This window comes from Lissotriton helveticus, chromosome 9 (genome assembly GCF_964261635.1).
Source record: "Lissotriton helveticus chromosome 9, aLisHel1.1, whole genome shotgun sequence".
Lineage (NCBI taxonomy): Eukaryota > Metazoa > Chordata > Amphibia > Caudata > Salamandridae > Lissotriton > Lissotriton helveticus.
Genome location: NC_136070.1, coordinates 1,146,339,228 through 1,146,411,316, shown reverse-complemented (window position 1 = coordinate 1,146,411,316; position 72,089 = coordinate 1,146,339,228).

Genomic DNA, 72,089 nt, shown 5'->3' with positions numbered 1-72,089 from the left:
CAAACCCGGCACCTTCCAGGTATAAATATACCAATGTTGCCTTAAGCAAACACACAGTGGTTTGGAGCAGAGCGGCTATCTACTTGCCCGACGCCCAGCTGATGCGAGTGCTGAAGGAAGCCGACCCTCCCATTTGACGCACTGAGAGAGACGCTGTCTTTTCTCCTGCCGAGAAATCCAGCTCCGGTGTTTCCAGTCACCCTTGCGGGTTGCTGGGAGATCGAGTCCTGAGACACGAGATACAAGACCTCCTTCATTCTATTACCAAGGTATGGAGCTGACTAAAACCTTAAGAGAATTCTTGATTCAGATTCTTGGCAAAAAACCAACTTAACTTAAACTGCAACTTACTTACTCCTTCCCACGTATTAGGCTTAGGTCAGGTACACCGGGGTAGGCGTATATTAGAAGCACCATTTGAGTACGTTAGTCAATGTTTTTATGTATGTATATATTTTATTTATTTTAAAGTATCATATGGCTAAGAAACCATATCAATGCTTTTACAGAATTATTTCATAATACTCCTTTTACTGTACGCACTTTACTTCATGATAAGTATTGCAATTGTGGCAACTCATTTCTCTTGCATGAGAAAGAAGACTGCTCAATAAATAACAACTTTTATTGAAAACGCCCGTCTCTCTATTTCTCTGCACTCCTGGTGAAATTAAGCATGCACGATTGACTGAGTGAAATAGCTGTCTATTGTTTTCACACGACTCTAGAGATACACTCTTTATTCTGAGGGAGCAAAGTTATCATGTTTATGCGGTTGTCAGAAGCTAATCCCTTCTTGTCTATTTAGGGAAGTTAACACCTCCTTGTTTACTCGAGAAAGTTTCTAGTGACCTCTGAGCTAGCTGGCAAAACTAATTAAGTCTAATATAGTCAGTAGAGACCTAGATGACCTCAGTCCTACGCCTAAACTGCTGTTTATATTATTCTAATGCGCAGAGCCTATTGGGAATATAGGAACTACACTACATGGCGCCCAACTTTGGTAAGGCGATAATCTAACGCAAGACATTAGAGTAACTCAGTCGTGCTTTTTCACACAGACCCTTTTCCCGTAAATACTCCAAAAGACGTCTGGAGTGGGTAAAAGGTTAATATCCGCCGGAACTTAGTAGGAAGAGATTCCTATGTATTAGTTTTTGGTTTAGTCAACGTTGAAGGATACAGTGTTCCAAAATATTGTGCACCTAAACTTTGTTTCCCTTGAAACTTGCTCTGCAAACAAAACTTTCTGTCATTTAAAATGGGAGAAAGTGAAGACGAAAGAGAGAGAGCAAGAATAGCAGCTGAACTCCTAGTGGATGACACAAGTCTCCGAGAAGAAGACCCGAATGCTATAATCATTACGGTAAATGTAAGAAGAACTATAACTCTTAAACTTATAGAAAATGGACTATCACCAAGAGGTGGTACAGTCATGTTTGTAGTAGAGGCCCATGAATATCGGCAGACAGAGGTATTCTATTTATGGATACATTTTCCAGCAGCACACGCTGTGACACAAGATTTCCACTATTACAAAATAGAGGAACCTCCGGATGAATACGCTCCCTTCGAGGACATTGAAATCCCACTAACATACCAAGAGCACCTGCTCTGGTTTAATGGCGCCCTAAAACATCAAAATCACATCACCAGGCTCGGTCCACTAGATAGACCAGGAGCCACGTGGCCGGTTCTAGCCAGCTACACACCACATCCCGACATTGAAAAGATGTCAAGTGAAGAACTTTTAGTTAAACTAAAAGAATTAACAAAGGCATACAGAGAATTAGTTCAATTGGCAATGGACGATATAACATACCTCCAGAGATTGAAAGAAACAGATATAGCAGAAAAACCTTTTGAACTTGCCAGAATCATAGAAAAATCCTATGAAGAACTAGGAAGAGAAAGTTTGGGTGGGAAACCAATAAAACCCCAACTAACTGAAAATCCTGAAAAAACATTTATTAAAAATAATCTGAACACTCCAAAAAAGAGTTGGGAGGGTAATAAACAATCCACTCCCAGAGAAAAACGGTTTCAGTCCAGAGGAAGGTCTCCTCAACGAAGAGATAGATCTCCAGAACGAGGAGGCAAGTCTCCCCAGAGGGAGCCCTCTGAGAAAAGATACAACTTTAGAGATAGGGATAAATTAAGAAAACCTGACAGATATCAAGATATTGATACACGTCCCTCTCGATCTTTTCAGACTTCCTCACAGAAATTGGAAAGAAGAGGACGGTCAGAACACAAGGAAGAGCACATCAAGTCCAAAGACAAGGAACCTGCTCATCAAAGTAAAAAATTACAATTTCCAAAAAAGAAGGTAGCTAGTATTAAAATAAAACATGCTGAGGATTCTGAGGACACAACTGAAAAACGGAGAGTGGGCCCAGACAATGCTAGACAGCGCAGCAGAAGTAACCATAGCTCACAATATCCTGATGAATCTTCTGGAGACAGTGGACACAAATGAATACATTCAAGTGGAAACTGCAGACACCAGAGTTAGAAAACCCCATAAAATATATGAAATAACATTGCGTATAGAGGGGGACAAGACTAGGAAAGTAAGGGGTCTCTTTTGGGATAACCTTTCAAAAGGCTATGACATCCTGTTAGCTGAGAAAGACTGGCCACCATAGTTTGTCAGAGAGTGCCCTCATGGCGAAGAAATGATTATGCCTGCCTTCTCAAATCACATTACAATTAATAGAAAATACACATTTGCAAGAAAATGGGCAGTGGCCCAAGCTCCTGCATTATATAAAAATCATGTAGGATGGGATGAGGATTCTCCTCACCATAAAATCCAGTTAAAAAATCAACCTACTGCCCAAAGGCAGTATCCTGTTAAGCAAGAAGCTAAAAAGCAAGTCGGGGAGAATATCAGGGGGTGATTGAAACATGCACCTCACAAATGAACAATCCTTTGTTTCCTGTCTCCAAGCCAGACGATTCATATCGTCTAGTTTTGGACTACATACGCCTAAACTCTTGCTGCAAAACATTTGCAGTACAAAACTCACACAGTACAGCATTAATGAATAACATCGTGCGCAAAAAATATAAAACAACATTAGATATCTCAATGGTTTCTTTTATCAAAACATTGCACCTGAAAGCAGGTATTTGACCGCTTTCTCAACAATGGGGTCGCAGAAACAATTCTGTCGACTCTGACAGGGATTCAAGAATAGCCCAGGATTATTCTCAGCAAGGGTAACAGCGTTACTAGAAATATATGATGATGAGGCATTATCTTATGTCGATTACATCTATCTTACAGATGATGACCTGGAGACACACTTGAAAAGAGTGAACACCATAATACTTGGGTTCGCAGCTGAAGGGTATAAATTCAACTTTAAAAAGTCACGAATTGCTCATCTAACTGTCCTGTTTTTAGGATATGAATTATCAAGTGAAGGCAAAAGCCTAGCAGACAACTTCTTAGAGAAATGTGCAGTACTCCAAGCTCCAAAAACGCAGAAGAACTTACAATCAATACTAGGTTTCCTGAATTTCGGAAGAACATACATTCTAAATTATGCAGAGAGGGTTAAACCTCTCTATAAATTAATAAAACCTGATTTCAAACCAATCAATTGGACTCAGAAACACACAGAAATTTTAAGATCATTACAAACAGACATGTTAACTAAATCAAAACTGCAAACACGCGCCAATGAACGCAACCTTGTAATCCGAGTCATCCCAGGAAGATGCGGATTCACGTACCTGACTTCTAATGAGGGAGAAACGATAACAATAGCTTACAAATCACATTTGTACACACAAGCTGAAATTAAATTCAGTTCTACTGAAAAAAATCTAACTGCGGTTCAAACTGCTGTAGCAAAGGAAAGAGCCCTAGCACAAGGTAAACGAATAATAATCGTTACACCAGTACCTGCCCTACAAGCAGTAACAAGAGCGAACATTCCAAATGCTAAAGCACTACATCCGAGATGGATACAATGGGTTAATTCTCTTGCTACATCAGACGTAGTATACAAATTTGATCCTAATTTAAAAACACAAGAATTTCTCCAATATGAATATGAGTGTCCTCTGCCAACCGAAATCCTGCCTCTGGAACATTACGGCTGTATAATATATGCAGACGGATCAGCACAACCCGCAGTTGTGGGTAAACAAGCATATAGTGCTGCGTGCGCAATTGTTAAAGGTCGTTGGCACGAAGGAATATTTAGACCACTGGTCACCAAAAATCAATCTCTAGGAGATTGTACAGCTCAGCGAGCTGAACTACTGGCTTTTAGGATGGCGCTTGAAAATACCGATCGCGAATTCCCCACACTAATAGTGTGCAATTCATATTACTGCGTTCAGTCTTACAATGAATACTTGCAGAACTGGGTTCAAAACGGCTTCAAAGATGCAAAGGGTGGCACAATCAAGCATAAAACGCTTTGGGAACAAGTAGTTATTTTGCAGAAAGAACTACAAAAGACTCACGTGATACATACACTGAGTCATCAACGTGATGGCGTTCACGTTGCAGGGAATTCATTCGCTGATGAGGCCGCGAAGGCTGCTGTGCAAACGGCTACCGTAGCTGTCATCACCCGGTCAAAAACAAAAATAGACAGCGGTATAATGCAAGCTGTCAGTGCTTCAGTAAAAGATGATAGAAAAACACTCCTGAAAGGCTTTCCAGTAAAGTACTCATACATAACTGATGCGAATAATGTTCCTTTTGCTCGAATCCCTGGAGTGGGGGATAGGGCAATTCCAAACATGGAACACAGGTTAGGACTAATTTTTGCGGCACACGAAGGGCTCGCTTCTGCACACGCTGGTGTTTCCGCCACCGTATCATTATTAAAACAGAGATATTGGTGGCCTCGCATGAGAAAACAAACTAGGAACTATGTTCTAGAATGTGAAATATGCCAAAGAATGAAAGTATCAACAGTGAAACGACCAGCACCGATGCCCCTTCTAATCTCAGATAAACCATTAGCATGTGTTTACCTGGACCACTGTGGTCCCTTACAAAGGGATGGCAACTATAAATATATCATGGTCGCAGTGGATTCCTGCACGAGATTCATTTGGATGTGGCCCCAGCGCTCGGCTGACGCCAGAACTGTTATAAAAGATTTGCAAGTCTTTATCTGCACATACGCAATCGGCATGCTACATTCTGACCAGGGTCCTGCGTTTAGCTCTCGAGCTTACAAAGAAGCCATGACCAGCATGGGCATTCCATTGCGGTACTCTTCTTCCTTCCATCCTGAGGGAAATGCGGTAGTGGAAAGACAAAACCGTGACATAAAGCAATCTATAACGGCGAGGGTATTAGGTTCGGGTGATGGGTGGGTCAAACATTTAACAAGTGTCCAACATAGTCTTAACAATCTGCCAAGAAATTCTCTAAAAGGTATCACTCCATACGAACTATTGTTCGGTACTAGAATGCACATCCAGGACTTAGATTGTCAGACTTCAGTGGTAGAAGAAAAAGCCTTTGATATCAACGATCGTTTGGCTGTTTTACAGGACTTAAATGAAACAAGAAGAAGTCTGAGTAATATAAAGAAGTTAAAGCCAACAGCCACTGAAGAGAAACCACCTGTCCCAGCAAGACCCGTCTGGATTCCAAAGATTGGGGATCTAGTCAGAGAAAAGATCGCGGTGAAGAAGGAATTTGGGCCTTCTTACAGAAAAGCAGTACCTGTCTTAGCTGTCAGCGGAACAAGATCAGTAGTACTACCGCCCCTTGCTGGTAAAAAGGAGAACAGAGTTGTATCCATCGACCTGGTAAAACCACAATCATGTGGCCAATAATAAGTAGTAGGCCCAGTGGACTCCCAAGAAATAGCAGAAGACCAAATCTTGCTACAATCCAAGAGGTTCAAACTGAGAGACTAATCACAATCTATAATGATGTAGTTTCAGACTATGCTAATGAAACAAAGAAAAATGCAAAGACTAATGAGAATCCGGAAGCAATTCCAACAATTGACAGAACTGCATCTGGCTACTTCATCATTTTCGATGACTTTTCTGATGATCCAAGTGAACATGAAGAAACGCCAGCAACAAAAACTTTCAAAGAAAAAAATGACTGAACTCTTTCATCAACTAAAATAAACATATCTGATTTCACCATGGATTGAATTTTGGATTGTGTTAGGTGTACTTTTCCTCCTGCTTTGGCTCATCATGGTTTTATGTTTGGGTAGATTTATTGATGGAAAATATAGGACAATGGACACAGCAAGTCAGAACATCAACTTCGCCCTAAAGCCTCACACACACATCGAGAAAAGAGAACTGTCATCAGTGAACATCACAGCCAATCCTATACCCGGTGGGGTAGCATGGGACAAAGCGGATTATGAAATCTATGGTCCGATTGAGCTCTTGAAATATCCACATCAATTTAAGGTTTCCTTAAGTGAATTTGTGACACCAAGTACTTTCTCTGATGATTGGGACTTTGAAAATATTAATAATATGATGTCAGATTTAGTAATGTCAGCAAAATTCACAGAACATGATTATTTACAGGGTTCATCGAACTATGAAGAAATGTATTGTTTTAACCACTATGGTCATGACTATTTGCATAAATCTGCTAAACCTAGAAATGTTTTAAATTATAATCAATGGGAACATTGTCCAACACCGCCAAAAGGCAGTTCAAAAACATTTTATGAGAAATTCCAATACTTCTCAGGGTTTAACAACAGTGATTCAGAAACGTTTTATTTTAAAATGTTAAATAAGACAGGAATGAAAACAATGTTGACAAATACTAAATTCATTTATTCTGAAAAATCTTATGATAAAAAGTCTACATTTGGTTTTGAATTTTGGAAAAACAACATTGAAACAAAAACCATCTGGGGTTCAAAAGACTGGCAGGTACAAGGTTTAGATGCATTATTTAGAGCCTGCATGATCCCAGAACAGATAATATTCCTGAATGACACCATTCAACAGACAACCTGTCTTGGTTTAGCCAAGATAAAAGACTTAAACGAACCGTCTATTCCGAAGCCCATACCTGATAGTAATAGCACTACAGATGTGGAGATAGACGTACCCCATATTTTACACCAAAACAGAACAAATCATGATTAGAAAAAAATGTTGATCTGGCCCACAGACACAAATAACTGTCAAGATAGATTCCTGAACAAAACACAGGGGTTCAAACAGAATAGGCCAGACCCAAGATATTCCCAGAGACAACATCCAGGGATAGTTACAACATATAGTGTAGGAAAACTATGCCTTGAATGGCTACAGAAATCCACACTGGCAGAAATTAAGCAACACTTAACTTTACTTAAAGAAGGTGCTGACTTGCGAGATTTCATACTGGGACCTCGCAAACAGCGTCAAAAACGTTTCATATACGCCGGTACATACGCTGCTTATAACGAAGCTTGGAAAGTGACGCAAATTGAAACTGCTGAAAAAATACGAGAAATTGATCGTATAAATTTGGAAAAATCACTTTCTGTAGTGGACAATGGGTTAACGACTCTGTCCTCCAGAATATATTCACTGGACAGCATTGTATCGTCTGCTATTGATATAATAGAGCAGGACTTGCTAATGCTACAACATGGTCAGTCCCAATTACGTTCTATTGTACAGCTAGGCTGGACGTTACAAAACTTGCGTTCAGGCTACGTGCCATGACGTTTAATCAACACAACGTCATTATTCTCTATCTTTAACCTTACTGATAAACAAATCAGTTTGGCACAAAAAGGAGCAGACTATATGATTCTGAGCATTGAAAAACTTGAGAGATTACTATTAACAACGTCAGAGAGACCTGTTATTGAATGGATAATACATGGAACGATTACAATCCCAATAACAACTTTCCAGTTTAAGTATTGCCAAAAATATATACCAGCAGGCCTGTATGAAAGGTTGGGTAAAGGATACATCAAGTCAACATGGAATTTACCTTATACACACAAATGTTATAGTGAAGGGAAAAAAGAGGTATTTCTTAGTGGTAACAATTGTAAAAAATCACTAAGCAGTACACTTCTGTGTCAAGGTATTAACTTGCATGGAGCCTGCGAAGGTTCATCAAATAACCTTTCATGTCACCTGCTCGGCACTCCTGCAACACAGATAGAGCCTTTTTTCAGACAGCTTTCCAACGGCAGTTATGTTCTAATAAGTGACCACAGCTGTTGTGGCATGGTGCCAGGAAAAGCTTATCTTGTGAGTGTTACTTCCATGGTCACTTGCTGTATGCAAGTATTGAATTCTAGCAGCAATCCAGACATGGAGGCGGCAATATGGCCTTCTTTGAATATCTCTTCTATTCGAATTGATTCTTTAAGCAGAATGAAGTCTATTATTTTACAGACAAATGTGCCTTTAACCTCGTCCAAAGAGACGTATGATCTGTAAGTTGCAAGGACAGCGGCAGAGATACATTCCCTATTATCAACAAATTGCCCCGTGCATTTCGTAGAAATGTTAGGTCAAATTTTAAACATGTCTGATACCAGTGGCATCGCACATGTATTTAAGACAATTTTTTCGGGACTGCTAGCACCCTTTGAAACAGTTCTGGGCATTTCCCCGAATTTTGTGCATTCGTTATTCGGCGGCCTGCCTCTTCTTTTGGGACTCTTAGCAGGAATTTTATTTTTGATCCTTCTGCTCCGATATGGCAAGCCAAGCCACAGACAAAACTCCAGCTACAATGGAAGAAACGATCCTAGCAATACGCTACGGAGACTGAATCACTAGAGTCCTCGGATTAGCCCGGCTAAGAGATCTGAATACAACTTGGTTTCTTTCATTCAGACCAATCTGACAAGATCTATTACAAAGCTGCCCCAACAGGAGGGAAAGTCTCCTCCAAGCACTGCGTGAAAGACTAAACGAGTCTTTGTTCACTTGAGTGATTTTAATAAAGTTTTTTTAAGTCTTTAAGATGGTAATCTCTGTATCAACACATTATGTTCATGGTTGCAAGAAGATCAAACATTTTATCCAATGCATTTGTCATCAAATTTGTGTGTCCCAATGCATTTCGGGCTGTCTCTCAGCCCTTCATCAGGGGATTACACTACGAGGAGAAAAAGAAAGAAAAGGCTGTCAGCTTCAACTTGTGATGTTAATGATTTAGTATGTGCTGAGATAATAACATGCACAGTTAATTAAGGAAACCAATGTGGGGAATGTCCGCAATAGGTGTGAAACACATGCTTTATGTAATAAAGGTCTAGAAACAATAAAAAACTGGCTGTGAAATATTAGAAAAAATGCGTGCACTCGTCATATCGACATTAAAAGAATATGACTCCAAACTTGTGAAAATAACCGCGGGGTTGTGTGGATAGAGACCTTAATTCCACGTGTGCTTAAGGGTTTACAAATGAATACGTTGGTGACTCACTGTTACCGTGTAGGTTCACGACTCTGTAAAAACGTGAAAGTGCATACAGGTCGTTAGAGCTGGGTAAAGAACGTGTTTAAATCAGAATTTGAAGGACTGGTCCTCGAGCATGAGGTACTTACTGAAGCGTTATTAAGTTCCGCTCGGTAATCCGTGAGGGTGCCCGTCTGGTATACTAGCTCGGGTGGCTTGGTCCGATTTGAAAAAAGTGCCGGTATGTCGGTTGTTTATAAACATAAACGATGGACTAGAGCCCCGATAATGGGCGCCATCTTGAAGTGGTAAATGTGCTCATTAGTGCTACACGAGTGGAGTGAGTAAAAAAAAAAACTAATGAGTGAACAAAAACTAATCGGTAAACACAGTACGGACAAGATGATGCATCATACAACTTATAAATAAAACATATGGATGATAAAACGTTACATTTAGCATACAAACAAAACAGTAATATACTGTGAGTATTTGTGTTTGGCGATTCACAGTCATAAGTAACATAGGAATTCCATCCTATCATTCAACCCGTTCGGTTGCATCGTCGCCATGTAGCGAATCCAATAATTCTCCCGTTTGAGGAGTGTGTTTTTATTATGTCTAGTAGGTTTAATCTGTTCCAAAATCAGATATTTCAACTGCGCCACGGAGTGGTTTTTCTCAAGGAAGTGTGCTGCAACAGTAGGTTTAATATTTTTTATCCGAATGTTGCTTTTATGCTCAAGGATGCGTGTGCGTATTTTTCTCTCTGTGTGGCCTATGTAGCATGAGCCACACGGGCATTTGAGCATATAAATAACCTTCGAAGAATTGCATGTGGCGTTGACTTTTAATTTAACTTTGTGGCCTTTCATAGGGTGGTTGGTAAAATTCCCTGATATGACATTGTTACAGTTACTGCAATTGTAACATGGCAAGAGTCCTGGCAAGATTGCATCCTACCTGTGCTTCGATGTCTGCTATGCGGAGAAGAATGCATGTTGGACGTCTGTCTTACACTACCATCAGTAGTACCAACGGATATCGATACTTTGCTTGGTTCGGTAAAGGCTCATGCATCGTGTTGTCCCCAGCGGCTACCTATTCTGATAACGGCATTCGTTGAGACTTCACCATTACGATTAGGTGGCGGTGAAGTACGAGATGAAAGCAGCACCACACAGGTACAACCTTCTGTGAGCATTGCTGATCCAGACATCGATGATAGCAATGATTCTCACATTTGCACTATTGCAGGTTTTTCAAACTTGGTCGAACTTTCACCTGATGTTGTAGACCAATTTTTCGCAACTCTGTCTGATATGATGTTCTCTCCAAACAACGAGAATAACTTTTAAAACAACAAGCACACAGCGTTCCCTGAACTCTGAATTCGGCCTTCAGTTTTTTGATAAACGAAAGTACTGAAAACAATTGGAACTATTTTTTTCCCTGAAAGCGAAATTATTTTTTTCCACTTCCAAAATATTTACCTTTTTTTTGGCACATGGTACTCTGCTTAAAGTAGAACTATTCTTAAAGAACAGAGCTTCTATTTTTAGAGACACTAGAGACAATATTTACCTCAGCCTCTAGCACATGTACAGTATTTTGTAAATATGTGATGAAATCGTCTTTACCTTCTTATCTGTATTCCGAGCCATTTCATGAATGTAATTTTCGCAATTCATTCAGCCGATATTTTTATATGCATTATCCGAATGATACAAATGCTTGAAAGACGTACATTATAATACTCATTTCGTGTATTTCAAATGCAATCTATGTATTTTGGGGTGGGTTGGAAAACACATGCATCGTTATATGTTTAGTATTGCTTAGTATTTAGTAATGATTGACATAATACGTGGAGTGGGTGTTGTGAATCTATCTAGGACCCTAATCAAGATATCCTCGATTCATGCCCTTATATGGTTATAACAAAACATATCCTTATACAGGCATAGGAATCATGTCCATATCTAGTCATAGCCCATGCAGTCCAAATACGGCAAGGCTACTCTACTCCCATGGACTCCTAGAAAGTACAACGCGTTCTTTAAACAAAGCAAGCCTCCAGCAGCCCAGGAATTCCCCCTGCTTTTGTTTTGATTTGCACAAGAATTCCTGGAGTCCAGAAAGAACTGTTAGTTCTTAGTGACGTCTTATGTCCAACCTTACGTCAAACCCGGCACCTTCCAGGTATAAATATACCAATGTTGCCTTAAGCAAAAACACGGTGGTTTGGAGCAGAGCGGCTATCTACTTGCCCGACGCCCAGCTGATGCGAGTGCTGAAGGAAGCAGACCCTCCCATTTGACGCACTGAGAGAGACGCTGTCTTTTCTCCTGCCGAGAAATCCAGCTCCGGTGTTTCCAGTCACCCTTGCGGGTTGCTGGGAGATCGAGTCCTGAGACACGAGATACAAGACCTCCTTCATTCTATTACCAAGGTACGGAGCTGACTAAAACCTTAAGAGAATTCTTGATTCAGATTCTTGGCAAAAAACCAACTTAACTTAAACTGCAACTTACTTACTCCTTCCCACGTATTAGGCTTAGGTCAGGTACACCGGGGTAGGCGTATATTAGAAGCACCAGTTGAGTGCGTTAGTCAATGTTTTTATGTATGTATATATTTTATCCATTTTAAAGTATCATATGGCTAAGAAACCATATCAATGGTTTTACAGTATTATTTCATAATACTCCTTTTACTGTACGCACTTTACTTCATGATAAGTATTGCAATTGTGGCAACTCATTTGTCTTGCATGAGAAAGAAGACTGCTCAATAAATACCAACTTTTATTGAAAACGCCCGTCTCTCTATTTCTCTGCACTCCTGGTGAAATTAAGCATGCACGATTGACTGAGTGAAATAGCTGTCTATTGTTTTCACACAACTCTAGAGATACACTCTTTATTCTGAGGGAGCAAAGTTGTCATGTTTATGCGGTTGTCAGAAGCTAATCCCTTCTTGTCTATTCAGGGAAGTTAACACCTCCTTGTTTACTCGAGAAAGTATCTAGTGACCTCTGAGCTAGCTGGCAAAACTAATTAAGTCTAATATAGTCAGTAGAGACCTAGATGACCTCAGTCCTACGTCTAAACTGCTGTTTATATTATTCCAATGCGCAGAGCCTATTGGGAATATAGGAACTACACTACACATTGAGGCATTGGGTGAGAGGAAAGAGTTTTTCCTCTCCCCTGATTTCTCAATGCAGGGCATTCCCACTGCATGATCGCGCACAGCGTCGCAATCGTGCAGCAGGAATGCTCCCACTAGGCACCAGGGATTCTTTATTTATTTAAAGGAAGAGACCCCTTGGGCAAGGGCCCCTTCCTTCGTGGCACATTATTTTTAAGACTTTTCTGCCCCCCCCTGGGGACAGATCGCCTGCATTTTTTGGCCTTTCTGGCCCGGGGGTGGGGGGGGGGGGTGGGTGGGGTGGGGGGTCAGAATAGCCCAGTAGAGCCAGGGATGTTAAAAAATAAAATGGAAGCATCCCCTCACTTTGTAGATCGATTTTCTGAGCTCTATGCTCCAGGGAAAGAAATAGCAGTGGATGATTCTTTGGTCCTGTTCAATGTCCGCTTGGTTTTTAGGCAATAAATTCCTAGTAAGAGGGCACACTATGGAATTAAGATGTATATGCTGTGTAACAGTAGGACTGGATATGTCTCTAATCTCAGGGTGTACACCGGTAAGGAGTCCAGGAATAACCCACCCTGGTTGTCCGTCCACTTTTGAAGTGACTGAAACAATTGTGTGGGAACTTGGTAGAGGACTTAATAAAAAAGGTCACCATTTATATGTAGATAACTTCTACACTGGTGTGCAGTTGTTCAGGGAATTGGCCAAAATGGACACTGCTGCTTATGGCACAATCCGCTCTTACCGTAAAGGTTTCCCAAAATAACTTGTTTGTCAAAAGCTTATGCGGGGACAGTGGAGTGCGTTACGTTGCAAGGAATTTCTAGCTGTGAAGTTTTCAGAAAGGAGAGATGTCTACATGCTGCCTACCATCCATGATAAAAGCACTTCACCTGTGATGGTTTGGGGTCAGGTTGTTGAAGCGCACAAATCTATGTGCATTTTAGACTATAATAGGTACATGGGTGGTGTGATTTAAGTAGGTCAGAGGTTGGAACCTTACACTTCACTTCGTAAGGCTTACATTCAGTATAAGAAGTTGGCTATCCATCTTTTCCACTTGGCAACCTTTAATGCTTTTGGTGTATTCAAAGATTCTTGTCCTGAGTCAAAGATGACTTTTGCTAAGTTTCAGGAGTCTGTAATAGGCAGCCTTGTTGTAGTAGAACAGTCAATTGTTTCTAGAGTTGGAGTGGTGGAGGATGTAGCTAGATTGAAAGATTGCCACTTTCCTGATCACATTCCTCCCACACCCTCAAAAGACTTTCCCAGTAGAAGATGTAGAGGCTGTTGGTAGGTTTCCTTAGATGGCCGCCGAACCCCGGGCCAAAAACAAGTTGGACCCCCCTTGCAAAACCAGGTTGGTTTGCGATAGGTAATTTCGATGTCGCCTCAATAGGTTTTGGGCCTTGCCTGTCGCAGGTACTTGACCCACCCACACAAGTGAGGTACCATTTTTCTCTGAAGACTTTTGGGAATGTGTAGTGCATGGAATTTTGTGGATCCACGCAGATTCCAGAACTTTTCACAGCAGAAATATGATGAAAATTATTTTTTTTACACATTTTGAGATTTGCAAGGGATTCTGAGTAACAGAACCTGGTGAGAGCCAGTCAAGTCACCCCATCCTGTAGTCCCCATGGAAGTCTAGTTTTCAAAAATGTTTAGGTTTGCTAGGTTTCCCTAGTTGCCGGCAGAGCTAGGGTTCAAAATCAACAGCTAGGCACTTTGCAAAAAAAGGATCCGTCTTCACTGTGAAAATGTGGTGTTTCCATGTTGCGTTTTGGGCCGTTTCCTGTCGCGGGCACTAGGCCTACCCACACAAGTGAGGTACCATTGTTCTGGGAAGACTTTGGGAAACACGAAGTGTGTGGAATTTTGTGGATCCATGCAGATTCCAGAACTTTCCAACACAGAAACGTGAGGAAAATGTATTTTTTGACACATTTTGAGGTTTGCAAAGTATTCTGGGTAACAGAACCTGATAAGAGCCAGTCAAGTCACCCCATCCTGGATTCCCCTGGGTGTCTAGTTTCCAAAAATATATATGTTTGCTAGGTTTCCCTAGGTGCCGGCAGAGCTAGGGTTTTAAAAACTACAGCTAGCCACTTTGCGAAAAAAGGGTCAGTTTTCACTGTGAAAATGTGGTGTGTCCACGTTGTGTTTTGGGACATTTCCTGTCATGGGCACTGGTCTTACCCACACAAGTGAGGTACCATTTTTCTCAGAAGACTTTGGGGAATGCGGAGTGGGGGGAATTTTGTGGATCCACGTAGATTCAATTACTTTCCAACACAAAAATGTGAGGAAAATGTGTTTTTTTGGACAAATCTTTAGGTTTGCAGGGAATCTGGGTAACAGAACCTGATGAGAGCCAGTCAAGCCACCCAATCCTGGATTCCCCTTGGTGTCTAGTTTTCAAAAAGGTATAGGTTTGCTAGGTTTCCCTAGGTGCTGGCAGAGCTAGGGTTCACAAGCTACAGCTAGGCACTTTGCAAAAAAAGTCTGTTTTCACTGTGAAAATGTCGTGTATCCACGTTGCCTTTTGGGCCGTTTCCTCTCGCTGGCACTAGGCCTACCAACACAAGTGAGAAACTATTTTTCTTGGAAGATATTGGGGAATGCGGGGTGGGTGGAATTTTCTGGATCCACTCAGATTTCAGAACTTTCCACCACAGAAATGTGAGGAAAGCGTGTTTTGTTTCGATACATTTTGAGGTTTGCAAGGGATTCTGGGCAACAGAACCTGATGAGAGCCAGTGAAGTCACCCCATACTGGATTCCCCTGGGTGTGTAGTTTTCAAAACTTTATAGGTTTGCTAGGTTTCTCTAGGTGCTGGCAGAGCTAGAGTTAAAAAACTACAGCTAAGCACTTTGCAAAAAAAGGGCAGTTTTCACTGTGAAAATGTGGTGTCCATGTTGAGTTTTAGACCGTTTCCCGTCATGGGCACTAGGCCTACCCACACAAGTGAGGTGCCATTGTTCTTGGAAGACTTTGGGAAATGCGGGGTGGGTGGACTTGTGTGGATCCACGCAGATTCAAGAACTTTCCACCACAGAAATGTGAGGAAAATGTGTTTTTTTGGACAAATTCTGAGGTTTGCAAGGGATTCTGGGTAACAAAACCTGACGAGAGCCAGTCAAAATAATTCCAAAAGGGGGTGTGATGGACAGAGTATCTGAGTTAATCAGAACACTCCTACCCAGTCAACAGATCAGGGCTTGATCCATCACCGTTTTTTAGCTCACTGCACCATCCCAGTTCAGAACCTGGCTATATGCAAATTAGTCTGTCCCTGGCCCAGTGCATCATGGGAACAGGGCAGACCAAACTACCAAGCCAATTCTTCACTGGAAAGGAAACAAGCTTCCGGGGACCGGTTTCTGGCATTACAGCCGTCTTCGGCCCGGCTTGCTTGAATCCTGATGGTGCAGTGAGCAAGGGACTCACGTCTGAGCATACCCTTCCACACTCATGGTGGCCAAAATAATTCCAAAAGGGGGTGGTGATGGACAGAGTATCTGAGTTAATCAGAACACTCCTACCCAGTCAACAGATCAGGGCTTGATCGATCACCGTTTTTTAGCTCACTGCACCATCCCAGTTCAGAACCTGGCTATATGCAAATTAGTCTGTCCCTGGCCCAGTGCATCATGGGAACAGGGCAGACCAAACTACCAAGCCAATTCTTCACTGGAAAGGAAACAAGCTTCCGGGGACCGGTTTCTGGCATTACAGCCGTCTTCGGCCCGGCTTGCTTGAATCCTGATGGTGCAGTGAGCAAGGGACTCACGTCTGAGCATACCCTTCCACACTCATGGTGGCCAAAATAATTCCAAAAGGGGGTGGTGATGGACAGAGTATCTGAGTTAATCAGAACACTCCTACCCAGTCAACAGATCAGGGCTTGATCCATCACCGTTTTTTAGCTCACTGCACCATCCCAGTTCAGAACCTGGCTATATGCAAATTAGTCTGTCCCTGGCCCAGTGCATCATGGGAACAGGGCAGACCAAACTACCAAGCCAATTCTTCACTGGAAAGGAAACAAGCTTCCGGGGACCGGTTTTTGGCATTACAGCCGTCTTCGGCCCGGCTTGCTTGAATCCTGATGGTGCAGTGAGCAAGGGACTCACGTCTGAGCATACCCTTCCACACTCATGGTGGCCAAAATAATTCCAAAAGGGGGTGGTGATGGACAGAGTATCTGAGTTAATCAGAACACTCCTACCCAGTCAACATATCAGGGCTTGATCCATCACCATTTTTTAGCTCACTGCACCATCCCAGTTCAGAACCTGGCTATATGCAAATTAGTCTGTCCCTGGCCCAGTGCATCATGGGAACAGGGCAGACCAAACTACCAAGCCAATTCTTCACTGGAAAGGAAACAAGCTTCCGGGGACCGGTTTCTGGCATTACAGCCGTCTTCGGCCCGGCTTGCTTGAATCCTGATGGTGCAGTGAGCAAGGGACTCACGTCTGAGCATACCCTTTCACACTCATGGTGGCCAAAATAATTCCAAAAGGGGGTGGTGATGGACAGAGTATCTGAGTTAATCAGAACACTCCTACCCAGTCAACAGATCAGGGCTTGATCCATCACCGTTTTTTAGCTCACTGCACCATCCCAGTTCAGAACCTGGCTATATGCAAATTAGTCTGTCCCTGGCCCAGTGCATCATGGGAACAGGGCAGACCAAACTACCAAGCCAATTCTTCACTGGAAAGGAAACAAGCTTCCGGGGACCGGTTTCTGGCATTAGAGCCGTCTTCGGCCCGGCTTGCTTGAATCCTGATGGTGCAGTGAGCTTGTTTGTAAATCAAAAATGGACTAGCCAAATTATCAAAAGAAAATAAATAAATAAATTGTTTTAATTTATCAAGGACTCAAGTATGTTTCGTCAACGGTTGGTGGCACCTGGTAGGTGTGCTCATAAAGCCCTCACCCACCAACCTAGTTGGTGGCATGCTTCATCATCGGGCCCACCCAGTGACACCTAGCGTGTCCCGGGTGTGCTTCGACGCCTGAAGACAGCGGAGCAGGTATGTCGCTGTGTGTGCGGTGAAGACTGTTATGGAATGTGAGTTTAAAACGGCTTGGCGGGGATCCCAGTGCCCAAGGGCAAACACACTTTATTGGCTGGGTCACCGTCAGCGGTTAAAAATAAGGCTATTGGATGTTAGAGGCGAGTTACGACCTCCCACATCCTGGGGTGTGTCAACATGTTTCAGCCAGTGCCTTATGATTATGCTGGCTTTCTTCAGGACGGGTAAAAAGGGGGTGTGTGCAATTAAAACTAGTGGGTGTATATGCAGACTATGTGTATACACGCCCTAAAGTGTTTTTCTATGTGTGAGTGGGGGATTCCCATCTCAAGAAAACACCTTTACATGTAACATATAGGACAAGGACAAAACATACATGGAAAAAGGTTAGAGTCACTTGGCTGTATGGTTTATATACAGTTTGTTGCCGGCTCTATAGCGGTGTAGGTGCTGGCTATGAGCGGCTATGGTGTAATGGTATTGGTGGTACCATTAGGGTGGGGTTCGCACTAGATTACGGTAGTGGGGTGGCTAAAACACGAATTGTACATTTATAGTGCACAGTGGTACAAGAGGAAAACATAAGAGTTCATTCTTACGCTAGTTTGTCAAAAGTGCTACTTCATGGTTAGAGAAGTGGCATGGGTTGACCCTGTGAAGTAAAAACATGGGTTTTGCCACAAGTTTTAGAGAGAGAGAGAGAGACCTGTGGGGGAGAAAACGCTTACCAGAGTTGAAGAACCGTCAAAGTACTCACAGGGTTCTTGGTCAGAGCCTGCCGTAGACCTGTACTGCCTCCTTCGCTGCACCGGTAGGGAATGGCTCTGGGAGTGAGCTTTTTATACTGTTAGTTGATTGTTAAATTGTTTGCACCTGTATTTTTGGAGGAAAGGGTGAAAAGACTCGAAAAACCGGGTCAGTGCGCTCGCGAGCGCTAGTCACGATCGTGGTGTGGATCTGCGCATGCGCGTTGTAGTGCGCTATTACCGCGCATGCGCATGCGCGTTGTAGTGCACTATTACCGCGCATGCGCGTTGGGGTGCTAGTTCTGTGCATGCGCATTGGTAAATTGGATCGTGACTAGCGCTCGCGAGCGCACTGACCCGGTTTTTCGAGTCTTTTCACCCTTTCCTCCAAAAATACAGGTGCAAACAATTTAACAATCAACTAACAGTATAAAAAGCTCACTCCCAGAGCCATTCCCTACCGGTGCAGCGAAGGAGGCAGTACAGGTCTACGGCAGGCTCTGACCAAGAACCCTGTGAGTACTTTGACGGTTCTTCAACTCTGGTAAGCGTTTTCTCCCCCACAGGTCTCTCTCTCTCTCTCTAAAACTTGTGGCAAAACCCATGTTTTTACTTCACAGGGTCAACCCATGCCACTTCTCTAACCATGAAGTAGCACTTTTGACAAACTAGCGTAAGAATGAACTCTTATGTTTTCCTCTTGTACCACTGTGCACTATAAATGTACAATTCGAGTTTTAGCCACCCCACTACCGTAATCTAGTGCGAACCCCACCCTAATGGTACCACCAATACCATTACACCATAGCCGCTCATAGCCAGCACCTACACCGCTATAGAGCCGGCAACAAACTGTATATAAACCATACAGCCAAGTGACTCTAACCTTTTTCCATGTATGTTTTGTCCTTGTCCTATATGTTACATGTAAAGGTGTTTTCTTGAGATGGGAATCCCCCACTCACACATAGAAAAACACTTTAGGGCGTGTATACACATAGTCTGGATATACACCCACTAGTTTTAATTGCACACACCCCCTTTTTACCCGTCCTGAAGAAAGCCAGCATAATCATAAGGCACTGGCTGAAACATGTTGACACACCCCAGGATGTGGGAGGTCGTAACTCGCCTCTAACATCCAATAGCCTTATTTTTAACCGCTGACGGTGACCCAGCCAATAAAGTGTGTTTGCCCTTGGGCACTGGGATCCCCGCCAAGCCGTTTTAAACTCACATTCCATAACAGTCTTCACCGCACACACAGCGACATACCTGCTCCGCTGTCTTCAGGCGTCGAAGCACACCCGGGACACGCTAGGTGTCACTGGGTGGGCCCGATGATGAAGCATGCCACCAACTAGGTTGGTGGGTGAGGGCTTTATGAGCACACCTACCAGGTGCCACCAACCGTTGACGAAACATACTTGAGTCCTTGATAAATTAAAACAATTTATTTATTTATTTTCTTTTGATAATTTGGCTAGTCCATTTTTGATTTACAAACATATAATCCGGGGGATAAGGACTAGCTTTCTGGTCCTCTCTCTCCATCTTGATACACGTATGCAGTGAGCTTGTTTCCTTCCCAGTGTAAGAATTGGCTTGGTAGTTTGGTTTGCCCTGTTCCCATCATGCACTGGGACAGGAACAGACTAATTTGCATATAGCCAGGTTCTGAGCTGGGATGGTGCAGTGAGCTAAAAAACGGTGATGGATTAAAACCATGATCTATTGACTTGGTAAGAGTATTCTGCATCATTCAGAAACTCTGTCCATCACCACCCCCCTTTTCCAAAATCGGTTTTATCCACACTATGTGTGGGAGGGTATACTCAGACGTGAGTCCCTTGCTCATTGCACCATCAGGATTCAAGTAAGCCGGGCCGACGAAGGCTGTGATGCCAGAAACCGGTCCCCGGAAGCTTGTTTCCTTCCCAGTGTAAGAATTGGCTTGGTAGTTTGGTTTGCCCTGTTCCCATCATGCACTGGGACAGGAACAGACTAATTTGCATATAGCCAGGTTCTGAGCTGGGATGGTGCAGTGAGCTAAAAAACGGTGATGGATTAAAACCATGATCTATTGACTTGACTTGGTAAGAGTATTCTGCATCATTCAGAAACTCTGTCCATCACCACTCCCCTTTTCCAAAATCGGTTTTATCCACACTATGTGTGGGAGGGTATACTCAGACGTGAGTCCCTTGCTCATTGCACCATCAGGATTCAAGTAAGCCGGGCCGAAGAAGGCTGTGATGCCAGAAACCGGTCCCCGGAAGCTTGTTTCCTTCCCAGTGTAAGAATTGGCTTGGTAGTTTGGTTTGCCCTGTTCCCATCATGCACTGGGACAGGAACAGACTAATTTGCATATAGCCAGGTTCTGAGCTGGGATGGTGCAGTGAGCTAAAAAACGGTGATGGATTAAAACCATGATCTATTGACTTGGTAAGAGTATTCTGCATCATTCAGAAACTCTGTCCATCACCACCCCCCTTTTCCAAAATCGAGAGCCAGTCAAGTCACCTCATCCTGGATTCCCCTGGGTGTCTAGTTTTCAGGAATGTATAGGTATGCTAGGTTTCCCTAGGTGCCGGCAGAGCTAGGGTTAAAAACCTACAGCTAGCCACTTTGCGAAAAAAGGGTCAGTTATCACTGTGAAAATATGGTGTGTCCACGTTGTGTTTTGGGACATTTCCTGTCATGGGCACTAGTCCTACCCACACAAGTGAGGTACCATTTTTCTCGGAAGACTTTGAGGAATGTGGGGTGGGGGGAATTTTGTGAATCCACGCAGATTCCATTACTTTTCACCACAGAATTGTGAGGAAAATATGTTTTTTTGGACAAATCTTTAGGTTTGCTGGGATTCTGGGTAACAGAACCTGATGAGAGCCAGTCAAGCCACCCCATCCTGGATTCCCCTTGGTGTCTAGTTTAAAAAAATGTATAGGTTTGCTAGGTTTCCCTAGGTGCTGGCAAAGCTAGGGTTCACAAACTACAGCTAGGCATTTTGCAAAAAAAGAGTCTGTTTTCACTGTGAAAATGTGGTGTATCCACGTTGCCTTTTGGGCCGTTTTCTCTCGCTGGCACTAGGCCTACCAACACAAATGAGGTACAATTTTTCTTGGAAGACTTTGGGGAATGCGGGGTGGGTGGATATTTCTGCATCCACTCAGATTTCAGAACTTTCCACCACAAAAATGAGAGGTAAACGTGTTTTGTTTCGACAAATTCTGAGGTTTGCAAGGGATTCTGGGCAACAGAACCTCAGGAGAGCCAGTGAAGTCACCCCATACTGGATTCCCCTGGGTGTGTAGTTTTCAAAACTTTATAGGTTTGCTAGGTTTCTCTAGGTGCTGGCAGTGCTAGAGTTAACAAGCATTGGAAATGCAATAGGTCTCGCAATAGAAGGAGCCAGATAATGAAGTTTCTGTGCCCCCTCCCTCCCCCCCTCCGTGCCCATGAGAATAGCTCTCTGCCCCCTCCCCGCTCCCACCGCGAATCTGACGGCTCTGCCCGGGATCGCTCTGCCAGCTCAACTGGAAAGCAATGTAACCCTTGCAGCGCTGGGAGGAGGGGAGGGCAGAAAGGGGGGGGGGAGGAGCCGAGCTGAGCAAGAACCGAGGAGGAACTGAGCAGGGTCGAAGAGGAGGGAGCGGGTGGAGCGGGTGGAGGGGGCCAGAGGAGAGGGGCATGGAGGGAGCCAGGGGGGACTGTGAGGGGAGAACAGGAGAGGCCGGACAGAGGGGAGGAGGGGCTGAAAGAGAGCGGGAATGAACCATGGAGGGGGCACACAGGGTGAAGAGAGGGGCGCGAGGTTTGAACAGAGTATTGAAAACAGGACGGGGACTGTGCGTTTACGGGGAGCAGTTAAAAGGCAGAGCAGAAACCAGGGTGAAGAGAGGGAGGGTCACAAAGGCCGGAGAGAGAAGGATGAAGGGAAGCAGAGTGAAATAAATCAAATACAAAATAAATAAAATAAGAGAGAAAGCAAAAAAGAGGTTGAGAACAAAAGGAGGGCAGAGAATAAACGAGACAGCAGAAGGACAGAACGAGGCAGGAAAGAGAGAGGGGAAGGGAAGGATCGAGAAATACAAAGAAAAGAGAAGGGAGAGCAGAGGACTAGAGAAGGACTGAGAGAGGCGGAGAGCAGAAGGCCACAAAGAACAAAAGCGTGAAGAAAGACAGAAGAAATAGGGGCCGAATAAGAGAAAAGAGAAGAAACAAAGAGAGTGGAGAGGAAAACAGAAGGATGGCCAGTGATGGAGAGAAGAAAAGAAAAGACAAAGCAGAGCAATGCAAGCAGAGAGAAGGACAGAGAGGGAGAGAAAACACTGGGCCGAGGAACACAAACGGAAGAGAAGCAAAGAGAAGAGAAGCAAAGAGAGAAGAAGAACTAGAGAGCGAGCAGAGGAACACCTAAAGAACGGCTCGAGATACATACGAAAAGGGGGGGGTGACGGAAAGAATCGACTGGTGTAGAAAAGAAGGACGGAGAAAGGCAGGAAAGGAGGCAGAACGGCTCGAGATACATACGAAAGGGGGGGTGACGGAAACGAGTCGAGTGGTGTAGAAAAGAAGGACGGACAAAGGCAGGAAAGGAGGCAGAACGGCTCGAGATACATACGAAAGGGGGGGGTGACGGAAACGAGTCGAGTGGTGTAGAAAAGAAGGACGGAGAAAGGCAGGAAAGGAGGCAGAACGGCTCGAGATACATACGAAAGGGGGGGGTGACGGAAACGAGTCGAGTGGTGTAGAAAAGAAGGACGGAGAAAGGCAGGAAAGGAGGCAAAGGACAGTCAGAAATAACATGACGATAGTCGGAGATAAGAGAAGAATAAGACAAGAAGGGTAACAATAAAAGGTGGTGAAGAGACAGAGGAAAGAGACAGACAGCAAGAACAAAGAAACCCGTGGAGAGAGGCAGAGGACAGGAAAGAAACACGGCAGAGAGAAGAAGAGAGAAGAGAAGAAATAGGCAAAGCAGAAGAGTACAGAAGAATAGAAAGACATAGAGAAGAAAGGAGAACAACAAAAACAGACAAGAGCGGCAGGGAAACTGAAAGTACGGGCGGCCAACGGCCATCCATGAATAATTAGGGGAGGAGAAGCCGCACAGCGCACGCTGGGCGAAGCCCTTTGATGTGCTGTGCGGCCGTGAAAAAATGCAATTAGGAGAGAGGGAGGGAGGCTGATGCGCATGCTTGTTTAGTCACGTGATTCATGTGAACTTAATGAAAACCGCAGCGCAAGAAGCCCTTGGTTTCACGAGGATTTCGAGCACTTGAATTCTCGCTCCGCTCAATGCGCTTGCGCGCATTGATAGGTCGCGAGACCTAAAAAACTACAGCTAGGCACTTTGCAAAAAAAGAGTCAGTTTTCACTGTGAAAATGTGGTGTCCATGTTGAGTTTTGGGCTGTTTCCTGTCATGGGCACTAGGCCTACCCACACAAATGAGGTGCCATTGTTATTGGAAGACTTTAGGAAATGCGGGGTGGGTGGACTTGTGTGGATCCACGCAGATTCAAGAACTTTCCACCACAGAAATTTGAGGAAAATGTGTTTTTTGGGACACATTATGAGGTTTGCAAGGGATTCTGGGTAACAGAACCTGGTGAGAGCCAGTCAAGTCACCTCATCCTGGATTCCCCTGGGTGTCTAGTTTTCAAGAATGTACAGGTTTGCTAGGTTTCCCTAGGTGCAGACAGAGCTAGGGTTAATAAACTACAGCTAGGCACTTGCAAAAAAAAGGTGTTTTCACTGTAAAAATAAACATGTGTTCACGTTGGGGTTGAGCCTTAGGGTAAAATTACACTACTGCAAGGGAGAAAGTCCACCCTAGCGAATCAATCAATGGCCCATAAAGAGTCCAATATTTTTAACACACAACAAGGAACTCACCAAAAGGGCGGCAGAATGGTCCCACGGTACACAAAAGTATCAACTATAGAGATATAAAATCTTTATTTTCTTTTTATCATATTTTGTTTGTGCAAAACTTCATCCACATTACTTGGTACCGTAATACAATGATAGGTAAATTCATAAAACATACTTCAATAAATACACAATACAATACAAAACACCCCACATAACCTCTCAGCAAACACACACATCCTTCTCTTTCAATCACACTCAAACACTCACTAGTAAACCAGACACTATATACACATTCCTCAACGTAATCCCCAGAGTGACAACAATAATGATAGGATCCTGCGGGATCTTCATAGCAAACTGCCAGAGAGTCCAAGTTGATGAGACAGGATCCAAGAAACATGTAATGCCAACGCACGTTTCGGTGCACAGCCCAGGTCTACGGGCGCACCTTCATCAGGGCTCTCACGCCGAGGTAGTGGGGGACACAACACTTGGAAAATAACCCGTGATAGGGGGTCCATCGGATGTAATGGTATATTGCTTTCAAACAGCTGTCATAATTAGAAGAAGTTGAAGGTGAAAACGTTGACACAAATGTTGTTTTTTTCAACTAATTTTCTATTTTTCCTATATTCAACTGTTAGTTTATATAAAGAAACCTTAAAGGATCTAAACAAATGACTCCTTGCTGAATTCAGAATGGTGTCTATATTTGTAAAAGGTATAGCTTTCCAAGATCCATTATTGCTTTAATACCCTTTTCTACCATTAACTGGAAGGAGGTTGAAAGCACAAAAATAGAAAAAATAGGCTATGTCCCAGAAAAATGCCAAAACTGTGTAAAACATTTTGGTTTTCTGACAAAAATCTGCTTGTGCCAGAAAGCTGGGGAGATGGTAATTTCATCACCACAACCCGTTTGTTGATACCATTTGCAGGGGAATAACCAAACACTTTCAACTGTAGCCCTTTTTTCCCTTTTTACAAAAAAACTAACATTTAGCTATATTTTGGCTAATTTCTGGGTCCCCTCGGGGGGAATCCACAAACCCTGGGTGCCTTTAGAATCCTCATGATGTTGGAAGAAAAGGACACAAATTTGGCGTGGATACCTTATGTGGACAAAAAGTTACACGGGCCTAAGCGCAAACTACCCCAATTAGCACAAAAAAGGCTTAGCACGGGGCGGGGGGGGGGGGGGGGGGGGAGGGGGAGAGGTGGAGGCCTAGCAGTGAAGGGGTTAATTAAAAGGGAGGCTTTTACCTGTAAAATATGATATTTTGAAATGTCTCACTGTAGGTTTAAACTGCAACCGCCAGGCTACAATGGAAGGCATGAAGCCATGTTTTTCTTGTCAAATAAAAGGCTGGCATAACAAGTTGTGCGGTTCATGAGTGATATTTAACTCGGTATGCCATGGGTGCAGGTTCTACATCATATGCTATGGCCTTATGGGAGAGTTAAATACTCCAATCAGGAGTTAGCCAATTTCTACATGTTTTAGGGATCACAGTACATACATTGAGCACTGGACAGCTGTGCTCCATCGTGCAGAGTCTAAAACCTAGCAATACAGTTCAGCAAAAATGGGAGTGACAATGCAGAAAGGATAATTTTTTCAACCAAAGTCTTTGGCATCTTGCTCGATTTAGTCCTGACAACATCAGATGATTGACACTTCTCCTGTTACACAATTCTCTACTCAGAAACCTGGGCTCAACACGATTCCTCATGGAATCTGGGCTCATTATTGCCTTTCCCTTACAAGTGAAGGGGAAGGCAATTTCACAAACTGTTGGTACTGTATATTACTTGGATATCTCTATAAGGGATAATTTTCTAAAAGCATTGTGCATTGTAAGATTACTGAGAGGTGGTTCTGAGATGGGCTGAAACTGCCATTGGAGCTAATATGAAAAAGTGTCTTCGTTGACCTACTCATTTTTTCCCTGGTTCCTCGTTGATATATATATACCATTATGTTGCCTTGAAAATACTTTACCTGCACTCAGTGAACAATAGTGCATTTATTTAACCATACAAAAGCCATATTGTGTGAATAAATAAATGCTCTTTTGTCCCCCACGTGTGGGTAAAATTGTTTTTCAAAGAAATGTGAAGGTATCTATCTATCTATCTATCTATCTATCTATCTATCTATCTATCTATCTATCTATCTATCTATCTATCTATCTATCTATATATAGTAACTGTCTGGTACCCATGTGTCCCACACCTCCAGCGTAGAGAATTGGCGCCCAGGAGAAACGATATATATTGTGCCATTCTAGATAAGGTCAGGGTTTCCATTGGAGGAACATTTTTATTTTGCTAAGAACTTTGCTGCCATTAGACGATTCCTTATGAAACTGTCCAAGGAAAAGTTCTTCCACCTCCGCTCCTTCAGGGAAAATGCCATACTTATTCATCAAGAATGGGCCAAGAAAAAAGGGTGGGGTCCCAAAAGTTTAATTTCCAAGGCTAATTAACATAGGAATCTTTGCTCTCCATTAAAGAGAAAATGACATTTTTGAGAGATCAGCGTTTAAAGAGGGGCACAGGCTGGGTATAAAGGGGTTAGAAAGTTAGGTGTGTCTGGATCGTTTGTTTTCAGATATGCTCTGGTTGGCCAGCTTAAATGGACAAATCAATGCTGATTGGCTGCCCCACATACATAATGGTTGTGGCTACCAATACAGCACTCTGTGGCATGGTCCCTACTCCCTGAACATGAGTCAAAAATTATAGAAAGGGGTGGGGTGAGCACACCATGACCTTCAAGGGCATGTGTAGGGTTGCAAGAGGACCAGCCTTGATTTTCTATTCACAGCACAAACAACATGTTGTGGCACCAGTTACAGGACTCTGGGCCATGGTCCCTATTAAAATGCATTGTAGTGAAAGGTTGTTTTTAGGGTCACAAAAAGGAAGACATATGGCATATGCTAAGTTGCTAGTGACAGTATAAATCATTTGCTGGTGGTGTTATACTCATTTTAGGAGTTCTGGTGAGTTTTCAGGTGATTTTACCCTGTGTAGAATGCGGACTCTATGCTGGGATTTGATGAACCATATTTGAGAGAATAGTGTTTTCTCTCATGATTTTCTTGTAGAGGTTCTGGAAAATGCTCAAAAAGCTAAAAAGAGCGCACAAAAGTTCATACTAACTTCCTCAGCCATGTGGCAAATTCTTATATTCTGTGTAAAACACATATACTGCCAACAGCCTGTCAGTTGATTCAACCAGTGAAGATTCCCACAATGTTTTAATGAACAACTAGAGCACTAACATTATGTTTTAATGACAAAAGTGTGCCACACCGGAACACCATCTTGATGGAATCAAATCTGCTAATTTTAAGAATTTCATTTGGAAATTAGCAAAATGAAGGGCTTAATTTTGTCATAGAAATTATTATTAGGTGCTCTGGAAAGCTAAAATGAGGACACATTTTCAATGAGACATCCGTTTCCATAAAACCTTCCTACTGAAACAGGTACTTTTAACACTACCAGCAGTCTGTTAGTTAACTCCCTAGTGATCAACTGCCGCTTCGTCACAGATTTCGAATGAGAGTGCCAACATTATAAATGTAAGACAAAAGTATGGTACACCTGAAGGCTATTTTAATGGAATCCAAGAAGTAAAACTGGCAGCATTTCCTACAGAGGAGGCTGTAATAAAAGGACATAATGAGAGGTTTGTTTTATCATATGATTAGTGCTCTAGAAAGCTGAATTGAGGACTCATTTTCTATGAGTTCTCAAATATCTTACTCATCCATTTCAGTAACAGTTTCTGACATGCAGGGTGAAACATTTACTTCCAACACCAGCAGCAGTCTGTCCGTTAATTCCCTAGTGATTAACTGCAGTGTCATCACAGAGTCTTAATGGAAATCTAGAGGACTAACATTTTGCCTTCCAGACAAAAGTGAGGTACCCCTGAGTGCCATTTGGTTGGAATAAGAGCTTACGAATATAAAACGTTTGCTAAGTAGCAGGCTGGAGTGAATGAGCATTTAGATGTTAATGTAGATATTTAACCAGCAGGTTCAAATGTGAGGGAAGGTTTGCGTGTTTATTAATTTGAGGCATAATATATTTTTTAACCCCTTCGCCGCTGGCGGGATTCCCCCGCTGTGCTGGGGGACGGGGGACGCGCATACACCGCCCCCATGCTCATGACAAGGTCAGCTAGTCATGAGCCACGGCGCTCCGGTGCTCATGACGAGCTGAGCTCGTCATGACCGCGCCCGTTCCAATGGAACGTTCAGCACAGCAGGGGAATCAGCCCAGCGTGCGAGCGTTCCAAGTAACGGGCGCGGTCATGACGAGCTCAGCTCGTCATGAGCACCGGAATGCCATATCCAAGAGGTTAAGGGCCTTAAAATAGTTAAAGAGAGAGACGTCTGCATACGTATATCATCCCCTTTCAACATCTGTTTAGTTACCTACCCATCTTTTCAGTTGCTTAACAGTTCCCTAATTTGAAATTGGTTACATTTTGGTAGACAAGTATATGTTTATAGTCAATGAAAAAAACTAAATTTAAAGTGGTGTTCTATTTAAGGTGGGTGGTAAAACCTTAAATTATGTTAAAAGAACATAATTTCACTGAAATAAAAGTTAAAGTGACTGTCTAGTTAAGTTTTGAAATGAGACATGAGCTAACATTAAAGACCCCCAAACCTTTGAAAAATGCTAGTTAAACTTTGATTAACTAACTTGTGCCCCCATCATGCAATGCTTGTAACCTCACATATTAATTCACTCATGAAATGTTAAATGACGTAATGTATGCAATCACTGATTATATTTAAATGACAACTTTGTAGAAATTGCTTGTGAGTTTCTTTAACATCAGCTCATGTCTCAATCCAATACCTAAGTATAACGTCACTTTAACAGTTGGCTTTTTCAGCGATTTATATATATATATATATATATATATACATATATATATATATATATATATATATATATATATATACATACATATATATATATATATATATATATATATATATATATATATATATATATATACATGAGTGATGTCACTGACCATGTCATGAGTGATGTAATATGTGACGTCATCAGCAGTGCATTGCACGCGCAAGTTATAGTGAGTCCAACTAACTATAACGTGGGAATATATATATATTACCTACTGGCGGTCGCCAGTAGGTAGTTATAGTTAGGACTGATTTCCATAAGAAATCCGCAACATTCTATTGGGAATAACTTTGGCGCCGGTGGACGAATCTTGGCAAATTTCTCAAAGAAGATGGCCCGCTCCGCTCCTTCCCTGAAAGTTTGGGGGGGATTCGTCAAGCGGGGGCCGAGATAAAAGGGGGGTCCCAAAACGTGTTTTCCCCATGTTAATTTCCATAGGGCGGTTGGACTCACTTTTAGCCCGAACGGCTCAATGGATTTCCACAAAACTTGGCAACATTGTAGGGACTGGTAGCCTGATGTGCCTTTGCTATGTCTCAAGATATGTGCTCCAGTGGATTTTGAGTAATTTAGGTTCAAAACAATATATATATCTGGGCGGAGCCTAACCACACATCTGATCTGATTGGCTGTCAGCACTTCATCCAAGAAGTGTTGGCAGCCATCTTGGGACCAATATACATGATAGCACCTCATTAAAAAGCATTGTAGTTAATAGAGGGTTTTAGGACTTTAGTTACATTATAAATCATTTGTTGATGGTACCATACTCATTTTAGGAATTGTGGTGTGTTCTAAGGTGATTTTACCATGTGAAAAAGCCTTCTGCTGTGATATCATTAATCATGTTTGAAAGAAAACTAATATCTCATGATTTTCCCACAGTGGTTTGGAAGGGGATCTATAAGCTAAACTGAAAGCATATTTTCTGTAAATTCACATTATCTTTCTCAGTCATGTGAGAATGAAGTTTGACATTCTCAGTAAAACATGTACATCCAACAAGGACAGAGACTGTCAGTTGATTCCTTTGTGTTCTACTGCAGCCTCCTAGAGTGTTCTAAAGAACAACTAGAGCGCTAACAGTCCTACTTATTACAAAGGTATAGCACACCTGAAGCCATCGTGATGGGAATAAAGTGGTAACTCTTAAAACATTTAATTTAAAAAGGAACAAAATGAGGGGGTATATTATGCCATAGAAAGTATTATTAGTGCTGCAAAAAGAAAAATTAGGGCACATTTTGAGTGACTTCTCAAATCCTCTTCTATTTCATTAAAAAATTCTGACATGCAGTCTCCCAAGATGGCCACCAGAGACAAAAGAGCCCAAATGTAGCCCAAATATCACCCAGATGTAGCCCAAGTATAGCCCAATGACAGAATGTCCCAGAGTGTTCTAAAGAACAACTAGAGCGCTAACAGTCCTACTTATTACAAAGGTATGGCACACCTGAAGCCATCTTGATTGGAATAAAGTGGTAACTCTTAAAACATTTAATTTAAAAAGGAACAAAATGAGGGGGTATATTTTGCCATAGAAAGTATGATAAGTGCTGCAGAAAGAAAAATTAGGGCACATTTTGAGTGACTTCTCAAATCCTCTTCAATTTCATTAAAGAAATTCTGACATGCAGACTGAAACATGCACTTTGAATACCAGCAGCAGACTTCCCTGGTGAGCAGTAGCTTTACTACAGTGATCTAATGAGCAACTAGAGTGCTAACATTCAGAATTTATGGCAAATGTGTGACACATCTGAATGCCTTCTTGATGGAACCAAAGTAAACAAGCATTGAAAATGCAATAGATCTCGCCCTCGTTTAAGTTAAAGCCATTCTGTTTGTAATGAGGTGGCTTTTTAGCTTTGCTTTTATTAGTGTTTTTTAGACTTTCATGTAAATAACATGCATCTGTATGCATATATGTATATGTATGCATGCATTTATATTTGTATTTATATAGATATACAGATTATATATGTTTATATATGTATGTATATAAATACACATACATATATATAAATGCATATGCATATATATGCATATATATATGTGTATATGTGTGCGTGTAGAGAGAGGTAGAGAGGTAGAGAGGTAGAGGTGTAGAGGTAGAGAGGTAGAGGTAGAGAGGTAGCGGTAGAGAGGTAGAGACTAGTAGAGAGAGAAGTAGAGAGAGGTAGAGAGTAGAGAGTGAGTAATAGAGAGTAGAGAGTGAGTAGTAGAGAGTAGTAGAGAGCAGTAGAGAGAGTAGCAGAGAGTGAGTAGTAGAGAGTAGTAGAGTGAATAGTAGAGTGAGTAGTAGAGAGTAGTAGAGAGTGAGTAGTAGAGAGTAAGTAGTAGAGTGAGTAGTAGAGAGCAGTAGAGAGTGAGTAGTGGAGAGTAGTAAAGAGTGAGTAGTAGAGAGTAGTAGAGAGTGAGTAGTAGAGAGTAGTAGAGAGTGAGAGAGAGAATAGTAGAGAGTAGTAGAGAGTGAGTAGTAGAGTGAGTAGTAGAGACTAGTAGAGAGAGAGTAGTAGAGAGTGGGTAGTAGAGAGTAGTAGAGAGTGAGTAGTAGAGTGAGTAGTAGAGAGTGAGTAGTAGAGAGAGAGTAGTAGAGAGTGAGTAGTAGAGAGTAGTAAAGAGTGAGAAGTAGAGAGTGAGTAGTAGAGAGTAGTAGAGAGTGAGTAGTAAAGAGTGAGTAGTAGAGAGAGAGTAGTAGAGAGTGAGTAGTAGAGAGTAGTAGATAGTGAGTAGTAGGGAGTGAATAGTAGAGAGAGAGTAGTAGAGAGTAGTAGAGTAGTAGAGAATGAGTAGTAGAGAGTGAGTATTTGAGAGTAGTGGAGTAGGAGAGAGTAAGTAGTAGAGAGTAGTGGAGAATATTCCAAAGTTTGGCACAGCACCACTTGCACAATAAGTCCAATCAAATCATATCACTTAGAGTCCTTTTTGAAGCGCTGAATCTTGGTGTATATTCAAATGCTTTTATTTTCCTTAAGTTTATGTACCACAGCCAGCCGAAACGTTTCGTTCTGTACAACAGAACTTCTTCAGGGCGTTCTTATTTCCTTCAAGTTATGTCGGTATCCTGTTGTCATATAACTAGATATTTCTTCCAAATGTTAGACGAGACGTAAGTACATTCTTATTCAAAGTGACTAGGTATCAATTTTACCCACACAATTCTGGCAGACTTGAGTAATTTATAGCATCCTCAAAGTCAGTCTTTCAAAAATTCCAAAGTATAGGACATGATAATCCAAATCCAAATGTTTCTCAGGAAAAGTCATTTTCAATCGTTCGGAATATCGGTGTTTGGGCAGATATGACCCAGGGACCCCCAGTTTGCAAGGGGAATTAGTCCCCCCTCTGCAAACGCGCCAGTGGCCTGCATTGCAGAGAGGTGTAAAGGGGCATAGCCTCATTACACCTCTGTGCAATGCAGCCCCCTGGTGCATACTGGAGGTTCCAGGTGGGCTAGTTGGCCCCCAGGGACCCCTAGTATGCAAGGGGAATTAGTTCCCCCTCTTCAAACATACACAGGGGCTGCGTTGCAGAGAGGTGTAAAAAAGGGTGTGGCCTCATTACACCTCTCTGCAATGCAGCCCCCTGGCGCATACTGGAGGCTCCTGGTGGGCTAGTTGGCCCCAGGGACCCCTACTGGGACCCCAGTATGCAAGGGGAATTAGTTCCCCTCTGCAAACGTGGCAGGGGGCTGCATTGCAGAGAGGTGTAACAAGGGGCATAGCCTCATTACACCTCTGCAATGCAGCCCCCTGGAGCATACTGGAGGTTCCAGGTGGGCTAGTTGGCCCCCAGGGGCCCCCAGTATGCAAGGGAAATTAGTTCCCCCTCTTCAAACATGCACGGGGGCTGCGTTGCAGAGAGGTGTAAAAAGGGGCGTGGCTTCATTACACCTCTCTGCAATGCAGTCCCCTGGCGCATACTGGAGATTCCTGGTGGGCTTTCAGGTATTATATAGTTAGGAATTAGCATTAAAAAAACTTTGAAATTTACTGAAAAAAACATAGGTTTCAGGCCTTATATAGTTAGGAATTAGCATTTAAAAAACCTATGAAATTCACTGAAAAAAACCATAGGTTTCACACCAGTTATAGTTAGGAATTAGCATTTAAAAAACCTATTAAATTCACTGGAAAAACCATAGGTTTGACACCAGTTATAGTTAGCTGGAAATTTTACTGACATAAAACCATTGAAATTCCCACGTTATAGTTAGTTGGACTCACTATAACTTGCGCGCCTGCAATGCACTGCTGATGACGTCACATATTACATCACTCATGACATGGTCAGTGACATCACTCATTACATCACTGATGACACCATCCTTGTGACAGAGTGACAGACCTCCTTTCAGTGTAATGTAACCCTTGAAACACATATTCAAAAATAGAAACTAAAATTTTCAAAAAAATAGAGATACCCATACCAGTTACAACAACCAATTCAGTAATACCACCATCTATATACACATCCACTAATTCACCAACAGTTCTATATAGTCACTCATACATATATTCACTCATCATATGTAGTGAAACACCTATACATCCTGTTACACACCGACAGTCATCCAAAAGTTACTCACACACATAATCACACATGCAAATAAACTATTGAACATCCATTTATTTGCATATACAGCTATACACACACTACCACCTTACTTCTAAGGAAACTTGCACATACTTACTCTCTTAAACAATCACTTATAGAAACACATACTTATTTAAACAAGAACTCTTTCAATATCTCACTCTCACATATACTCACTTATATACATCAATACTCACATATACTAGATTAAAACATGTAGTTACTGATAAAGACACTAGTGAGACAGTCATTCACTCACTAACACACACATATACACACTCATCCACCCATACAGTCCTGCACATATGCTGTCTTCAAAACACATACAAACAGTGAGTCAGTCATTGATGCATCTATGTGCTAAGTAACACCCCCACCAAACCATACAGACACTCATACTGATACTAAAAAAAAATCTAATAACCCATATACACACACATGTAGCTACTCACCAACCCATGTAGCCACTTATACACAAAGTGAAACACTGATACAAACATTTAAATATTTAAACAATACTCGCTAATATATGTATTCACTAAGATACACTTAATAAGCCAGTTAACTAATCAAATTTTTTTTTTTAAAACATCCATTAAGACACCTATTTAAACATTTATTCTTCCATCGACCTTTACATATACATATATAAAACATATTTATTTTTCAGAAAGACACACATTCACTGGATGGTGTCATCAGTGATGTCATGAGTGATGTCACTGACCATGTCATGAGTGATGTAATATGCGACGTCATCAGCAGTGCATTGCAGGCGAGCAAGTTATAGTGAGTCCAACTAACTATAACGTGGGAATTTCAATGGTTTTATGTCAGTAAAATTTCCAGCTAACTATAACTGGTGTGAAACCTATGGTTTTTTCAGTGAATTTAATAGGTTTTTTAAATGCTTATTCCTAACTATAACTGGTGTGAAACCTATGGTTTTTTTAGTGAATATATATATATATATAAAATCTACTGGGCGGTCAAATCCCGGGGTATTATCAAAAAAATAGTGTGCGGTCCCAATCCCCCCCACACTACCCCTGGGACTCCACCCCGGGGCTCTTACTTAATATATGCGGGGGGCTCAGAGGTCCCCCGCAGCCCCGGGGACCGCCACCCCCTGGGGCATGTTTAAAATTGGTGGAGGGCTCTCAGGCCCCCCTGCCCCGGGGACCGTCACCAACCGGGGCTTTAAAACATTAACTGGGGGGGCCCTGACTTCCCCCCAGCCCCGGGGACCACCACCCCGGGGCTCTAATTTAATATATGTTGGAGACTCAGGGGGCCCCCCAGCAGCCCCGGGGACCGCCACCCCGGGGCTTTTGAAAATTATGTACGTGGGTCTCTCAGGCCCCCCCAGCCCCGGGGTCCGCCAACCCTCGGGCTTATTAAAATTGGGTGGGGGGCTCTGAGGCCCATCAGCCCCGGGGACCGCCACCCCCGGGGCTTCTTTCAAATGTGGGAGGGGGCCACGGGCCCCCCTCCTGAAGCCTTGTACAGGCCCTGGGGACCGTCAACCCCCAGGGTCGGCTCCTGCAGTGTCCCGGGGTGCCCACCCCCAGGACACTGCTGTTTGCAATGACAGGGCCAAAGCCTCACGGCTCCCAACCTGTCATTGCAAACTGCTTTCCTATTTGGAAGAGAGAGCAGGAAACCTGCTCTCTCTTCCAAATAGGAAAGCAGATTGCTTTTCCACAGGGGAACCAGCATGGTTAATTACTAAGAGCTATCTCCTTTGGTAAATGTCCAGTACATATTCTACACTACAGATGAGTAATGGAGCGCAAGGAAATGTCACCAGTGACCTTATGTGCGTTTTGGCAATGTGATTGTTTCTGGTGCACCTTTATCAAGAAATATGTGATAACATTAATCTTCCTATTGGGAAGATAATGAGACTACAAAGACGTAAATCTCCATTCAACAAGGTTCTTTCCTCTTAACTATATGACGTAAGTGCTTCTTTGTTTGATGGAGATGTCATCATATTCTTCGGCATCAAGAACTCGTCACCAAACTTGACGGGTAATGCACTGGGAATGCTGTTTTTTAAGTTATCCATCATCCTGGCAAAAGGCAGGACGACCTTTGCATCCTACTAAGGTGGGCGGGGCCAAACAGGGAAGCATCCATGTGATTTCCACATTTGCACACTCATAGCAATTTAAAGGGAGACCCATGGACTCTGCTCTCACCAGAACAAGACAATAAATAACCCACTCATCACAGTCACATATGGATTGCGCTGCAATAGATCAACGATGCAGTCACCTCGAGTAAGGATTTCAGATCATTTTTCAATATGGAATTGCCAAGAAAACGCGCTTGCTTTGCCTTCACCAACCCTGGAGTTAGAATCATTTGTCCTTTACAGAAGTGAAGCTTCAATGAGGGCACCTCCTATATTTTTATTAGTAAGTGCTTCCTCTTGAGGTTTCATTTCTGTGAAATGAGTATCTGGGCCCGAACGGCCCCAGGGTGTCCATCCTCTGTGGCCTAGCCACAACTTAATGGGAATGGGGGTCTCACGGTCCCCCTCCCCGGGTTGATTTCAGCACCGGGGAACCCATCTCCTGGGCTCGGCCTTAATTGAATAGGGGAGGGGGGCCACATTCACAGGCTGATTTCGGCCTGGGGACCCCATACCCGGGGCCCAGCCTTAACTGAATGGGGAGCGGCCCACGTCACCCCTCTCTCTGGCCTGATTTTAGCCCTGAGGACCCTATTTCTCTGAGGCACGGCCTTGTGTCCCTGGGTGCCATGGTCCCTGCCAGGGCACCCACTGTACAAGATGGGGAATGAGGGGGGCCTCAAGGCTCCCGCTGTCCCAGCGACCTCCCGGCCTCCTGCTGGAGCCAACATTGCTCTTGCATGGAAGGAGCTGGTGGAAATACAGCTCTCTGCATGCAAAAGCAATCTTTAATCTCCTTCCCTACCCGTATGTCTGCAGGCAGGGAAAGAGATAAAAACTTCACTTGACATTCAGACAGTATTCAATTGTATAGTACAATTTTTAGAGTACAGTCTCATCTAGTAATATGGAAGTGCCCTTCTGTACTTACTACACCGATGAGGCCTGTAATTCGGGGGGAGGAAGGGTCCATTGGCATGCAACACTTGTTTGTTTCTGCAATTCTAAACTTACCAAATAGATGAAGCACTGGAAATGTGGGAATGGCATCTTCGTTTTCAGTGGCTGGAGGCATTGTTATTTTGAGATGGGGTGTATGACCTCTTGTTGAGCTCTGTGGAGCTAGGAATGAGCACCGTGCTTGAACTTAAGTCTTCAAAATAATTAAGGACTTCCAGGTGTATTAATCAAGGAACCACATTTCCCAGAATGCCTTCACCGAATATAAGGCATAGGCGTATGAGCAATAAGCAGTAAATAAGACTGAAACCACTTTTGAAAAAGATGGATGTCGAAGACCAACATGGTGTCTTGTGAAATGCTGCTCATTAAATAGATGTTGCTAAATGTAATCTCCGGTAGTGCATTATCTCCATTTATATGTGTAATTTAATCAGAACTAGCCGCGATTGGGATGGTTTCCTGGTCATCATTAATTCCCTTCTTAAACCTGACATTGATTAAGACGAGTTTGTCTGAGAGATTAGTCTCTCTCGCTCCCCATTTCCTTTCTTGTCTGCAAAAGGTGTAATTGTTTTCACTGAGTCTTTGGGTGTACTATGGTGTGGGGGGTTAGATTTGAAGGCTTGTGTTTCATTGGGGCTTCCATATTATTTTTCAGTGTGTAGACGTTGAGGAGTCAATGCATTTATGATGTAGGCTGGAGTGACTTAGACAGAGTAATTCTTTCTTTTTGGTGGGTGTCTGTGGAGGAGATCATTGACGGAGTGGAATATTATTGTTTCTCTTTTTACTTGACCTCCATGAATGGGTGTGGAGTGAAGGATAGAAAAGGATATGGAGAAGCGGTTTGTCGAGTCATGGGATATGGTGACCTTACAATGGATTGTGGACAAGGCTGCTAGGATGGGACAGTGTGGGTTTCCTTTGGAGTAGGTTGGTTTGTAGATGTGCTGCTTAATGACCAGAGTGATGAGGAGTGTTTTGATAGATTTCTCCATAGTCTTTGTTCCAGCATAAGTGGGATAGTTTCCAAGATATATAGGCTGGGTGTTTTACCAGAGGTCAATGTTCTGAGATCTCAGATTTCCTCTGTAAAGATCTCGCAGGGCGTTGGGGCTTTAAATAAGAAGGAGTGAGACTGCCCAAGATGCAAAGAGAGGGAAATGGCAGATTAGGAGCTCAAATGACATTGTTTCTGGGCTAGGAAGAGTTGTGGGTGAATGTAAGTCCCCCTCTTATCTAGTGTGTTTGTGTGTGCATTTGTTCTGAATAATGTAGCCTGCAAGGAGGAGGATATCCATGACACGTATAGAGGTGGGTTTGATACACGTTTGAGGTGAGTGCATCTAAGGTGTGTTAGGATGCCACTAATTATGAAGAGTGGATGACTACAGAGTTTATTTTGATGAGCATGAGTTGGCGGCTTGTGCTGTCGATGGTGGGGACTATTTACTGTTATGTAGATCAGATTGTTGGTGTTAGACGTGCTTTGTGTATCTTTTTGTGTCAAGTTCTGTTGTTTCCTTTAGAGACATCAACAAGTGGTTCTACAATACCAGGTACAAGCAGCACGTCTTTCAAAGTCTTCTGACAAGCAAACATTTACCACTCATCAACGTGCTATAATCCCATTGCTCTATCATTTCCACAATTTATGGCATGAATCAGCCCAAAACTGTGGCAGAGACCTGCTTTTAATTAGCACTTCCAGGAATGTATTATATAAAGTGAGCACTTTCCTAGCTGCAGGCTTAAATGCATTCAAATTGACCTTGAAGCAGTTTAAATAAATTATGCCAAGATGAATTTAATATTGCTCTTTATGCACAGTATGCATAGACGTGGACACCTTGACAGTAGTTCTCTCACCTGCTCTGCAACCTCTGCCATTTGAGCCAGTTTACTAAAAGAACTTATTCCAGTGTCCAGCTCTCCATCCACTTTCCCTGCTGATACAAGCTTCTATTCTCCCTCAGTGAGGCATGGGGTGAGCAGCCGGTACTGGATCATGCCCTTCAATGAAGAGGAAAAGAGGGGCACAGGAGAGCCCGGGATCCATATATAGATAGAGAGAGGCTGAGGAGCGTCACTAGCCATTTTCAGAAGTTCCACTTTCAGCTCCCCATGCCCTTCTTGAGTGGATGGGAGGAGCCACGCGGAGGGATGTGTTCCAAGAGAGGCTTCAGGGGCTGAACACTGGAGGGGTGGCCTGGGAGCCATGAGCCCCTGCAGACCTATCATAGTATTCTATTGCCAGTAAGGGGAACATTCTGATTTGCTGACCAGCCGCCGGCAGTTCAATTCGAGTGAAAACTGCTCATACAAATAGAATAATTTTTCTCAAAAAGGATTTATTGGAACTGGGAACAAATCTCAGGTTTATATATTTAGAAACAAATGTCAAAAATGGAGTGGGATTTATGGTTATATAACAAAAGCATTCTTTGTATTTCAGTCTGTTGTAATATAAGTACAAAGGAGCTCTAAAGGCTGGGCAGTGAGAATGAAGGATTAAAGAGGAAATGGGTAGCGTGGGCAGAGGTTGTGAAAACGTTTTGCAGAGAAATCAAAAATGGGAGGATTAGGAGGTGAAAGAAAAGAACAGTATTGTAATTAGCCCAGAGATGCACGTGGCAGTGGGGAGGTTTCAGGATGGATTCCCCTGTACACATGGTGGGTCATCTAACTGTACCCCAGATGGGAAAAAAGGGAGAAGGAAGGGAGGGCGATAATACCAAGGGAAGTGTGTGGTGGTAAGAGAATGGAGCGGGTTTCGGAGAAGTGTTGCACCAACTCGAAAATATTTTAAAAAGATAGATCACATGCTACCAGTGGAGGGATAAGAAAGTTATGGTGTTATGTAATTTATGCAAACAAAGTTCATAGAAAGAAGAGGATTGTTATGAAACCAAGTTTCCACTGTCCTCTTCAAAAAAAAAGTTAAAGGGTTCCTGATGAAGAAATTTCTGCCTCATTCTGGCTTCTCCGTTTGACACTGGGGCCAGAGCCGTTGATTTGTGGCCCAGCTGCCTGGCTCACAAGAATGTCCGACATTTTAAGACTGTGAATTTTTCGCTTTGTTGATTCTGTTTTGTTTGCTTGTACCCTTCTTGATGCATAAAGTGTAAAGCGCTCTGATACACTGTACCGCTATATAAATCTTTTTAAATAAATAAATAAGTGAAACATAACTTATGATATCATTTTTTTATTCCAGTAATGAAATTTACAAGGTTGCATTTGACTGTTTTATGAATGCCATTCAGTAAGAAAGATGTAAGGAAACCTGGTTGATGTAAAGCTATTATCAAAACTCTTTTCGCCAGCTCTTTTAGCAATATCACATACATCCATTAAAAATAGAGTACCCAATTCAGATCAATACTGCAAAGTTCCAACATGTAGAAATGTACTTTTGAGAACTAAGGTTTGCCTCTTGGGGGCTTATTACGAGTTCAGCGGTCCATAGGACCACCGAACTTGTGGTGGCAGTCCGACCACCGCCACACTGCAAGCCTGCCTGCATATTAGGAGTGTGGCGGTCGGACCATCACTGGACTCCTGCGACTGCTGGGGATCAAGGATCCTGCAGCAGTCGCACAGCGGTCAGGAGCACTAATATGCAGGTGGTGCAGCAGCGGCACTGCCAAGCATATTAGGAGTTGCCTTTCCACTGCCCTTTTTCATGGCAGTGAACCCACAGTGAAAAGGGTGGCAGAGAGGCAACAAAGACCCCCTGCCACTCCTGGGCTTGGGGATGCATGCAGTGTGACACGTGTTGCCCCACTGGTTCCCCCCCCCCAATTCAATTCCTGCACGGTGTGGAATGAATGCCACAGCATGCAGGAAGGTGCAGTCGGCGCTCTGAGAACGGCAGTCTTCATGTCAGGCTCTTCAATGAGCCTGACAGAACGCTACCTTAGCCCGTCGCAGCACCGCCCACCAAACCATGATTTAACTCCTAATCTGGCGGGCAGCATCACAACGGCTTTGGCAATCCTACAGCGGTAGGAGCGGCAAAGTCGTAATAAGGCCCTAAGTCTCATTTTAGGGTAACACTTGTAGTAGACACAGCTTGGTACCCTCACATATAAGTGATATTATTTTTTTATAAAGAAAGGAAATCTTGGGCTTATGCTCTATTGACTAGTATTCAACCCGTCTCTCCAAACGGGCACTGGCAAAGCCAATAAGTCTTGCCTACAGAAATTATTTGTCAAAACCCTTTTTAGTCTTTCAGTAAGATGCTGTGCATCATGGCCAAAAGTAGACAAAAAAAAAGTCAAAACAAAAGCATATCGTTTTAATTTAGTATAGATGTGCGGCACACCTGAAGATGTATGCATGTGCATGTGTGATTGGTTGCCTACAAAATGACTACACAGGCATTATAACTTTTATTTGCTGATCAAAGATGAATCAGTAAATACAATGACAATAATTGTGTAAAAGTGTTCTTTTTTTAACCCCTTAAGTGCTGCCGTCGGCCGTTGAACGTTCGGAGCACTACCTGGCTGGTGCTGCGCACTTTCAACGGCAGACGCAGCCCCGCCCGTTCTTTAAAATGGCCGCACTGCCGTGAAAAAACAGCCGCCGTTAACGGGTTAAAGGAGGAGGGGCTGGCATCGATTTGCTGCCTGGTCTTCTTCCCTCCGCAAAATACAAAATATATATTTTTAAAAGACAGTGGGCATGGGGGGGCAAAAGGAGGAGCAGTTCGGAGGTGGGTAATAATTGGGAGTGGGTATTACGAGAGGAAAAGCAGCACGCAAGGGAGAGCAACAATAATATTGGCAAACATTATTTTCCAGGCCAAGACAAACTATGATTTTCTTTACTACAGTAATTGAAGTCTGTTTGAAATATGGGGCTCTCTTTGGATTTAGTAATGTATATACATCTGCCATCTGTAAATGTGACAGTCCACGCTAATTTCTAAATCCTTATACCTGATTTAAACATGGACACCTGGTCTAAAATCGCCGTGCTGTGAAATTGTACACATATATCTGTCTGCATTTTACATTGAAACGTATCTATTCATTGACCACACATTTTGTATTTCTCTTTCGTGTTTTGAGATGTATGATGCTAAATGCCTTTTCCCATGTCAGTTTTCTGGAATGTTTTTTGATTCAACTCAATGTTAGCACACTTTAAGGAATTTAACATGTAGTTGCTTAATGTCTATTGACTCTTTGCAAGGCTAATATCTAAATTCCAGATAACATTTTCCATTTTTTATCATAGTAATTTTCAGTAGCTAAAGTGTATGCACCAAATGGGTTCGGATAAACCTGACTTTCTTTATATCTGTACAAAACATTTGCAACTATTTCCTTGCTTCATTATATTGACAATTTTCATATGTAAAAAAGACAAGTCCAAACCCCTCATGAGAGATGGAAGGGTTATACTATATTGTTGAACGTAGCAGCATTCATTAAAGAAGGATGCAACACAACTGAGGAACATTTGCAACATTTTCAATCTTGCCTACTACATTTGCTTTAGTAAAAGAAAATGTTCTAGTACTACATACAAAATAGGGGCCTATTCACAAAAGTAAACTTATATGTGAGTATTAATATATGTGTTGGCTTACTGTTAAACTTTTGAATACCTTTACTATTCTTGGTGACTCACTATTTACAAGTAGAAAGTTTTTAAAAAGTGTAGACTTCCATGTCTGCACCCCCTGAAACAGGACATTGGAGCCAAATTTACAAGTGTAAAGTTACTACTACCAACAAGCATTGGTAAAGCCAATATGTCTCACTTTTGCAAGACCTTTTGGCAGTTACAATGTATTTTACCCATATTGTAGAGCAGCATAGCTGTTGTACAGCATAGGAGAGGATATGGCCTAACGGCTAGGGCAGTTGACCTCGAAGCTGGGGAACCAGCTTCGAGTCTCCGTAAGGACACTCAACATCCTGTGATTCTGGACAAATCACAATCTCCCCGTGCCTAAAAAAATGAATGTACCCATCTGTAACGCAACTGGCGTTCAAGTAAATTGCTCTGATACCTTCGGGTCTAATGTAATGTAATGTGTATACTTGTAAAGCGCACTGTTGCTAGCCGGCGTCCCGGCGCTGTATACCGCTGGGGAACCCGTCCTGGCTTTCCCTGTGGGATGGTCCCTGCTGGGAATCCCCAAGGTGGAGCCAGGCATCCCCGGCGTTGATGGGGCCGTTGTGGAGAGTAGGCAAGCTAATGCCCAGAGTTGTCGAGTGGGACCCCTGGTTAGAGTAGGCACTGAGGCGAGAATTATCGAGTCCGCTGACCCTGGTCCACGACCCTGCCGCGTCGGGAATCGAACCCTGGTCCCGGGCCGACTTCTGCTTCCGGGTCTGCCGCCTCTAACCAGTGAGCCACACCACTCCACAGTTCTAGTTCGCGCTATATAAAACTCCCCCTCCCAAAAAAAATAGCTAGAAGTTATAAAATAGAGCTATAAGCGACCAGCACTGATCATAGCTTTTTTATTGTTATAGCCGGAGGGGATTGCAACATGGACAGAGAGGGAGGGTGGGAAGGAACAGACAACACTGACAATGAAAGGGAGGGTGGTAGGGAAAAGGAAACAAGACAAAAGAAAAGCTCTCTGAAGCGACCGGCACTGGCCGTATTATAGCATTTTTCTTATGGTAGGGGAAGAAGCAACATGGACAACGGGGTGGGAGGGAAATGTAGCAACACCTACAATGAGGGGGTGGGGGTGGGATGGAAAGCAGCAAAACAAACAACTGAGTTGGGAGGGGAAACATCAACACGGACAAGGGAGTAGGAAGGGGAAAGAAGCAATATGGACAGGGGTGGTGGGAGGGGAAGAAGCAACAATGGGGGTTATGAGTGAAAAAACAAAACTGACAAAGACAATAGGGGAAAAATACAAAACAAAAATAGCATGTCAATCACAGTGTGATTGGCAGAAGGACAGCAATCAAGCTGAGACAATCAGTATTTGGTCCTTTCTGCACCTGAAAGAAAGAAAGTGAAGCAAGCACGCTCTGGCAATTAGAAAGCAGCACATAATAGTGACAAGGAAGCCAACAAATTGAATGCAATGGGCAGGCTGCAAGTCCCTTGTTGTATAAAATATCTCTCGCAAGCGAGAGTACATGCAGTGCATACACTATCGCAGGAGAGACCAAAATAGGAGCAGTGGAAAGTCCAGCGCCATACATAAGCAGGAATTCAACATATTTACTAACATATGGCGCATTCCTGCTCTCGCTCTGCACTCGTGCACTCAGTGCAGCCTAGCGCCAACGCAGGCACCCTTGTGTCATGGTGTAAAGGTGCCTGTGGTGCAGGCAGAATTGTTTCTGCACAAGGAACACCTTGCTGCATAAACACAATCCTTAAAGGTGTTTTCCTCTATCTAATTGTTCCACTTAGAAAGAGTAAAATAAAGATATTTCTCCTCATTGCGCAATTATCCGGAAGGCGTAGCAGTTTTATTCGTTCCCATCTTAACCTGTCTTGGTAAATCAGGAAATACACCAGAACACATAGGTGGATGCATGAGAACACCCACTCTTCACCCTTGTAACCCCCTTTCCAGCACAGAGTAATTCAAGGCAGTAACTTACGCTGCCTTGCGTAACTCCAGATTTACCAAACAATGCAGGACCACACATGCGTGGCTTGGTAAATTATAAGGATGGCACTGCCCTTGCGTCACCCTGCGCGATGCAAGGGCAATGCAATCCTATGATAAATCTGGCCCTAAGAATGTTTATAGCTTAATTTTGACCTGATAACTAGAATGGGAGGCGCTTCTAACAAAAAATAAACAACACCTGAATTCACAGCACCTCTGTGTGACACAAATGCTGAATAATATGTATAGTTAACTTGATAATCCTGTTACCCACAGTAAGGAAGTGTACTTTCTATGTATAGCTCTATATAATCTCTACCCACTCCCTCTACTTCACCTTAAATTATTACCAGGCGGGAAAGTCTTCAGTAGGTAAAATAATACTCGTCAATAACATTGCTAAATATAGTTGAAATATAATCAAAATCACTTAAACTTTGCATTTTTGCTTCTTTATTTAATTGAGCAACTCCTCTTAGTTAGCATCTGTGTTAAACATATGTACATCAATAATTCCTGTAGACAAGATAAGGCAGATGGTAAAAAATGAGAACATCTGCACATAAGCTCACTATAAATGAATGCTCGGACAGATATGATGTTTACCTAACATCAAATGCCTTCCTAATATCAAATATCTTCAGCCTAAAATGTTAACTGTCCTCAAAAAAATATATAGCACAAAATGCAGTGGTATTAAATGCCATATTTCACAGAGACCCTATGAAATATGGAAAATATTTCAGCAGTCTTTGTTAAATATGTGGCTGACTGCCTCGCGTGTAGGGTGACACCTGAAGCGGGAAGGAGCTTTGCTCGGCATTCCCCTGCCAGGCTGAACACACTTTCAACCCCTGTGTTGTCCTCCCATAGGATTGGGGGAAGGCTCATTCCAGAATGAGAAGGAACGCCCCCCTCCTCCCCCTCCGGTTAAGTAATTTGCAGGTTAGGGCAACAGCCATTTAAAACACATCCTATCACCATGGGTCCTCCGCATTGGGCTATGCTGTGCAGTGAGATCACAGCATGATGAGCTGAGGCAGCATCGGGTCCTTGTTCCTTGGGAGGTGAGCTGGCCAAACAGGCCTAATTCCATTCTTGATATCAGCTTCTTATTGAAGACTTTATTGGTCGGGCTGATCCAATTGTTTGTTTTTGCTGTTCCCCCTGTCAGGAGGATGGGCATTGCTTCATTTCGAAACATATGTTCACATTTTTTTCCAATTTCAGGCTCTGCTCTCCTCCTGAGCTGAGAGTTAAAGCACTGGTAGGGGAGTTTTTGCATTGGTAATTATGGACTCCCATTTACTGTTGGTAACTTGCCTCCTACCCCACAGTTGGGCTTACCTCCTCTTCTCCCTGCCAGTATGTTGTGGTGTTGCAGAGTCATCCCTGTTGCAGTTTGTGCAGCTTTCTTATCATTGGCTTAATCATCATTATGACAGCTCCAAACCTCTCTGCACAGCTTTAGGCTTGCCCATTGTTTAATCGAAATTCTAGTTCATGAAAGGAACATAAAAACCTGAACATTTAATTCCAAACTGTGCACTGTGATAATGCACCTTGCAGAGAACACTTCCAACAACCTTCCCTTTCTACAGGCAGAATGGGCCAGATTTATAGATCCCTTAATGAACATGAGGAGTAGTACTCTACTAGAGTTGCCTCACATACTCATAAAAGGCAACATTGAAAGGCACACATCAGGGGCTTCTTATAAAAAACAAATATTAAGGTATACAGGTGGAAGTAGCAAGGATGAGTGATTGAAAAATAGAAATTTATATTCCAAAGGGTGAGACGCAAAGGAGACATCAATGAATGGTACAACAAGGCCCAGGTGAATACAAGAACACACCTACAAAGGTGTATGTCAGATGCAATTCCCAAATCTTCAACCAACATATACTCAATTGTTACTACATCCAAGATGACTCAAATATATTGCAACCTAGCCTTGAATCAAGTCGGACACCACAGCAGGTGAATTGCAGGTACTGCAACAAAATCACACAAAAACCAATGGAGGCTTGCATTAACAATACCAGGAACAAAAGAAAAATGGGGAAGAAAATAAATGAAACATAAACAAATCTAAGACACATTTAGCACAAAAAACCCAACCAGGAGACATACCATATGTGACTTCAGTCAGTAATACATACATACCTCCTTGAATTAAAAGTCCTCAGCAATATTGAGATGGGCTCAGGGAAGACATTTGTAACTTGGACGAACCCAAATAACATGATTGTTGGCTATAAACTGAAAGACTAGTAAATGACCAATTGAGAGCCTCAACAGGGAATCTTTGATTGTACTTACGATTTTAGGGCCCATGAGAAGAAACTGTGGCTCCTGAATCTATTTCTCTTGAAAGACACCATGCTTATATAAGTAATCTAATATATATATATATGTGTGTGTGTGGAAAGGCACGCAGGAATTAGCGCTCAAATTCGTAACTGATATAAATGATAATACTTTGAATCTCCAATTCACGGCTAATGTTAGCAATTTCAAGGTGGAATTTCTTGATGTGGAAATTTATGTGGAAGCCAATACCATACATACCAGATTACATAGAAAAGCCACTGCTGGCAATTCTATATTGCATGCCAACAGTGCCCACCCAAGACACCTTATTAAAAGTATCCCTTATGGGAAATTTTTACGAATCAAAAGGATATGCAGCAAAAAGGAAGATCTGGAAAAATGTTTGTCTGAATCAGTAGAAAGGTTTAAAGCTTCAGGCTATGGTTCAAAGGACTTGCAATCCGCATTGGTTAAAAAACAGGACCAGGTTATTCAACCTAAAACCGGCAATGAGGCCTTGACTCAATTAGAAATTTTACAACCAAGCGTGAAGCCAAAACGGGTGGTCAGATTAATCACCACATTTAGTAGTCAAGAGAAGCGAGTTATAAAGATTGTTAATAAACATTGGCCCATTCTCAAGACAGACATGACTCTAGCTCCCGAACTGGAATCTTATCCGGCAATAACTTTTAGAAGAGCGCCCTCTATGAGAGACGCTCTTGTTAGAACCAGTTCGGAAGTAAGTAACACAAGCAATTGGTTGACCAACAGAAACGGTTTCTACATATGTAGCTCGTGTAGGTCTTGTAAGTATGGGGTTAACAAGCAGGAGTTTGTAGATGCTTTCTCTTCTACGTCATATAAAATTCAAGGCCTCTATTCATGTAAAACTGACCATGCAGTCTACGTGCTTGAATGTACGTGTCAACTTCAGTATGTTGGTAGTACAAGACTCCCTGTTTTTAACCGTATATTGCAGCACCTGCGGGCGATAGTTAATTCGGATTCTTCATATCCAGTCACCCGTCATTTTAAATTGGTGCATCAAAATAATCTTAAATACCTCTGTTATTTTGTGATTGACGCAGTTCCCGAATCTATCAGAGGTGGGAACAGGGAGAAAAAACGGCGCCAATTAGAGAGTCAATATATTTTACGGTTAGACACTAAGATGCCCAATGGACTCAACACAGGAGAGGATTTGTACAATTTCCTTTAACCTTTTAAATTTTAAGGAAAATTACTGATTCTGACATATTACGAACTGATATCAATTTAACTATATATTTGATTCTTGTGTTTACATTAATATAATTGAGTGTACAACCCATTGTTGCTGCTAATGATGAGATGAAATTATTCTAATTATTTTTCTAGGTATCTTGAATATATTTAAATAGTATTTATATGTAATTTGTATTATACAGTGTGTACAGGTTGATTATCTATTGGATTTTAGTTTCACTTTTACTGTGGTTTTAACTGGTTTTACTAGTTTTCTGGTTTTACTGTTTTTTATCCGGTGTCTGTGTGATATTGAAGTCCGATAGTGGTCAATAGTGTGCACATTTGATTTGCATGTTTAGTTCCACTTTTTCCCGTTTCCCCTATATGGCATACATTTGCACATCTGTCATTTCATGCACCTTATTATATTTATTCATATGATAGCTGAAATGCATCCGTTAGTCCTATTTTTAGAATATTTTCTTATTTTATTGTGTTTTCTATGAAATTTATAGTTGACCGATACACATTTGCACTTTGGTGGTTATTATTAATCTTTTTTAATGCTCTGGTTGCAAATACCTTTACCTGATCTGATAATATTGGACGGACAGTGCTGAATATGGATTTGGGCACTTGCCCTTTATTACACATTTGTGTATAATTGGTTCTTTTTACAACACTGTGTAAATATTTGGGAGTAGTTTTTAAGACTGTATATTACCTCTTTACCTTTTTAGTGTAGTTTTTCTATATATAACAAAGTGTCTGTTAATTTTAGGAAGCTTGGTGTTTTAAAACTCCCTAATTGTACAACATGAATATTGTGTAAATTGGTATGTCTTCTAAACCTTTACCCCATACACTTACAGTCTGCCTTCTACCTCTATGATGACCAGTTTTTTGAAGAGAGAGCATTGTAACATTGAGTATTTAAATAACGCGGGAACTAACGCATGTCATGTGATCAAGACTGGAGAGACCCGGTCGAAACGCGTCATGTTGGGAAGAATGGAGCAATAAGCGCACTTGATGAAAATCGTAACCTGAGTGGTGGTCCGTTCCTTTGAGCATCGCTTATAAAGTGTTGCAGCATTTTGGTGTGGACAGGACTTGGTGGTATATATATATATATATATATATATATATATATATATATATATATATATATATATTGGGGCTTGATATACATAACTAAAATTAAACTTTAAAACCAAACACTGATCCTACAAAAAAGTCTATGGGTTGAATGATTAAGCAAGTAGCACAATTTATGGCCAGTTAGGGAACCCTTTTATATATATTTTCCCACTGATACAAACAGGCGCTCACTTCACCTACAACCAACACCCACACCATTCCACAGCGTATAAAAGTACTGGCTGCATTCCACCCCCAGGCCAATGGATCATTCGAACTCCTGGGAAATGGTGATATGGTTGACACCTTACAGGCAAGCTATTCTGGTGCTTGCACCAGGGATTTATGTGTCACAGTCGAGTGCCGCAGTACATCACTATGCCCAAACCCTGCACTGCAGCCCCATAGTGATGCTCAGGCTAATGTAAAGAGTAGAAGTCACAGTCATCAGGTTTTTTATAAATATGTGATCTAACACTTCACCTGAGCTGGAAGTTGGCCATTGGCATCCCATGGTCGAATAGTATTAAGTCTCACACTCCTCGCCTAAAGTCCTGAGACACCATTGTCACACCACTGTGATGCAATGCCCAAACCTGCCAAGGTGAATGCACTATGCCCGGAGCAAATGTACATATGTCTATTTTATCCACATATCAGTTTGAAATGCAGTTGTTTTCTGCTCTCATATTATCACGCTCTACATGTGTGGATGTAAAAACAACTACTATGCACATTTCTACACCTATAAAGAAATACTGTTTCACCAAATTATTATTTTTAATGGTTTTGTGAAGCCAGTGAATGAAGTGTTGTGCCACTAAGGCCCCTCCATATTTTAAAGACTGTTTCCTGCTACTTTCTATTATGATTTTCAGAATCTTCACCATGTACATCAACATAGTGTAGGCCTAGGGTAAAACGGGATTTTCCAGGGCTATCCTTCCCGCATATAACAATCCACCCCATCCTTTTGCTGAATACTCAAATGAAAGTTAAAAGCATACAAGGGAAACCCTAGAGTCACTAGGCACCTGGGGTATATTAGATTTTACATGAAGAATGGTCCCTAATGAAGTAATTCCAGCAAGTTATAATTAGAGCCACATGGTAACTTGATGTACAAAGAAAAGGCAAAAAAAGCAAGAGGCAAACGCAATAAACAACAGAGTCAGTGTTAGTGACAAATGTGCTCGGGGCTCTTTGAAGTGTGATACACACGTGTTATAAAGGTGATGAACATGTGTATCAAAGCATTAAAGAGCAGCACGGCCCTTGAATTATCTAATGTAATGGGGTTGCATGCAAGTCAATAACTGTTGCAAATAAGGGATCATCATTAGGAATTGATCAAATATGAAGTCTGAGAGAACGTTATAACTACTTACTACTGTTTTTGACTAGTGTGCAAAATACGTTAGAGACAATGCGGAAAGGCATTTTGCCTTAACATGTAATTTATGTAAATAAATCTTAAATGACACATCCTGAATCTGTCTTGTACACATTATGCACACCTCTGGCTGTCATATGTGACATGTCCTGCAAGCAGACAGTCATGTCACATCTATCTGTTCTATCATGAGACCTCTGAGTTTGGCCTAAATTCATGAGATTATATATGTTTGACAATGCTTGACTAATTAGTCATCTCATTTGTGAGCAATATCTATGAAAACGTTTGACATCTGGAAATTTGGTATGTTGGGAGCACAAATATGCCACAGCTGCTTTTATGACGTAGCCACTCATTGGACAATGGTACACATGGGAATTCTACGTCTGTATGGTGCATTTTCTGAAACATCTATCGTGGTCTTGCATGAGTGATGAATGTGTCTATGAAAGTGTACTTTACTATGCACCAAATACCATTGACATTCTGGAAGCAGGAGAGAAGCATCAGGAACTAAGTCAAAAACATAGGAGGGCTTCAGCTGGCTGCAGGGAGGTCAGTGGAGTCAAAAATCTCTGAGCAGGAGGAGGGTTAATCCACCATCTATCAGGAGATTGTGCCTACCAAGAAATTGATGTGCACAGAAATAAAATGACTAGTTGTGGAGGCTGCAGCATCTGAGGAGTTGGTCAATGTTGAACTTGCATTAGGGGCTGATTTAGTTTTTGTTGGCCTTAGGGCTCTGTGGGTTTTACCACTGCTAACCAGTGCTAAAGTGCTTGTGCTGTCTCCTTAAAGTATGATAGAATTGGCTTATACCTAATTGACATATTTAGTTTACTTTTAAGTCCCTAGTAAAGTGGCACTTCATGTACCCAGAGCCTGTATATTAAATGGTACTAGTGAGCCTGCAACACTATTCGTGCCACCCACTTTCGTAGCTATTTAGCATGTCTCAGGCCTGCCATTACAGCCTGTGTGTGCAGTTTAAAACTGCCACTTCGACCTGGCAAAATAAACATTTTGCAGGGACAAACCTTGCTTTTTCATACATATGTTATCCCTAGGATAGGACCTGACCAGCCCAAAGGGCAAAGTGCCATGATTTAAATGTAGGACATCTATTTTTAAGAGTTACATTTCCAGATAGTTAAAAACCTCTTAAAATCATTTTTCTGTACTGCAAGGCCTATCACTCCCATAGGCTAACATTGGAGTTACCTTATTATATTTAATAAGTTGTAACTTCCAATTGGGACCAGGTAGACAGGTCAAGCTTTGTATCTAAAGACTTGTAATTAAAAGCCCCCTTTAATACCAGTTTTAGTTTGTTACTATGTGAGAGGGCGTCAGCCCTAAAGTAGGCAGCTAGATTGGGCCTCAAGAATTAGAAAAACGTTTTATCTAGCTGTCGTGTTTACTGCGGTTTTCTACTTAAACAGACTCAGACCAATTACTGATTACATGGGTGTTTATTTAACCATAATTCTGTACTTTTTTATAGACCTGTTGTTGTGATGAACGGCCATTCTCTGTGGGGGGAGGACAAATGGGAGAGCCAGCCTCTGCTTGATGGTATGGGAGATGACCTCAGTTGCTGATGTTTCTGGGCTTGCTCTTTTGAAGCCATCTGTTGTTCCTGGTGAGGAGACCAGTGGCACTTTCTGCCTGTCAGGTCATGTTAAGGTTGACTGTAAGAAATTAGGGTATTGGTTGACCAAGTGTGTGAGCCCTGGTCAAGCAGCAAACAAAATCCTTGTCAGGGTGAGGCACGAGTCAACCCTAAATTAGCCTTTGCTGAACCCTCTGGTAGCTTGTCATAGAGCAGGCAGGTATAACATAGAGGTAAAGGGTACATTATTTAAAACAGTAATAAAGTGAACAACACCCCACTAAAAGGATCCCACACTCAGTTAGTAAAGCAGAGTTACTTTTAATAAATATAACAAAACAAAATGACACAAAAAATCCAAATCAGTAGAACAGGAAATGTGCAGTTTTAAAGATTTTGGTGGAAATGGTGTGAAAAAAACACATAGCGCCAACTATTGATATCTGGTCACTCAGGACTGGGATAACGTCACAAGTTCAGGCTAACCACGATGGAGCATGGGTCGTCTACAGGGACCCAGTTATTTCTGCTGAACAAAGTACCTTAAAATCTGGTTTGCAGGGCGTTGACAAGAGATGAAAGGGCCTGTGGTGAGGATGCATCATGCAGCAGGGGTTTCCAAGAGGCTGTGGTCTATGGAGGCGATGCAGGTCTTTGCTACGGGTCCAATCCATGCAGCAGCCAAGATGTGTTGTTCTGCTCAGGGTTGCGTAACATTTGAGATGTGTCGGATCCACAGAGGCTGGCACACCTTAGGCCCACTTCCAAGGGTCCAGGACTGGGGTGACACTGCTTGGCAGGGTAGACTCACAGATGGCAAACTCCAGGTACCTGGGTCAAGGTTGTTGGAACCTTCTGTCCCTGAGGCTTGTCAGGAGGCCAGCCAACTTGCCCTTGGAGTCACACTGTCAGACCTGGGTTCAACAGATGCAGGTGCAGTCCTTCTCACCCAGGCAAAGGGGCAGTAGGTCAGCAGGGCAGCAGGCCTTCAGGGCAGTCCTTGTTGCAGCACAGCAGTTCTTATTCCTGGCAGAGTATCCACAGGTCCAGAAGTGCACTAACAGGTTGGGTTCCGAGGTCCAATATTTATACTCAGGGCCTACTTTGAAGTTGGAGAAACTTCTAGAGGTTTCCACCCCTCTGAGGTGTCAGGCATCCCCTTCCTCCCTGTCTTGTCTCCAACCTGTCTGCGGTCACATAGACTACTGACAATCCCTTTGTGAGAGTGCTCAGGTAAAGCATTTGTGATATGCAAGTATGTTAGGCGACAGGTCCTCCCTCTGGTTAACTCCAAGTGGCCCATCCTGCAAACACCGATCTTCCCTTTGTCGCACAAAGAACAACTGCCAGCTACAACTAGTCTTGTGAACTACGATTAGGCTACAGGTACTAAATGGTTAGGTTAAGAAATGCCAACTATATAAAACTTTGAAAAACGTTTTATCTAGCTGTCGCATTTAATGCTGTTTTCTACTTAAACAGACTTGGACCAATTACTGATTACATAGGTCTTAGTTTTCCTTTAACAATAATTCTGTACTTTTTTAGACCATTTAATTTTTGGCTTTTATGTCAGAAAAGGGAAGACACTACTTGTTTTTATGATAAACATACATTCAAACTTGGACAAAAGTCAAACGCAAAAAACATAACAAACAATACATATGCAAAATAAATTGTTGAGAAATGGATTACAATATCAAACCAATCATCAATTTCTGAAATACAGCAACAATTATCATAATTTGTTTTTAAATTTATGAATTCCTCTAAATGCTGCTGCCCACTGGGAACTAATATTCAGGCTACTAAGGTTAGGGGTTTTCAAACTGTTCCCCTAGAGTGGATCCTAATCCTATGCATGTGTTTCCCAAATGGAGAATGGTGCTGACGCGTTTCAAGCCCCAATATTATTCTTGAGGTTCTCCTCAGGGCTATGACTGGGTGTAATCTGTAATTCAAAAAGATAAGGATTATAATTAATTTCTGAACCCCTTCTGCACTTCTTGTAACTTTTCCTTTAGGTCATGTGTCTGTTAAATAATTCATAGTACCTGCTAGGTCTTCGTCTTTTTGCCTTTCTCGTTAATTGGAGTGCGCAATGATAAAAATGCTACACACGTGTATTTCTTTCTTCTCAATTTTACACATTTCTTTTCAACCATCCGGTGTGCAATACAAGGAGTAGACAATGGTAATTTCTGTTGGCTACACTAAGCATGGTGTAGTAAATTTCTTATGAGATCAAGAGCTACGCTTCATCAATACTCCTTGATCAGTCCTAATTCCTTGAAAGTTACGCTCTGCCCACTTCTGAAATTTCGTTAAGACCACTCATGGCGCTGTTGAATTTCAGTATTAAATAAGCTTCTTTTTGAAACAATGTTGCCTATGTGTTTCCTCCTCTTGGGTTCGGTTTAATTACACATAGTATGGTTAATTTCAGCTCTTTATCACTGTGGTTCTTTTCCATGAAATGACTAACCATAGGGGCAGTAAATACCTTTGTTTTTATTCTTGAACGATGCTGTACAATACGTTGTTTTGCCTCTTCATTTGTCTTACCAATATATATTTTTTTGGCATGGACATATAATGGCATACACAACATTTTTTGTTTTACAATTTGAAAATTCTTTGTGGGTCCATTTGAGATTGTCAAAACTCAGTTCCCTCGATTGTTGAGTTGCAGACTGAACAATTGCTGCACTTATGGTGGCCTTCGATCGGTTTTAAATTTCATTGTGATCTTAAATCCTTCTTCTTAGTAGGAGGGGCAATGTCAAGCCACACTATTTGTTGGCCAATGCTAGCATTTTGGTTGAAAAGTATGTTCTAAATTCTGTATAAGATGCCCATTTTTGAGAATAATTTGCCGAAATGTATTTGTGTGTGGACCATAAGTGGAAACACAAACCAGTTTATCCATTTTCTGTTTTACTTTCTTTGTCAGGAGGCATTCCGTGGGTGTATACCCCACCCTTTTTGTTGCATGTTTCAGTACTATTTTGGGGTATCCTCTATTTTTCAATTGTTCATTTAGTGCCCCAGCATGTACTTCATAATCTTCTTAACGAGAACAAGTTTGCCTCATTCTCAATAATAGCCCATACGGAAAATTGTCCCTCAAATTTCTGGGATGAAGTATAGTGTACTTGTCAATTGGAATTCTATGCAAAGTAGTTGCCAATTCATTTTCGATGGGTCTGACTTCAACATCTAAAAATGTTAGACTTGTCTTGCTTTTGGTTAGGCTAAATTGGATGTCAGCATGTCTACAATTTAACCAACCATGGAACCCTCCTAGATTTTCTTCTCATCCACTCCATTGACGCCAGATGTCATCAATGTAGCAATACCACTGTGACAGATGTTGCAGAAAGGGATTATCATTATAAATGAATTTATCTTCGAATCTAGCCATATACAGTATCGCCATATCCGGGGCAAAGGGAGATCCCATTGCAGTCCCTTTTGTTTGGAAATATAATATATCTTCAAACTTGAAGTAGATCATCCTCAATGCTACTGATGCTGGTTGTAATATAAACTCCGTTGGAATTCGATGGGGATGTGTTCTGGTTTCTGGTTGATTGGGCCTAAAAGGGGCCTGCAGACCTAATGGGGCTAGAGGTATTGGAGGGAGTGGGCTCTACACACAGTTTATACTATCATCTCTGACGGTACGTAGTAGGAGCTTGCCCACCTAATAGTTCTTGCAGTCTGGAAGGAGAGACTTTACACATAGTCACCATGCTGAATGCAAACTGTGCATATTAGGGGTTGCCGACATTATGACAATTGCATATCTGAAGGAAGGAGGCTTTACGGACTGAGCATAGACTCTGCATAGTAGAGGCTTTCACAAACTAATGGGGTTTAGTTCTCTCAAGGGAGTGGGCTCCAGGCACAGTTTGGTCACTAAGCACAGTCTCTTCATAGTAGAGGCATGCCTACCTAATGGGGATTAGGTCTCTGGAGGGAGTCTGCTCTAGGCACAGTTAGTGCACTGAGCCAGACTGTGAGTAGTAGGGGTTTGCCTATTTAATGGGTTTTCATGGGATTTTCAGAGTGAACTCTCCATAAAGAGCTATGTACAGCCTGAAGGCTGTGTTAAATCTTTTTTTGGTGCCTCTCGCAGTCCCGCAGGACTACAGAAACCCAAATAATTTGTTTAATTTGACAAAATGAGTCCTCTCTCGGACCCCCAGATGGCACACGGGGGCAAGTTACCTCTTCCCTGTCCCCTTCTCTATGTTCTTAATTTCAGTGCATGGAGACTGAGTTCCCTTGCCCTGCAATGATAGCCACAACGTTTCTAAAACTGTTGCGGTCAGCTAACCAGAGAGAAAGCAGAGGAGAGGTGTGGTGCTGCAGCCAGGACAGCTGACTTCCGAGCACAGAGTTCACGGTTCGATCCCCGGCTCCGGCGGCAGCTCAGCTCAGCTCCATGTGACTCTGGGCAATAGCTAACTCAATTTCTCAGAGGGACCCCAGTGCCTTGAGACCCGTAAGGGTGAGTAGTTTGTGCTTCACAAATACGGATTTCCATTTAATATATTTTTGTAAGCTCCTGAGGGACCGCTTCACTCCTGGGAGTTGCAAAAAACACAGTTGATGGACAGAATGTAGAACAATGTCATACATTCACCCCAGTACAAGGAACTGGGCCTAAATCCATCGTTTTTTTGCACTCCACACCACCCTGGGTTAGACACTGGCTATATGCAAATCAGCTCTGACCCTGTGCCTCATGGGAACAGTCCAGTCCGAACTACCAAGCCATGTCTTTCCCAGACCGGAATCAAGCATCCAAGGACCGGTTTCTGGCCATCAGCCTTCATCAGCCTGGATAGCTTGACTCCAGTGGTGTGGAGAGCCTGGGACTCACGTCTGAGCATACCCAGCCAACTCGGGGTGGAAATTGCAAAAAACACAGTTGATGGACAGAATGTAGAACAATGTCATACATTCACCCCAGTAGAAGGATCTGGGCCTAAACACATCGTTTTTTTGCACTCCACACCACCCTGGGTTAGACACTGGCTATATGCAAATCAGCTCTGACCCTGTGCCTCATGGGAACAGTCCAGTCCGAACTACCAAGCCATGTCTTTCCCAGACCGGAATCAAGTATCCAAGCACCGGTTTCTGGCTATCAGCCTTCATCAGCCTGGATAGCTTGACTCCAGTGGTGTGGAGAGCCTGGGACTCACGTCTGAGCATACCCAGCCAACTCGGGGTGGAAATTGCAAAAAACATAGTTGATGGACAGAATGTAGAAAAATTTCATACATTCACCCCAGTACAAGGATCTGGGCCTAAATCCATCGTTTTTTTGCACTCCACACCACCCTGGGTTAGACACTGGCTATATGCAAATCAGCTCTGACCCTGTGCCTCATGGGAACAGTCCAGTCCAAACTACCAAGCCATGTCTTTCCCAGACCGGAATCAAGCATCCAAGGACCGGTTTCTGGCTATCAGCCTTCATCAGCCTGGATAGCTTGACTCCAGTGGTGTGGAGAGCCTGTGACTCACGTCTGAGCATACCCAGCCAACTCGGGGTGGAAATTGCAAAAAACACAGTTGATGGACAGAATGTAGACCAATGTCATACATTCACCCCAGTACAAGGATCTGGGCCTAAATCCATCGTTTTTTTGCACTCCACACCACCCTGGGTTAGACACTGGCTATATGCAAATCAGCTCTGACCCTGCGACTCATGGGAACAGTCCAGTCCGAACTACCAAGCCATGTCTTTCCCAGACCGGAATCAAGCATCCAAGGACCGGTTTCTGGCTATCAGCCTTCATCAGCCTGGATAGCTTGACTCCAGTGGTGTGGAGAGCCTGGGACTCACGTCTGAGCATACCCAGCCAACTCGGGGTGGAAATTGCAAAAAACACAGTTGATGGACAGAATGTAGAACAATGTCATACATTCACCCCAGTACAAGGATCTGGGCCTAAATCCATCGTTTTTTTGCACTCCACACCACCCTGGGTTAGACACTGGCTATATGCAAATCAGCTCTGACCCTGTGCCTCATGGGAACAGTCCAGTCCGAACTACCAAGCCATGTCTTTCACAGACCGGAATCAAGCATCCAAGGACCGGTTTCTGGCTATCAGCCTTCATCAGCCTGGATAGTTTGACTCCAGTGGTGTGGAGAGCCTGGGACTCACGTCTGAGCATACCCAGCCAACTCGGGGTGGAAATTGCAAAAAACACAGTTGATGGACAGAATGTAGAACAATGTCATACATTCACCCCAGTACAAGGATCTGGGCCTAAATCCATCGTTTTTTTGCACTCCACACCACCCTGGGTTAGACACTGGCTATATGCAAATCAGCTCTGACCCTGTGCCTCATGGGAACAGTCCAGTCCGAACTACCAAGCCATGTCTTTCCCAGACCGGAATCAAGCATCCAAGGACCGGTTTCTGGCTATCAGCCTTCATCAGCCTGGATAGCTTGACTCCAGTCGTGTGGAGAGCCTGGGACTCACACATCTGAGCATACCCAGCCAACTCGGGGTGGAAATTGCAAAAAACACAGTTGATGGACAGAATGTAGAACAATGTCATACATTCACCCCAGTACAAGTATCTGGGCCTAAATCCATCGTTTTTTTGCACTCCACACCACCCTGGGTTAGACACTGGCTATATGCAAATCAGCTCTGACCCTGTGCCTCATGGGAACAGTCCAGTCCGAACTACCAAGCCATGTCTTTCCCAGACCGGAATCAAGCATCCAAGGACCGGTTTCTGGCTATCAGCCTTCATCAGCCTGGATAGCTTGACTCCAGTGGTGTGGAGAGCCTGGGACTCACGTCTGAGCATACCCAGCCAACTCGGGGTGGAAATTGCAAAAAACACAGTTGATGGACAGAATGTAGAACAATGTCATACATTCACCCCAGTAGAAGGATCTGGGCCTAAATCCATCGTTTTTTTGCACTCCACACCACCCTGGGTTAGACACTGGCTATATGCAAATCAGCTCTGACCCTGTGCCTCATGGGAACAGTCCAGTCCGAACTACCAAGCCATGTCTTTCCCAGACCGGAATCAAGCATCCAAGGACCGGTTTCTGGCTATCAGCCTTCATCAGCCTGGATAGCTTGACTCCAGTGGTGTGGAGAGCCTGGGACTCACGTCTGAGCATACCCAGCCAACTCGGGGTGGAAATTGCAAAAAACACAGTTGATGGACAGAATGTAGAACAATGTCATACATTCACCCCAGTACAAGGATCTGGGCCTAAATCCATCGTTTTTTTGCACTCCACACCACCCTGGGTTAGACACTGGCTATATGCAAATCAGCTCTGACCCTGTGCCTCATGGGAACAGTCCAGTCCGAACTACCAAGCCATGTCTTTCCCAGACCGGAATCAAGCATCCAAGGACCGGTTTCTGGCTATCAGCCTTCATCAGCCTGGATAGCTTGACTCCAGTGGTGTGGAGAGCCTGGGACTCACACGTCTGAGCATACCCAGCCAACTCGGGGTGGAAATTGCAAAAAACACAGTTGATGGACAGAATGTAGAACAATGTCATACATTCACCCCAGTACAAGTATCTGGGCCTAAATCCATCGTTTTTTTGCACTCCACACCACCCTGGGTTAGACACTGGCTATATGCAAATCAGCTCTGACCCTGTGCCTCATGGGAACAGTCCAGTCCGAACTACCAAGCCATGTCTTTCCCAGACCGGAATCAAGCATCCAAGGACCGGTTTCTGGCTATCAGCCTTCATCAGCCTGGATAGCTTGACTCCAGTGGTGTGGAGAGCCTGGGACTCACGTCTGAGCATACCCAGCCAACTCGGGGTGGAAATTGCAAAAAACACAGTTGATGGACAGAATGTAGAACAATGTCATACATTCACCCCAGTAGAAGGATCTGGGCCTAAATCCATCGTTTTTTTGCACTCCACACCACCCTGGGTTAGACACTGGCTATATGCAAATCAGCTCTGACCCTGTGCCTCATGGGAACAGTCCAGTCCGAACTACCAAGCCATGTCTTTCTCAGACCGGAATCAAGCATCCAAGGACCGGTTTCTGGCTATCAGCCTTCATCAGCCTGGATAGCTTGACTCCAGTGGTGTGGAGAGCCTGGGACTCACGTCTGAGCATACCCAGCCAACTCGGGGTGGAAATTGCAAAAAACACAGTTGATGGACAGAATGTAGAACAATGTCATACATTCACCCCAGTACAAGGATCTGGGCCTAAATCCATCGTTTTTTTGCACTCCACACCACCCTGGGTTAGACACTGGCTATATGCAAATCAGCTCTGACCCTGTGCCTCATGGGAACAGTCCAGTCCGAACTACCAAGCCATGTCTTTCCCAGACCGGAATCGAGCATCCAAGGACCGGTTTCTGGCTATCAGCCTTCATCAGCCTGGATAGCTTGACTCCAGTGGTGTGGAGAGCCTGGGACTCACGTCTGAGCATACCCAGCCAACTCGGGGTGGAAATTGCAAAAAACACAGTTGATGGACAGAATGTAGAAAAATGTCATACATTCACCCCAGTAGAAGGATCTGGGCCTAAATCCATCGTTTTTTTGCACTCCACACCACCCTGGGTTAGACACTGGCTATATGCAAATCAGCTCTGACCCTGTGCCTCATTGGAACAGTCCAGTCCTAACTACCAAGCCATGTCTTTCCCAGACCGGAATCAAGCATCCAAGGACCGGTTTCTGGCTATCAGCCTTCATCAGCCTGGATAGCTTGACTCCAGTGGTGTGGAGAGCCTGGGACTCACGTCTGAGCATACCCAGCCAACTCGGGGTGGAAATTGCAAAAAACACAGTTGATGGACAGAATGTAGAACAATGTCATACATTCACCCCAGTACAAGGATCTGGGCCTAAATCCATCGTTTTTTTGCACTCCACACCACCCTGGGTTAGACACTGGCTATATGCAAATCAGCTCTGACCCTGTGCCTCATGGGAACAGTCCAGTCCGAACTACTGGCTGAATGAAGGCTGATAGCCAGAAACCGGTCCATGGATGCTTGATTCCGGTCTGGGAAAGACATGGCTTGGTAGTTCGGACTGGACTGTTCCCATGAGGCACAGGGTCAGAGCTGATTTGCATATAGCCAGTGTCTATCCCAGGGTGGTGTGGAGTGCAAAAAAACGATGGATTAGGCCCAGATCCTTGTACTGGGGTGAATGTATGACATTGTTCTACATTCTGTCCATCACCTGTGTTTTTTGCAATTTTCACCCCGAGTGGGCTGGGTATGCTCAGACGTGAGTCCCAGGCTCTCCACACCACTGGAGTCAAGCTATCCAGGCTGAATGAAGGCTGATAGCCAGAAACCGGTCCTTGGATGCTTGATTCCGGTCTGGGAAAGACATGGCTTGGTAGTTCGGACTGGACTGTTCCCATGAGGCACAGGGTCAGAGCTGATTTGCATATTGCCAGTGTCTAACCCAGGGTGGTGTGGAGTGGAAAAAAACGATGGATTTAGGCCCAGATCCTTGTACTGGGGTGAATGTATGACATTGTTCTACATTCTGTCCATCACCTGTGTTTTTTGCAATTTTCACCCCGAGTGGGCTGGGTATGCTCAGACGTGAGTCCCAGGCTCTCCACACCACTGGAGTCAAGCTATCCAGGCTGAATGAAGGCTGATAGCCAGAAACCGGTCCTTGGATGCTTGATTCCGGTCTGGGAAAGACATGGCTTGGTAGTTCGGACTGGACTGTTCCCATGAGGCACAGGGTCAGAGCTGATTTGCATATAGCCAGTGTCTAACCCAGGGTGGTGTGGAGTGCAAAAAAACGATGGATTTAGGCCCAGATCCTTGTACTGGGGTGAATGTATGACATTGTTCTACATTCTGTCCATCACCTGTGTTTTTTGCAATTTTCACCCCGAGTGGGCTGGGTATGCTCAGACGTGAGTCCCAGGCTCTCCACACCACTGGAGTCAAGCTATCCAGGCTGAATGAAGGCTGATAGCCAGAAACCGGTCCTTGGATGCTTGATTCCGGTCTGGGAAAGACATGGCTTGGTAGTTCGGACTGGACTGTTCCCATGAGGCACAGGGTCAGAGCTGATTTGCATATAGCCAGTGTCTAACCCAGGGTGGTGTGGAGTGCAAAAAAACGATGGATTTAGGCCCAGATCCTTGTACTGGGGTGAATGTATGACATTGTTCTACATTCTGTCCATCACCTGTGTTTTTTGCAATTTTCACCCCGAGTGGGCTGGGTATGCTCAGACGTGAGTCCCAGGCTCTCCACACCACTGGAGTCAAGCTATCCAGGCTGAATGAAGGCTGATAGCCAGAAACCGGTCCTTGGATGCTTGATTCCGGTCTGGGAAAGACATGGCTTGGTAGTTCGGACTGGACTGTTCCCATGAGGCACAGGGTCAGAGCTGATTTGCATATAGCCAGTGTCTAACCCAGGGTGGTGTGGAGAGCAAAAAAATGATGGATTTAGGCCCAGATCCTTGTACTGGGGTGAATGTATGACATTGTTCTACATTCTGTCCATCACCTGTGTTTTTTGCAATTTTCACCCCGAGTGGGCTGGGTATGCTCAGACGTGAGTCCCAGGCTCTCCACACCACTGGAGTCAAGCTATCCAGGCTGAATGAAGGCTGACAGCCAGAAACCGGTTCTTGGATGCTTGATTCCGGTCTGGGAAAGACATGGCTTGGTAGTTCGGACTGGACTGTTCCCATTAAGCACAGGGTCAGAGCTGATTTGCATATAGCCAGTGTCTATCCCAGGGTGGTGTGGAGTGCAAAAAAACGATGGATTTAGGCCCAGATCCTTGTACTGGGGTGAATGTATGACATTGTTCTACATTCTGTCCATCAGCTGTGTTTTTTGCAATTTTCACCCCGAGTGGGCTGGGTATGCTCAGACGTGAGTCCCAGGCTCTCCACACCACTGGAGTCAAGCTATCCAGGCTGAATGAAGGCTGATAGCCAGAAACCGGTCCTTGGATGCTTGATTCCGGTCTGGAAAAGACATGGCTTGGTAGTTCGGACTGGACTGTTCCCATGAGGCACAGGGTCAGAGCTGATTTGCATATTGCCAGTGTCTAACCCAGGGTGGTGTGGAGTGGAAAAAAACGATGGATTTAGGCCCAGATCCTTGTACTGGGGTGAATGTATGACATTGTTCTACATTCTGTCCATCACCTGTGTTTTTTGCAATTTTCACCCCGAGTGGGCTGGGTATGCTCAGACGTGAGTCCCAGGCTCTCCACACCACTGGAGTCAAGCTATCCAGGCTGAATGAAGGCTGATAGCCAGAAACCGGTCCTTGGATGCTTGATTCCGGTCTGGGAAAGACATGGCTTGGTAGTTCGGACTGGACTGTTCCCATGAGGCACAGGGTCAGAGCTGATTTGCATATAGCCAGTGTCTAACCCAGGGTGGTGTGGAGTGCAAAAAAACGATGGATTTAGGCCCAGATCCTTGTACTGGGGTGAATGTATGACATTGTTCTACATTCTGTCCATCACCTGTGTTTTTTGCAATTTTCACCCCGAGTGGGCTGGGTATGCTCAGACGTGAGTCCCAGGCTCTCCACACCACTGGAGTCAAGCTATCCAGGCTGAATGAAGGCTGATAGCCAGAAACCGGTCCTTAGATGCTTGATTCCGGTCTGGGAAAGACATGGCTTGGTAGTTCGGACTGGACTGTTCCCATGAGGCACAGGGTCAGAGCTGATTTGCATATAGCCAGTGTCTAACCCAGGGTGGTGTGGAGTGCAAAAAAACGATGGATTTAGGCCCAGATCCTTGCACTGGGGTGAATGTATGACATTGTTCTACATTCTGTCCATCACCTGTGTTTTTTGCAATTTTCACCCCGAGTGGGCTGGGTATACTCAGACGTGAGTCCCAGGCTCTCCACACCACTGGAGTCAAGCTATCCAGGCTGAATGAAGGCTGATAGCCAGAAACCGGTCCTTAGATGCTTGATTCCGGTCTGGGAAAGACATGGCTTGGTAGTTCGGACTGGACTGTTCCCATGAGGCACAGGGTCAGAGCTGATTTGCATATAGCCAGTGTCTAACCCAGGGTGGTGTGGAGTGCAAAAAAATGATGGATTTAGGCCCAGATCCTTGTACTGGGGTGAATGTATGACATTGTTCTACATTCTGTCCATCACCTGTGTTTTTTGCAATTTTCACCCCGAGTGGGCTGGGTATGCTCAGACGTGAGTCCCAGGCTCTCCACACCACTGGAGTCAAGCTATCCAGGCTGAATGAAGGCTGACAGCCAGAAACCGGTCCTTGGATCCTTGATTCCGGTCTGGGAAAGACATGGCTTGGTAGTTCGGACTGGACTGTTCCCATTAAGCACAGGGTCAGAGCTGATTTGCATATAGCCAGTGTCTAACCCAGGGTGGTGTGGAGTGCAAAAAAACGATGGATTTAGGCCCAGATCCTTGTACTGGGGTGAATGTATGACATTGTTCTACATTCTGTCCATCACCTGTGTTTTTTGCAATTTTCACTCCTGGGAGAGCATGATTTTCAACAGGGATAAAAAGCCATCTCAGCCAATTGGAATGCGGAGGGATCAACTGTATATATACATATATATATTACCTACTGGTGGTCGCCAGTAGGTAGTTATAGTTAGGATTGTTTTCCATAGGGAATCTGCAACATTCTATTGGGAATAACTTTGGCGCAGATTGAGGGATCTGCCTGTAATTTTCCTCACATTTGCCTCGCGGTGGTCCGCTCCTTCCCTGAAAGTTTGGGGGGATTCGTCAAGCGGGGCGAGATAAAAGGGTGGTCTCATAACGTGTTTTTCCCATGTTAATTTCCATAGGGCGGTTGGACTCCCTTTTTAGCCCGAACGGCTGAATGGATTCCCACGAAACTTGGCAAAATTGTAGGGACTGGTAGCCCGATGTGCCTTTGCTATGTTTCAAGATATGTGATCCAGTGGATTTTGAGTAATTTAGGTTCCAAAAAATATATATATCCATAAGCGCGCCCCGGTACGCGCACCGGGGAGCGCTCCCGGCGCACACCGCGAGTTCGCGCGCGGAAAGTTGATTGGCTCTCGGGTGTCTGTCAACATTCGAAACAGTCCGGAGCGGCCACCATCTTGTGTCTCGGTAGGATCGAGACACAAGAGGTGGCAAAAACAAAGGGGGAAATGACCATAAGGGGGCAGGGTAGACCCCTCCTGACCTCCTAGGTTTGATGTGGGGGCCATAAAAGGGCCCTGCGGGGCAAAAAAAAAAAAAAATTGCCGGGGGGAGCGCCCGGTACGTGCACCGTGGAGCGTACCGGGGAGCGTACTTTGGTGAAAAATAGTGAAAAAGTTAATGTAAAATAATTATTTTGAGTGTTCAGAGGTAGGGTAGCTGAGAAAAGAGCTTTTGGGTTCTGTGGCTGATTTAGGTACCTATAAGTACATCCCACACACATCCACATGCACACACTCCACACACACACCTACACACACCTCACACACCCACACCTCCACCCACACCCAAACACCCCACACACCCACACCCACACACACACCTTACACACCCACACCCCCACCCACACTCACACACCCCACACACTCACACCCACACCCACACCTCCCCCCCACACACACACACCTCACAGACACACCCCACACATCCCCCACACACACACCCCCTCACACATGGGGAAAACCCAGTGAAACAGTAAAATAATAATTTAAAGTGCTTAGAGGTAGGGTAGCTCTGAATAGAGTTGTTGTGTTGTGTGGGTGATTTAAGTACCAGCATGTAGGTACCAATACAGAGTCTTAAATTCAATGTACACCGTCTCCTCTATAGATATCTTGCATGTTGTTACAGAAGTTATTGTGGTATATGGAATCTATACCATAGTCTCTCAGGAAAGCAGAAACAACATGGAGGCAGGAGATGAAAAAGAGATGTCAAATACACATTGGAGATAATATAGTGGGAGAAAGGAAGTAACTATGAGCAAAATTACTATGTAACATAAAAAAGTTGCACAGTATACTATAAGTCTCACATTATATTATATTCATTTTGGTACTATTTTATGAATTACATATAAAAAAGAATAATGTCTGGAACAATTTTTAATTATTAAATAAAAATTTATTGCTCTGATTTTTCAAAATTTAATAACACTTCCAACATTATTTCGTTAGGAATGTCCTCATTTGGATTCCATGATTCCATTTCTTCCACATATTTAAGAAACTCTTGATCAAGAGACTGATCCAAAAAGTCTAAATCATCAATCTCTTCCTCTGGGTTGTTCTCGAGATCAATTTCGAATGAAATATTACATTTCTTTGCTGCTCCTTCCATTTTGTTACTGTAAATTGCATAAAAAATAAATATATCAGTAGAGATAGGGCACTGTTAGGTTTAAGTTCAGACAGGTACTTCTGAGTTTTTAACAGTGAAGTTATCTTTGGGCAGTGTATGGTATCAGGCAGGAAGTAGAAATATAAAAAAGTGTATGTGAAGAAGCCTAAGTAATTTCATAATTATAACAGAGAAGCCTAACTCAATCCATAACTATAACAGAGAAGCCTATCTCAATCTATAACTATAACAGAGGGACAGTAAATAACTATCAGAAAACGTTTTTACAAATTACCTTAAAGTGCCCCTTACAAATTAACAACTTACCTTATTGAAAGGTGATGAAGATAAATGGAGAAAATTGTTTCAAGATGTACCTCAGGTAGGTGTAGTCAAAATGGCCGTGTTTCCCTCTCCTTTTACATTTATATTCATGTACATAACCAATCAAATGTCAGGAAAAAATAGTAGAAAATGAAAGTAACAGTTTAATTGGTTGTAAATCCTAACTGTTCATATGTGTTTTTGTCATGTAATTTACCTCAGGATATTTAGACAGGGCTACAGGGCAAATGGCTCAATGGAATTCCACCAAATTTGGGAGAATGGTAGGGACTGGTATGTAGTATGGCCTATTCTATATTTGGTGAACATCTCTACAGAGGTTTTTATGTAAATTAACTTTTAAAAAATTTGGGAGCGCTCACCGGTGCGCACCCCGGTACGCGTACCGGCAGCGCAACGGGAGTCCTCCATCTTGTGTTTCGGTAGATTTGAGACACAAGATGGAGGACAAACAACGTTGGGAATGGGTAAAAGGGGGCACGGTAGACACTTCCTGACCCCCTAGGTTTTCTGAGGGGGGCTTAGGAGGACCATATAGGCCCCCCCAATTTTTTTTTAATTTTCGCGGGGTGAGCGCCCGGTACGCGCACCGGGGAGCGTACCGGGGAGCGTACTTTGGTGAAAAATAGTGAAAAAAGTTAGAGTAAAATAATCATTTTGAGTGATCAGATGTAGGGTAGCCCTCAAAAGAGCTTTTGGGTTCTGGGGCTGATTTAGGTACCTACAAGTAGGTTCCAATGCACAATCTTAAATTCAGGAGGAATATTCTATTCCCCTCATCTGAGAAGTGCACACCATCTCCTCTGTAGATATCTTGCATGTTGTAACGCAAGTTGTTGTTGTATATTGAACCCATTCCATAGTCTCTCATGTAAGCAGAAACAGATTTATTAACATGTTTCCGTGCTTTCTCAAATTGTGGACAAAATTGGTTGGACCACTTCCATTTCTGTCTTTGGCATATATTGGAAAATACCAAGGCAGTTTGAGGAAAAAGTGCCATCAATTGTTCAAAGGTGTCCTTTAAAAGCAGTTCCAGACCTACCCCAGTCAAAGTACCTAAGTCATTTCCACCACAGTGCAGAATTATGAGGTGAGGGTGTGGCAGATGCAAAAAGGTTTTCACCACTGGTATCACTTGATGACATCTCAATCCTCTCTGGCCAATCCATTTAATGTTCACATTTGGTAAATCAAGGTTGTGAAAATTTCTGGTAGCTGCATACCTTTGATCCCAGTGGATGTAGCTATGTCCAATAATCCAGACAGAATACATGGTAAGAGGAGGTTCTGGTGCAGTCAGATGAAGTGTGGGAATGAAATGGCAGTTTGAACAGTAGGAGTTTGCAAAAAAAAACGGTGGAGTTTTAGTGCTCTTGAATCACAAGCAATGATTGGTGGATTCAGATAGTTGAAAAATGAAGGTTAGGGTGCATGGTTCTGCTTTGTGAAAGAAGCAATTTGAATGGTTAAGAAAGAGTCATTTAAAGAAACATTGCACTGGATAAGCTGGGGTATTAAGAGGTCAAACATCCTTGTTAAGTTGAATTGCAACATTGTAGAATAAACTTTTAAACCTGAGAGCTCAGTGAGGAGGGAGTTGCTATGGTAACAGGTAGAAAGGGCTGAGGGGGGGGAAGGGTGTTGATTTGAAAATAGAGAGGGAAGAGTTTTGATTGGTTACCATGAGGAATATGTGTGTAGAATTAGAGGTTCTCTGTGCCATTCATGGTTGCAGTGGCTGAAGTACATACCTTTTGCTCTGCTAAAGAAATATTGGTGTGTGTGTCTGACACTAGTCTCAATCTCCCAAAGCATTTGTAAAGGTGAGTAATGATTCATTTAATATAGATAGAGAGTTGTATACTCTATGGAGAATATTTGGAAGCAAAATGTGTTTTTTTAATGTTGCTTTGTGTCATGTTTTTGATAATGCTTGGTAAAAAGTTTTTGCTGCATAGAGGAATTGTATTTTGTAAAATTGTGAAGTTTCAGTAGTGACATTGAATGCTTGTACATAGGACCTGTGCTGTGTTTGTTAAATGTTATTTAAAAAACGATTTTGAGGCAAATGAATAGCTTTTACATTTTTGAGAAGGAATAAATAGTGTCTGCATGATTAAATAAATATATTTGAACCTTTCACAATCACGTCACCTGTGTTACCTCCGATTAGGAAGCACATTGAGTCTCTTTGCATAGAGGAATTGTATTTTGTAAAATTGTGAAGTTTCAGTAGTGACATGGAATGCTTGTACATAGGACCTGTGCTGTGTTTCTTAAATGTGATGTCAAAAACGATTTTGGGGAAAATGAATGGCTTTTACATTTTTGAGAAGGAATAAATAGTGTCTGCATGCTGAAAGAAAGAAATTTGACCCTTTCACAATGATGTTACCTGTGTTAACTCAGTGTAGGAAGCACATTGAGGGGCCGATTATGATGGAGGATTTTCCGCATCCTCCGGGCCGGCGGAAGCCACCGCCGGCCCGGAGGATGCGGAAAATCCTCTGCGGACCCACCAAAGACCCACCGCCACATTAGGATGGCTGGTGGGTCCTGGTTTCCGTCCACAGCTTTTCCGCCGCGGTTGGCTTACAACCGCGGCGGAAAAGCTCTAATATGGTGACGGTGTCTCTCAGACACCGTCAACCATATTAGGATGGGCTGTGCAAAATGCTTTTCCGCGGCGGGTTTTCCGCCGTGGAAAAGCATGTGTAACTTCACTGCGGGGGCCCGTTGCGGGCCCCCTGGGTGAAGGGTGGGTGGGGGGTGCACATGGGGGGTACCTATGGTACCCCCCTGCATTTGTATGCAGAAATCGGCAGGCACCGTATGGTGCTTGCCGCTTTCTGCATACAAATGCAATGTATGCATTTTTACCATTGCGGCGGATGCAGCTTGAAGCTGCACCCGCCGCAATGGTAAAAATAGAGGATGTGACCGCCAGGGTGGCGGTCATATCCTAATTGCACAGGAGGGAACTCCGCAGGGCATGCGGAGGTTCCCTCCTACTCTATGGTGGCGGACGGACTCAGGTCCGTCCGCCATCATAATCGGCCCCTGAGTTTCTTTGCATAGAGGAATTGTATTTTGTATAATTGTGAAGTTTTAGTAGTGACATGAAATGCTTGTACATAGGACCTGTGCTGTGTTTCTTAAATGTGATGTCAAAAACGATTTTGGGGAAAATGAATGGCTTTTACATTTTTGAGAAGGAATAAATAGTGTCTGCATGCTTAAAGAAATACATTTGACCCTTTCACAATGATGTTACTTGTGTTAACTCAGAGTAGGAAGCACATTGAGTTTCTTTGCTGTTGGTTTGTGTCATGTTTTTTGAGAATGGTTGAATTTCAGTAGTGAAATTCAATGCTTCTACATAGGACCTGTGCTGTGTTTCTTACATGTGATGTGAAAAACGATTTTGGGGAAAATGAATGGCTTTTACATTTTTGAGAAGGAATAAATAGTGTCTGCATGATTAAAGAAATACATTTGAACCTTTTACAATGATGTCACCTGTGTTACCTCATACTAGGAAGCACATTGAGCTTCTTTGCAATTAGTTCGTGTGATGTTTTTTGATAATGCTTGGTATCAACATTTGCAAGAAAGAGGATTTGTATTTTGTGAAATAGTGAGGTTTCAGTAGTTGAATTGAATGCTTGTACATAGGACCTGTGCTGTGTTTCTTAAATGTAATGTGAAAAACGATTTTGGGGGAAATGAATGGGTTTTACATTTTTGAGAAGGAATAAATAGTGTCTGCATGATTAAAGAAATACATTTGAACCTTTTACAATGATGTCACCTGTGTTACCTCATACTAGGAAGCACATTGAGCTTCTTTGCTGTTGGTTTGTGTCAAGTTTTTTGATAATTCTTGGTATGAATATTTGCAAGATAGGGGATTTGTATTTTGTGAAATTGTGAAGTTTCAGTAGTGACATGGAATGCTTGTACATAGGACCTGTGCTGTGTTTCTTAAATGTGATGTGAAAAACGATTTTGGGGAAAATGAATGGCTTTTACATTTTTGAGAAGGAATAAATAGTGTCTGCATGATTACATAAATATATTTGAACCTTTCACAATAATGTCACCTGTGTTACCTCAGATTAGGAAGTAGATTGTGCAGATGAGGTGAGGCATGTCCAGAGGGACAGAGGAGGTGAGGCCTGTGTTCAAGACTGTAGTGGGAGAGAGGCCTTTCCTGGGGAGCATAGGTGGTGAGGCCTGTGTCTAAGAGTGCAGGGGACTAGACTTCATGAAGCCTATCCCCTACTGCAGTCTTAAACATAGGCCTCACCTTCTTTGTACCCCTGGACAGACCTCTCTCCCACTACACTCTTCAATACAGACCTCACCTCCTCTGCACCCCTGGACAATCCTCACCTCATCTGCAACCCTGAATAGACTTCAACTAATCTGCATCCTTAGACAGGCCTCAGCTTATTTACACCCTTGGGCATGCGTCACCTCATCTGCACCCAGTTACCATCAATTATACTCAATACATTGAGGCCTGTCCAGAGGACACAGATGAGGTAAGGCTTGTCCAAGGGTCAGAGGAGGTCAGTCCTCTCCACTGTACTCATGGACACTGAATGCTTGTACATAGGACCTGCACTGTGTGTCTAAAATGTTATTTAAAAAACGATTTGGGGGCAAATCAATGACTTTTAGATTTTTGAGAAGGAATAAATAGTGTCTGCATGATTAAATAAATATATTTCAACTTTTCACAATGATGTCACCTGTGTTACCTCAGATTAGGAAGTAGATTGTGCAGAAGGGGTGAGGCATGTCCAGAGGGACAGAGGAGGTGAGGAATGTGTTCAAGACGGTAGTGGGAGAGAGGCCTTTCCTGGGGAGCATAGGTGGTGAGACCTGTGTCTAAGAGTGGAGTGGACTAGACTTCATGAAGCCTATCCCCCACTGCAGTCTTAGACACAGGCCTCACCTTCTTTGTACCCCTGGATAGACCTCTTTTCCACTACACTCTTCAATACAGGCCTCACCTCCTCTGCACCCCTGGACAATCCTCACCTCATCTGCAACCCTGAATAGACTTCAACTAATCTGCATCCTTAGACAGGCCTCAGCTTATTTACACCCTTGGACATGCGTCACCTCATCTGCACCCAGTTACCATCAATTATACTCAATACATTGAGGCGTGTCCAGAGGACA